General features: G+C 47.8%; 2 protein-coding genes across 3 annotated transcripts; one reads left to right on the forward strand and one right to left on the reverse strand.

Moving 5' to 3' along the window:
• Positions 1-7,014: 7,014 nt before the first annotated feature.
• Positions 7,015-7,404, reverse strand: LOC308431454 (large ribosomal subunit protein P1-like; the record flags this gene model as incomplete). The annotated part of the gene is made up of 1 exon (XM_080930948.1): positions 7,015-7,404. The coding sequence occupies one exon, from the start codon at positions 7,402-7,404 to the stop codon at positions 7,015-7,017; it is 390 nt and encodes a 129-aa protein (XP_080787074.1).
• Positions 7,405-23,304: 15,900 nt separating this feature from the next.
• SMOX (spermine oxidase) lies at positions 23,305-56,149 on the forward strand. 2 transcript variants are annotated; one of them, XM_080930863.1, is made up of 8 exons: positions 23,305-23,403; positions 42,561-42,794; positions 46,934-47,160; positions 51,138-51,311; positions 51,467-52,226; positions 53,157-53,317; positions 55,312-55,401; positions 55,798-56,149. In XM_080930863.1, exons 2-8 carry the CDS (start codon positions 42,587-42,589, stop codon positions 55,933-55,935), a joined length of 1,758 nt encoding a protein of 585 aa, XP_080786989.1. In that variant the 5' UTR covers positions 23,305-23,403; positions 42,561-42,586; the 3' UTR covers positions 55,936-56,149. The 2 variants fall into 2 exon arrangements, with proteins under 2 accessions (XP_080786989.1, XP_080786988.1); XM_080930862.1 differs by lacking the exon at positions 55,312-55,401.
• The last annotated feature ends 14,647 nt before the right edge of the window (positions 56,150-70,796 follow it).

Raw genomic sequence — 70,796 nt, forward strand, 5'->3', positions numbered from 1 at the left:
AACCTTTAAAGTCTTAACACCATATATAGTCTTTAAGTGTTATCATTATTCTTTTTAATTATTTTCTCAGATCCTCACAATTTTCATAAACCTCAAAAATTTTTTTTCTCCCAATTTATCATGAAACACAGGTGGTTGATTACTGATCATTGCAGAGCAAGTTCTTTTAAATAGGAGAATAGTTTAAAAAAAAAAAAAAGACACTGAAACCTGTTTTGTGACTTTGCCTTCCCAGAAGACCTGAGAGGCAAGGCCTGATTTTCACAAATTAAAATTCATTGGCCAGGCAGCTGCTGCAAACTGATAAATCTACAGTTAGTTATTAACACTACCAGAGATCTGAGATCTGGGAAGGATACATTTGAGCAGGAAGTATAAAACAAATGACCTCTGTAACAGTAAAATGACAAAGACTTATCCTAGGCTCCTCTCAGTGGAGGCAGAGAGACATCAGGCTCCAGTGATCTCACAGGACAGTATTAACCCTTTGACTGCCACACAGGGTAGTGTCAGCCTTCAGCCACCAGACTCAAAAGATCTAAGAGACTTTCCTGTGATTGAGGGGCTTGAGAGACTGGCCTACCTTGTAAGGTAAAGAGAGGTGATCAATTCTCCAGTGTCCTGCTTGTCCACGGTCCACAGAGTCCTGGAGGTGGGGAAGGCATGGGGCAGCTCTTCCCATTGATTGGTATTACCACAGTCCAGGTGCAGACATTTGGGTGTGGGGGGGGGTGGAGTAGAGACCTTGAACTCACAGAGATCCACCTGCCCGGGTCTGTCTCCTGAGTGCTGCTGGTAGAGGTATGTGGCACCACTGCCTGGCTTTTCTATCCTTTTTATAACGTGTCACTTGATTCTGTGGGCTGTGTTCTTGTGGTGTCCTTCATCCCTCTGACCCCTCCAATCCCTCCTCCCTCAGCTCTACAGGACCCCCTTAGCCCTGCCTAACATTTGGGAGACTCAGCATCTGCGCTCATGGGTTTCTGGCTGAAGTCTCTTTGGTCTCTCTGATGATGATTATTCTAGGCTCCAGTTCCTAGCACAGCATGCACCCTGTCCTTCAAAGTGTAGGTGACTGGGTGGGTGTCCCAACCCCTTGCCTGGGTACAGGGGATGGCTGGTTCAGACTCTCTGTCCTCCATTACTAGGAGTCTTTTGAAGAGGAATTTTAATACCTTGATGGATATAAGACATGTCTAAATGACAATCCTGCTGGCTGGCTAGATATCTCTGTGTTTTGGACGCACTGTCTTAATATCAGGTTCAAAGGATGAATCTGAGGCACCTAGAACTCACTGGCCATTGTGATGGATACTTTTGGTTGCTCACTTAACTATGTCTGGAGTTGACTAAAACTCCAAAATGGCTGCACACTCCTGTGAGGGAATTTTGATTAACCGTCTGAAGTGGGGAGATCTACTTCTAATCCAGATCTTTGATGTGGGAAGACAGACCTTTAATCCAGATCTTTTGAGGTGGGAAGATCAACCTCTCATTTGGGTCATACCATATGCCCAAAAGCTTATACACAGAGATGGAAGAAGAAGTCGCTCTCTTTCTGTCTGCTGCTCTCACATTGCTTCCACCTCCACTCCTTCACTGGCATCAGAGCCTACATCTTCGGGATTTTAGTGAATACCAAAGACCAGCCGAGTCAGCCAACCTCACGGACTGAACAACTGCTGGATTCTTGGATCTTCGTGTCATGAAGTTTGTGAGACCTTGGGAAAAGACTATAGATGTGATCCAACTATAATGAAAAGATTTATTGATTAGCTGCTAGTAGGATGGACAATCTCTGAGCCAATCTTGAGCTTGCCGTGAGAAGGGCAGCAAGGGAAGGGTCTTTACAGGATAAATCCATGAGAAGACCTATGGTGTCAATGCAAGCAGGCAAAAACTTGTTGGTCCTGCCAAGTTGAGCGACCCTAATCAATCTTAGGGTATCTGCATAAGCAAGTTCTAGAAGTCAAAACAAATTAATTCCTGGGTGGGAGTCATTGAGGCAGGGTCACTGGATGAACCCAGAAACAAATGGCTAATGGGTACTAAGATAGATGCCATAAGATGGAGGTTTTTTTTTTTTTTTTTTTTTTTTTTTTTAAGCCATCACATTTGTTCATAGGCAGCCACTGTCAGATTAGCTGGATCACAGCCTACTTTTAAAAAAAATTATTTATTTATTTTATGTATACGAGTACACTGTAGCTGTCTTCAGAAACACCAGAAGAAGGCATCAGATCCCATTACAGATGGCTGTGAGGCACCATGTGGTTGGTGGGAATTGAACTCAGGACCTCTGGAAGAGCAGTTGGTGCTCTTAACCACTGAGCCATCGCTCCAGCCCGCTACATCATGTACAAGAGAGATTCATTCTATAAGTTCTGTTACTGTAAAGAACCCTGACCTATATATACAGCCATGCCTCCAGAAATCCTGAAGGGTCTGTTGAAAGTGGGCATACAAGGTCACATGTTTTATCAGGGACAAAAGTCTCTGTGTTATAGGTGAAGTTGTTAATGAGAGAGGGTCCTCTGTATAATATTTTAAAGACTATATCTGGTCTTTGTGCTATGTTAAGCAGAAGCCAGTGGCTTAGCTTTTCCTTTTGGGGTTATTGGAGGAAGATTATACAAAGGGAGAATAAATAGGCAAGCCCTTAATTCTTTTGGTACTATCTGTTCTTCCTAAAGGCACCAGGTGACTGGAGAAGTTAAGGTCTGCCTTTTCAGGTTTTATGAATTATTTTTATGACAGCAGTATCATGTCAAACGCATTCAAACCGTGTTCACTGAATGGCCCATTCCTTTCTGTTTTAAGATAAGTTTATACCTAATTTTGGAAACGAGGTTTCAGAGCTATGCTATAGCCTCAGAAAAATAGGTGTTTCAGTTACTTAGCTGCAGAATCCTCCTCTCCCCTATAATGCCTACGTTCTTATCTCAGAGAGGCAGGTTTAAGAGTGAAGAGTCCTTAAGCAAGTACACGAAGGGAGAATGCCCTAGTTAGAATATGCCAACTTGATACAGCCTAGAATCACTTGAAACACACACACACACACACACACACACACACACACACACACACACACACACCAAACAAAACCCCTAGATTGTATTGACTGAGAGGAAGTAACTTTCCTTAATGGGCCTCAACAAAGATCCTTCACCCTTTTTCCTTTCATTTGGGATTTTAGTCTAAAGAAGTAACTAAGTTGCTGTTTCCCTTTATAGTATTGCCAGGGGTACAGGGGTGGATACATTACGATGGTGGATGGGGGAGTGAGGTGGGGGGGTTGAGAGTAGTGGAGGGTAGGGGGTAGAGGGGGAGGAGTGGTGGTGTGGGATGGGTGGGCACTGGGAGCAGGAGGGAGTTCCTCTCCTTAATGGTCTCTAAGCCAGACACCATAGCTATCCCAATGAGGGGGACTGGGAAGAAAACCATCTCAATACAGAGGCTAACCTGATCTAACCTGATAGCATGTAAGTGCGAAGTTAGTTTCAAACCTGGGACAAAAGGCTGAGGTACCTATTTCACCTACCAGAGCGGAGCTGGCTGTCAGGTTCTCTTAGCATCTCCCAGTTCCTACCTATTACAGGGTATGGCTGGCATACTCTGCCTTCTACCCTGAACTTTCCATCCCCGGAGCTAGGCAGCCCTTTCTCTAGAGGCTCTTCCCTATACAATTCAGACACTTTGGTTACCTGCTGCTTTTGTGCATCTGGCCTCTGGGCTGCTACATCTGGCTCCCCTCTCTATATGCCCATCCCCACTGCTGTCTTCTCACTTGGTTCAGGGTCATGAACCATTCTGGACTCTCCCAGATGTATCTGCCTCTGGCTATGCTTTCCCCTTCTTTTATCTGCAACAAAGCTTCTCCTTCACACCTCTGGACAGTCAAGTTCTTTCCTTTTTCTTTCTTTCCTACACACCCGAAGCCATGTCTCTTCCTGTCCCAGGGCTAGATACCAGAGGAGGCGCAGTCCTTCTCTAGGACACATTACCGCAAAGCTTTTTCCTCTAATGTGTAACGAAGCTGATAGACCACTTGGGCTGTTTATATACCCAAAAGGAAGAATGGGGAGAGACAAAACCATCGTAGTACAAACCTGATATACTCACTGCGCTTTTGAGTTTCCAGCCTAGACTAGGCAATGTCTAGCAATGTCTACCTATCTCTTCCCCTGGGCCAGATGTCACTTTCCTGAAACCCTTCCATCCCTTCTTTCCAGCTTACCGTAACCCAGTAGCTCTCAAGGCTGTGTTCCTCTTTCAGGTGTCCCTGAATCCCTCTCACTATTGTTGGGTCTCTTTGTTATTGGTTAAAGTCAGAAATACAATGCAGCTGGGTTTTAACTCCTCAAGCAGGCAGAGACAAAGGACAGAGAGACAGGCTTCTGCTGTGTGTAATTTTAGGAAGCACGGTTCCCCTTGCCTGCTCTCCTTGCCCTGTGCCATGGACCCCTCACGATTTAGTACTGAGATCAGGCCACAGCTGGTGCCGCTTCCATCCTCCATTCCTCCTGAGAATGCCTGGAGCTACTGCCTGGAGTTTCACAGAGCATCCACCCCCGTGGCTGGCTCTGTCGACTGCTCTGCTTGCTGCTTGCCTGGTGCACAATGGCCACCTCACCCTTTAGCCTCGTGGACAGAAAACACTAGAGACATTTATATTCAAAAACTGATGGGATAACTGAAAGGCTGGGTGAAGAATAGCTTGCCCCATTCTCCTTGGCCTCTGCCGTTGCCTTCGGAGGCTACAAACTATCGGTGCCCTGAGAGAACTACAAGTCTACAGCTTCTTATCAGTTTCCCAACTGGCCCAATTCTATCCTCTTCTTCCTTCTATTCCTTTCCTGCCTGGAAAACCCACCTTCATATCTTCGCCCGACAATTAGCTTCTGCTGCCTTTATTATCCAATCAAAACTTAGGGAAACTCTCCCTACAGACTCCTTTAGATTTTAGGCTGAGAAAGAGTAGTGCCATTGAAGAAAATATAAAGGCCCTGGTGTGGTGGCCTGCCTTTAATCCCAGTATTTTGAAGGCAGAGGAAGGATGATCTCTGTGAGTTCAAGGGCAGCCTAGCTTACATAGTGAGTCCCAGGGATAGCCATTACTACATTAATGTCTCAATTGGGGGGGAAAAAGTATAATGAGTTGGAAGTTTGCCATTAAGACTCATGAGCATTTGTGAATCCAGCTCCAGGGGATTACACACACCCACACCCTCCTATTCTCCTGGGGCACCACACACACACACACACACACACACACACACACACACACACACACACACACACACACACACCACACTATACATACTTGGAGGCAAGCACTCAAACACATTGTGAGACATCTACCAGAGAAGACCAGTCGGACATGAGTTTAAGCCATCAGGAAGTCTTTATTAGCTGTCCTGTGACTATACTGGGTGTAGACTGGGTGTATGCTGGAATGCCAGTGTATTACTGAACCTTCTTGGGTTAAGCTTTTAAGCACAAAACAAACAAATAACAACAACAAAAATACCCAAACCAAACCAAACCAAACCAAACCAAACCATGTCCTGGGTCGACATACTAAAGCTAAGAAGAACAGTTTAGCCAGAGCAGAACTACAGAAGCAAAAAAGCAAGGAGATGTTCACAGACCTGTGAGCTCTGGTGGACTCGGTCGGTCTTTGTTTTAGTTTTGGTTTAGGTTGTTGCTAAGGTCTGGGGCCTTAAATTCTGGGGCCCTGTTACAACATAAAATATTAATTAGTTAATTAATTAATTAAAAATACAGCTGGATATAGTAGTCACTGGTGGTGCGCGGACCATGTTGCAGATAATGGATTGACCCATGTGCCTTCAACTACCATGACTGTGGACTGTGAGACGCTTATGATGCCTCTGCTCAAGAGAGTTGCCCAGGCAACGGTGGCAGCCCTCTCACCTGCAGATTCTGCTCCTGCCTACCCCCCCATGCTCATCCAAAGCCAATCATTGACTCAAATAAGGATACAGAAGTCCAACACATTAGCCACCTTCTGTGGTCATTCACACTTCAGAGCACTCAACAGGGTTAAGCCAAGGCCACAAACCTTCCTGTCCATGGAATAGGAAGAGGCACTCTCTACTCCTCCTCCTCCCACCTCCTTGGTCCCATCTGTGCCTCATGGAACCCATAGCTGCCACTTGTTGGTTAGGAATGAATTCAGGTGTGGCCTAGGAATTGTCATTGCTGGGTTGTGACTTTCTCTACACTATGGCTGCCAGCACGCACAAGAGCAAATGGCCTTGTATTAGTCAGCATTCTCTAGAAGAACAGAACTTATAGAACAAATCTGTCTGTCTGTCTTTCCGTCCGTCCGTCCATCCATCCATCCATCCATCCATCCATCTATCCATCCACCTATCTATCCATCCATCTATCCATCCACCTATCTATCTATCCATCCATCCATCCATCTATCCATCCACCTATCTATCTATCCATCCATCCATCCATCTATCCATCCACCTATCTATCCACCCATCCATCCATCCATCCATCCATCCATCCATCCATCTATCCATCCACCTATCTATCCATCCATCCATCAATCCATCTACCTATCTATCCGTCCATCCATCGCTATCTATGTTTATATAAGTTCCAGGTTGGCTTTGAACTTACAGAGACCCATTTGCTTTTGTCCCCTAAACGCCGAGATAAAGGTGTGTTCCACCACAGTTAGCCTTAAAAAGTTTTTTTTTTTTTAAATAAACCTTTTAAAAATTAAAAAAAAAAAAAAAAGTGTACGAGTGTTATGCCAGCATGTATGTTTGTAGACCACATGCATGCAGCGCCCACGGAGGCCATAAGAAAACATCGGATCCTCTGGAACTGGAATCACAGATGTTTGGAAACTGCTATGTGGGCGCTAGGAATGAAACCTGGCTCCTCTGCAGGACCAGCCAGTATATATATATATATATTTTTTTTTACTTACAGGTTCAGCTCTTTATTGAGCATGTTAAAAAAAGCAGTTTAGTCAAAAAGACCAAAGCCCATGTCATCTTTCGACTCTTCGGTTTCTTCCTTCTTTGCTTCCACGTTCTTCTCAGCCGGGGCAGCAGCGGTGGATGGAGCAGGACCACCAGCAGGAGCGGCTCCAGCTGCTGAAGCGGGCCCACCAGCCCCTACATTGCAGATGAGGCTCCCAGTGTTGACGTTGGCCAGAGCCTTTGCAAACAAGCCAGGCCAGAAAGGTTCAGCATTGACACCAGCTGCTTTAATGAGGGCATTGGTCTTATCCTCCGTGACCGGCACCTCGTCATCGTGCCGGATGAGGGGGGAGCAGATGCAGGCGAGCTCGGAGAGGCGGAAGCCATGTTGTAGACCGAGCACCTGGGCGGCAGCTGAGGAAAGACCAGCCATTGCTCTTAATTACCGAGATGTCACTCCAGCCCGAATTCAATTCTTTTCCACCAGGAGACCATTTTTGGTGCCAATTCCTTGATGCTGTCTGCAAATTGCTCTCTAATCAATTAATGTAGTTAATTAGCTATGTCGTTAGTTTTTTTATAACCATCATGTAGGCATTCAAGAAGAAGGATTTTTTTTTCTTTTCATGGCTACAAAATTCTTCATGTCTTTCAGTTCAAATGTACTGACTGAATTGTTCAAATGAGATTTATTCCTTAAATGTTCTTAATGTAGTTTCTCAATAGTTAAAACTTTATTCTTAGAGAAATCATGAATTTGTTTTCTTGCTGTCAATTTTGTTACATAGATATTTTGTCAATTCTTTTTTAAAATTATATTATATTTATTAATTATTTGTATGTGTGTGAGAGAACATGGATCACAGCTCAGGAAAGTCTGGTCTCTCCTTTTTTGAGAGTCCTGCCTATTAAACTCAGGTCTTCGGATTTCCAAGCAAATACCCTTACCTGCTGAAGATCTCACTGGTCCGACCTGATCAGTTCTTAAGAGCATTTAGTTTATGTTTGGGAGACAGAGACGTTTTTATTAGTGCTGGAAGTACAAAGACTTTCTGTGGGGTGAAAAGTCTGACGCATTTTATACCTTGCTGAAACATCTTTGAAGAAGGATAAAATAAAGTCATACAAATGTTTCTCCCAAGAACTTCACTAAAAGTAAAGTGAACCCAAATGGTGCCAAGGTGCCAAGAAGTGTGTGCACAGTGCTCCAGATGCGTCTGTCTGTCCCTCATTTATCCCTTAGTACTGAGCCCCTCCCCACCCCCTTTGCTACTTGACCGACTTTCAGGAGTTTCTACAGAACCAAGTGAAGCCACAGCTACCGTAGGCTCTGCTGAGATAAAAGTCTTTTCAAGGTCAGGATATTTGTTATCAGAAGGACTGTTTTGAAATCTGTGACAGGAACCAAAGAGAGTAAAGCGTGGCCTAGAGGAACAAAATGATAGATTTCTTCCACGGCTCTTGTGGTTAAAGACCCTGAGATGAGAAAAAGGAATGATCAAAATTCAATAAGTCATTCCACTCAAAAAGTAGATAAAAGTTATATTAGGTGGGGATCTGGAAAGCCAACTAGGATGTGCCTCGGTGCTCTGTATCACCCGCCAGCCTGAGATTACAAATAGAGAAAATAATGAGGGGGCAGGGGCTTGACAGGGCAGGCGGTAAGATGGGGGTGGGGTCAGAGTGGACGCAAAGCATCATCTACATGCACGGGATTGCCAAGGCACGATTTTAATTAATAAAAGGAGATAGACCTAGCTGGAGTTTTACAAGTAGAGATCCGTGAGCCCTTACTAAATCTGTAAGTAAATTTAGTGACATTGTTTAGAATTTTAAAAAGTTATGTATCACAGGAAACTGCTAGAATTTATTGTCCATGTTATTTGATGGAATGTCTATGGTGGTTATTTATATATGTGATTGGCGTGTAAAACTGGGATATGTTATGAAATGTATTTCTTGACATGAGCCACTGCCCCAATAGTTTGAAATTTCCTACAGCAAAGCTGACCTGATGCTCTCAAGAGTGTTAATAAATGTTTGAGAAATAATGTATATTTTCATACGGCAACTGTAAGATCACCTCCTAGGATCCATCCAAGAGAAATAAAAACTTACCATGAGTACACAGAGCTGCAGCCCTGGCGTGTAGAATGTGGAGGCAGGAGAATCAGGAGTTCAACACCAGACTCTAGCAAGTTTCAGACTAGCCTGCGTTAAATGAGACCACCCATCCCTCAATCCCAAAACAACAAACGCTTGTAACAGCAATAACACCCCATTGATATGCACACATAATCTTTATCTAAGTATTTAGTGATTTCATTCATAGTTTCAGGAAAAAAGAAACAATGCTCCTCCACTTTGAGAGTGGGAATCCGGTGCATCTGGAGAAGCTGAACATTCCTGGATGACAAAGGGTGTTACCCGACTGGAGATGGGGCTCGGTGCTGGAGTACCATGCCCATTCTGCTCAAAGCCCTGGGTTCCATCCTTAGCACTCCCAACAGGCATATCAGCATGGGCAGCTCTCAAATGCATTCTTCTAAATGAAAGACAAGATTTCAAAGGCATCCTGCGGCATAGCATCAGGTATCCTCTGTGATCTCTGGGATGTGGGGTGGGTGCAAAGGGGAATCTTCTGTGGGGTGCTGAAACTTTTGTATAATGCTTGTGTAATACAGCTGTGTGATGTGCTAGAGCTGTGGGGCTCTGCATGTTAAAGGGTGAGTCACTTGGTGTGAACTGATACCTCAACAAAAGAGGGAAAAAGCCAAGAGGAAGAAGGAGCCTTCAGCTATCCTGCAACCCCAGTCTCCGACACAGAAGCACATATATTCTGTCACAGAGATGCCAAGTCACACGCAGACAACAATACATCATCAGTTCCACAGCTGCGAAATTTACTTTATGATTCACAGCCCCCCCCCCCCCCGCCCACACAACTCCCTAGACCAGACTCCTTTGTGGCTGTCCAGTGGAATTCCCAGACAGTTCCTTTCAGTCCTCTTTCCCCTGTAGCTGATGAGTTTTCCACCTGTTTTGCTAAGTACTGGATCAGATGAACACATTTGGCCCTTCTCTCCCACATATCAACCCCCCCCCCCCCGTATCCGTTCGAGGATACAAGATAACCCCTGAGCAACACAGGAACGTGCTCAATGTGTGGACAATACCTTCAAATACTATTTAAGAGTACATCAAGTTTACCAAAAGCACTGTGACTTGGTAGGATGAGCAGACGCTGCACATAGGACATTTCAGGACTGTAAAGACTATGTAACCATTGTGAGGCTAAATGCAGGAAAGAAACCAGGAAAGCAGACAAGGCAACATGATTCAAACTGTGATGTTCTGAAAAAGGCAAAACTATAGATACAGGGAAATGATTTGTAGTTGTCAAGGTCTCCAAAGGAGGGAGGCATGTTGGGTGGACCAAATGGCTTTTTAAGATAGTGAAACTATTATTCAGACTGGCTCAGCAGTTAAGAGCACTCACTGCCTGCTCTTCCAGAGGTCCTGAGTTCAATTCCCAGCAACCACATGGTGGCTCACAACCATCTGTAATGGGATCTGATACCCTCTTCTGGTGTGTCTGAAGACAGCTACAGTGTACTCATATGCATGAAGTAAATAAATAAATTTTTCTTAAAAGAACTATTATTCTGTAAGAACTACAATGCTGTATGTCTTAGTTAGGGTTTCTATTGCTGTGATGAAACACCATCACCAAAAAAGCAAGCTGGGGAGGAAAAGATTATTCTGCTTACATTTCCACAGCACTGTTTATCCTCAAAGGAAGTCAGGACAGGAACTCACACAGGACAGGAACCTGAAGATGGAGCTGATGCAGAGGCCATGGAGGGGTGCTGTTTACTGGCTTGCTCCTCATGGCTTGCTCAGCCTGCTTTTTTTTTTATAGAACTGAGGACAGCCAGCCTAGGAATGGCTCCACCCACAGTGGACTGGTCCCTCCCCCATCAATCACTCATTAAGAAAATGTCCTACAGCTGAATTCTATAGAGGCATTTTTCTCAACTTAGGTTTCTCCTTTTCAGATAACTCTAGCTATGTCAAGTTGACTTAAGTTTAGCCAGCCCACTAGATGTCTGTTAGTCATGTTTGTCAAAACTCATAAAACACGCAATATGAAGAATGAGTTCTAACAGAAACTGGCCTTTAGTCCAGAACCTAGGCTTTGACAAATGTATCACACTAGTGCAAGAATGTTCAAGATAGGAAGAGGTCAGGGAGCAGACATGAAAATTTTCCTTCCTATTAATTTTTACCTCAAACTTCTAAAACAAACCAACAGAAAGGTTATTAGTTTTAAAGATCTCTGGAGTGAGGCTGCATATTGACTTGGAAGGCATTTTAGATTCAGTGAAGTATCCTTCAAGGTACAGTTGTTTAAATAAGTATAGAAAAGCTCTTTTAATGAGATACAAATCTAAGCTTGGCCCTTTCATCAGTCTGTGAAATGGCTCAGCAGCTTAAATCCTTACTGCCAAGTGTGCCAACCTGAGTTTTGTCCCCAGAACCCACGTGGGGGAGGGAGAGAACTGACTCCCCTAAGTTGTCTTCATACAAGACCTGTGGCGCTCTTGTAGATCCATATATACACTCACGTGTGTAAAAAAAAAGATAAATTCAGATGATACTGTACCATAGCTTTATTAACAACATATAATTCAGATGATACTGTACCATAGCTTTATTAACAACATTAAAACAATTTATTGTTACATATTTCAAAAATTTTTATTCCAAGTATTATGTGTTTGCGTATACCTTGTTGAGCCATCGTACTGGCCCACTATTTTTCTTTTCAACAGCCCTAAACATATTATAAAATCAATCAGGTTAGATGAAATAGGGTATACATTTAAATAATAAGATAAATCTAGCAGATGTGGAACCGATGTGTTGTCTGTATGTGACTTTCAAGTCATTACGTCAGAATGCTTGACATAAGCAACTTACGGGAAGAACGTTGTTCTTTTCAGATAGGGTTTTTCTGTGTAGCCCTGACTGTCCTAAAACTCTGTGTAGATCAGGTTGGCCTCAAACTCAGAGGTCCCCCTACCTAAGCCTCCTGAGTGCTAGGATTGAAGGCATGTGCCACCACTGCCCAGCTGAAAGACTTCTTTTGCATGTGGTTTTAGTCCATCATGGTGGAAAGGCTCACAGCATAGCCCACAGGAAGCAGAGTAGGGTAGTAACAAGAAGGGCTGGGGCAAAATGCAGTGCAGGGACATGGGCTGGTGATTCCATAGCTCTCCTGTCTACACATAGTCTATGGAGATGAGTAGGCAGGGCTAGTGACGTGGGACTTGCCATCAAGCCTGATGACTCGAATTTGGTCCTCGGAAGTGTCACATGTCTCTGATCTCTACTTGCATTTGTGGTACACCCCTAAACCACACACACAAAAGAAACAAACAAGGGGGTTTGCATCACCTGTTCCTTCCTGCCCAACCTGCTACAACATGGCTTCCGTCCGTAGCACTCTGATAAAACATCAAACAGTCTCACATGGCCAAATATAGGAATTGTTACCTCTCTCAGTCCCTTGGAAAACTCCAGTACACTGACTGCTGTTTCCCATGGGGCAGGCTTTCTGCTTGTGGTTAATTTGACCCTACTCTCTTGTCCTTCTGAACCCTAGGGACTCCATTCTGTGGATAGGGCCTGACCAACCCCTCTTCCCTATGCTCATAAAAAACATATAACAGTTATCAAGTGATATAAAAATATATACTATATATTATATAATGTAAATAGTATATAACATAAATAATATAAAATTTAGCAATGATCAAATCTGACAAGTGGCTGTTATATTTTTCTTAGCAATTCTTTTCCTTTTTATCAAAAACTTTAAATTATTTGTGTGTGTGAATGTGTGTGCATATGAGTACAGGCATCACGGAAGCCAGAAGAAGGCATCGTATTTCCTAGAGCTGACTTATGGGTGGTTGTGAACTGCCAGATGTGGGTGCTGGGAACCGTGCCCTGTTCCTCTATGGGTGTTCCTAACTGCTGAGCCATCTCTCTAGTTTTTTTTTTTTTTTTTTTTTAATCCTGTTTTTGTTTTGTTTTAGATTTAAAACAATGACATAGAAGTGAATGGAAAAAAGAATTGAACACTAACAACCCAGAAAAGTCCTGGGAGCTGCTGGTTTTCTTGTCTGGGGAAAGTGCTTTGGGGTAGCTGGGGGGAGGGGTAGTGGAACTTGAGTTAAAAGGCAGGCAGGGTGACTCGGAAACAAAACCCACATGGCTCCAGTTTTACGAGCTGCCCACAGTTGTGAGAGTCAGTGGGACCGAAAGCAGAATTGCGATTACCAGAGGCCGAGACAAGACTGGGGTTAGTGTTTAATGCATGCAGGATTTTACTTTAGGACAATGGAAAGTTCTGGATGTGGGTAGAGAAAATAGTTATCCAAACTGCGAGTATAATCATTGCTATTGAACTGTACATTTGAAATGGCATAATTAATACGGTATTACATACTTAATTACTAATTATTATTTCCGTTGGGGGGAGTTAATATGAACCACAGTGTGTATTTTTCAGCTGGATGACTTGTGGACTTGGCTCTCTTTTTCTACCTTTACATGGGTCCTGGGGATATGACTCAGGTTCTTAGGGTTTCACAGCTGATCCGTCTCACTTGCCCTAATAAACATACATTCTAATAGGGACTTAGAAAAGGAAGAAAGTTCGACTTGGGGACATGCTAATATTCAAATGCTCAGGTAGTTGGATTAGGTAGTGACCCAAGCCGTCAGTAAAGACTTAGCAAGTGCCACACTGGAGCCACAGAGACCATATAAGGAAGAGGTGTGTGGTTAGCATCTACCCAGAGAGTGTAACCGCTGGTGCAAGGTAAGTGAGAAGACAAGAAAGGATAGGGTTAAAAATTAACCACAAGCAGAAAGCCTCTCTGTGGGAGGCAGCCTTAGTTTTCCAGGGCCTGGGAGAGGCAACAGTTACCAGATGTTGCCATGTGAGATTGTTTGGTGTTTTGTGGTGGTTAACTGACACCCCCCCCCAAACACACAACACATTGAAGAAAGTTCTGCTGTGAAGGGGGGGTTGGGAGGTGGGGGTGGGGGGATGGGGGTGGGGGGCAGGGGGATGGGGGGTGAGTGCAGCCACTGGAGAGTTTGAGGTTGAGTGTGGTCTCAGGTTTTTTGTTTTTTTAATTGATATAAACTCCCTCTGCATGGTAGGCAGGCTCTCTGCTACTGAGCTACACTCCCACCCAGGGCTATTTTCAGATGAGACTTTGTGTGTGTGGAATGGCTTACCAGAGAAAGAGTGATGGACTAAACAAGAAAGAGGGAGAACTGGAGGAGGGGCGTGAGTGGTGTGAAGAACCTTTGGTAGAAGCAGGGCGCCCCCTGAACTTTCCAGAAGAGGCTTCGGTCCCGATGAGGGTGAGAGCCACAGATGTGCTGACGAGAAGCTCATGTCTCTGCTGGCTGAATTTTTGTCAACTTGTCACAAACCAGGACTCATCGGTGAAGATGTAACCTCAGTTGAGAACATGACTCCACCAGATTAGCCTACGGACAGACTTGTGGGATATTTCCTTGATTTGTGTAGGAAGGTCTAGCATACTCGGTTGATGTCACCCCTGGTCACATGGTCCTAGGTTGTATAAGAAAGCAGTTTGAGCATGCCATGGAGGAGTGAGCCAGTAAGTAGTATTCCACCTTAACCTCTGCTTCAGTTTCTGCCTCTAGGTTCCTGCTTTGATTTCCTGACTTCCCACGGAGGCTGGGACCCAAGGGTTTTAAGATGCTCTTTTGGTCTTGATGTTTGGCGCCTTAGAAAGACTAACAATGGCTTCTGTTTTCTCAGTGAGGTGTGAAGTTGGGTCCCCAGATGGCCTTGTTAGGGGATATAAGAGTCTTCTGAACACTTAGGAGAGTAAAGAGAAGTCACAGTGGAGACTGAGAAAGACAACTTCCAGGAGAAGGGCAGTGGGCTGAAGAGGGGGCAGGAGTGCTCTGGAAAGCCTTGCGGGCTGAATATAAAGCAGCCTTCCTGGTCCTTTGAAAGGTGTGTGAGGGGAGCATAGGTTGAGGCCACCTACACTTGGGGCTCTCAAAGTGAGCTCATGGTCCAGCAGTATCAGCAGTACCTGGGAACTCAGAAATGCACAGCACGGCCCCTCCCCCACGTACTGAACAGAAACTGTGGGGGTGCAGCCTGGTTTGCTCAGTTTCTCACAAGCCCTCCAGTGTTTCTGAGGGGGAAGGAGCCAAGGGCATAAGCATGAACAAGTAAGTCCAGGCGAGCAGGGCAGCCGTCCTCCCGGGGGCAGCTTTTCCTAGTGCTCTGAGCTCTGGTGCTCTTCTCTCCTCCTGATCCATAAATCTACATGGGGAATAGAGTGCCCTTTAAAGGAATTCTCAAGTCTTTCTAAGGAAGCGTGCACGCAGGTACACACACACACACACACACACACACACACACACACACACACACATTGTAAGGCAAATAACAGTTTTCAAATGCGTTCTTCTATACATCTCCTGAGTCCGAATTTGGATGTTGAACATTATGTGTTGTTCTTTGCCCTGACCCCACCGTGCTTTGAAAGACTTCCGGACGGTCCTTCCCAGGTCTCTCCTTTCAGGATAGCTGCATGGATCTTCTTGAGGCCCGACCTACCTTTCTACAGGGCTCAGCATTCAGTGCTGTTGGAAAACGGTAATGAACAGGCTGTCATACTTGAGGAGCACTCCCCTCCTCAGCTGAAATAGATTCATGGATGACTCAGAGTCTCCCGGTCCTGCTAGTGACTCACAAGATGTTTATGGGTAAGCGCTTCTCCCAGGAAGTTGACAGTCCTATCCTCCTACCTGAGTCACAAGTGGTGCTCCTCTCAAAGCAAAATTATCACCAAGACCAGGGACTGTGAGCTAAAAAAGACCACCTAGATGTGGCCTCAAGAAATCAGACGAGGGTTGAAGCTTAAGCTCAGGGGGTGAAATTTGTTCCTAATTTGCTGGTGGCTTTGGGCCGACTGACACTCAAGTGTTCAGTGCTCCTATATGAAAATGGAGATATCCTGTCACCCAAGGAGACATCCCAAAGGTGCAAAAGTAAACCTGGAGGAGACTCTCCGGTACCAAAGGGAGAAGTCCTGGGAATGATTTCATCCCTGGGAATTCCCAGGATGATCTGTATCTTCAGTGAGGCCTAATATAGGGTGGGAGAAGGAAACATGGGGTATCCAGGGGACAAGAACAAGGATGGGGTAGGAGGAGGTCAGGTTTGGGGACCCAGTGGCAGGGGCTAGTGTGACCAGAGAGACCGGAGCTCAGCAAGTACAGTCACAACATCCCAAGATGCTGGGATCTTACCTGTTTGTCCCTGTCTGTCTTCCTCACTGCCTCTGCCTTCATTTTCCACGTGTTAATACTATCTACCCCACCCCCTCGCCTGCCCCTGAAATTTCCCCTGTCCTCTCTCTCTTCTGCTACTTGAGGAGCATCAAAGGCGAGTCTTGTGTGGGTTGAGTACTTCCTTTCCTGTTTAGTTGGTGTGTGGCACAACCATTAGCCCATCCTGTTTACTTCTCACTGACACACAGGTTGTGATGCAAGCCTATCCACAGGACCCCCGAGTGTGGGAAGGGTCAGGATGCTGACACATACTGTGACCAGATTTGTTTGTTTCACTGGAGACTAGGATGTTCCGTGTTCTGAATGCACCCATGTTTGGGACAGTCAGGTGTGCCCATGATGTTAATGACCCAGCATACTGGGTGGGCATGGCTCCAGACTCAGAACAGACCTTCTGGGTGCACAGCTCTTCAGAAAGTGGGTGTCACCTCTGCAGTGAGAGGCCTCTCATCCCATGCGTCTATTTCTTTTTTTTTTTTCTTTTTAAAGAGTTATCTATTTATTTAGATGGTTGTGAGCCACCATGTGGGTGCTGGGATTTGAACTCAGGACCTCTGGAAGAGCAGTCAGGGCTCTTAACCACTGAGCCATCTCTCCAGTGACCCCCCCCCCCACACATCTATTTCTTTTGAGGTAGTTGGGTACATATCAGTGAGTGCCTTCTCCACTTCCCCTCTCTGCCTGCCTTCCCTTGATTGCTCTCTTTTAATTAATGTGATTTGAGGCGCCCCCCAATTGTCTTTTTATTTTATTTTAACTCCTCAAATTCCAAGTAATGGCCATGATTTAGGCTGTAAGTGGGTGAAAACTTCTGGTTGGGTGGCAGAAAGACGACATGCCCGTGGAAGGTGATGACCATTGACAAGGAAGCATGATTCTTGCCCACGACCAAATTCCTAAACTCTGAGTACAAGAGTCTGAATAAACAACGATTGTCAAACAAAAAGCCAGGGCGCAGACAACACTCAAATAAGCAAATAATCCAGGTGAGAAGTTTTGAATAATCCGGGGGAGGTCTGGAATTCCCACAGTGACCCAGAGCTTTCCAGACCACTGGTTTTCTGGCCTGAGTGTACGCTGCGTACGAAGGGGGAAATGTCAGCCAGTCCTGACTTCCTTTAAGGAGGGAGAATCCATTCTGTGTGTTTCTTCTGCTTCCTCTGCTGGGAGAGAAGAAACAGTCTGTAGACAAGGGTGATGCTGCTGTTGCTGCTGCTGCTAGTGCTGCTTGCTAGGGTTGGTTATAATGTTCCTGGCTTTAATTTAAACCTGCCTGCCCCAGGAATCTGTCTCTGACAGTAAGGGAGTGGTATCCCTTGGGAATTTTCCTCTCTTGTCAGTTACCTGCAAAGATGGTTGCCAAAAGCTTCTTCTCCGTCCATATCTGTTATACAACAGCCTGTGTTTTCCCAAAAGTGATATGTTGGAATCCTTCTCCCCAGTACTTCCAAGTCTGACAGTATTTGGTATAATTTGAAAAAAAAAAGTTCATTACTAGGAAAATTATATATACATACACACATATTTGGATATATATACTCTGAAAATATATGTTATTTGGAAACACACACACAGACTCTACATAGCTCTGGATTTGGTGGGCATCTCTATGTAAAACAGGCCGTCCTCGAACTCACAGAGATCCACCTGTCTCTGCCTTTCTCCTGAGTGCTGGGTTTAAAGGCATGTACCACTATGCCCTATTTTTTTACAGACATAATCAAGATGAAATGAAGTTGTTGTGGCCATTGTAGATGATAGCCAAGACCAAGGAGACGCATATCAAAGTCATGAAAAGACAGTGGTTGCCTACACCTTCTGGAAGCCAGGAGAGACGTGTGGGATAGATGTTGCCTCCTCGAAAGAATCAGTCTTGCTGACACCTTCATCTGGACCTTTACCTGCTCTACACAGTGAGTTTTGTTATTTAAACCATCAAATCTGAGCCTTTTCATAATTGTGGTCCTAGAAGACACTCAGTTCTACTGCAAATGCTACAGTAGGCTTACCTGTCATTCCTTTTATTTTTCTTTTCCTTTTCGAGATTATAATATCATAACATCATTTCCTCCATTCTTCCCTCCCTCCATTACTGTTCTATCTGGAGTCCTGGCTTTCTGACTTTTGGCACAGAGTGTGGTAGAATTGATTACTTGGCAGACCTGGGCCTATGTCTTAAGATGCTTGGAAGCTTCAGTTTTCATCCAGTGGGAAACCAGGTTGCCATGTTATAAAAAGTGTAGGGGCTATTCGGCTGGAGATGTCCTATGTGGCTGCAGCCAGATTTCTGTTTGCTGGGCCTAATGGATGCCATATGGCAGCCAATCTGTCCAGCTGAGTCTAGTCGACCCACAGAATTGTAAGAAATAATTTCTTCTTAAGCCACTGGGTTTTGGAGGACTTATGGGGTCATAGGCTCCTGAAAGTGCATTTTTCATTTATTGTGGCAAGCGCTCCTGTATCTTTTCCATTGCTGCCCCTAAAGCGACCAGCTCCACCTTTCTGTTCTTCTTCTGAATAGATGCCACGTTTTCTGGCTCTCTAGTTCCTTTTACATACAAACATTCAGTGATTTATCTCATTGGCAGTGTCTGTGTTATATGATCATCTAAAGCTGCAAAGGAGCCTGGGAAGAAGCAGTTCTGGCTTAGAAGCAGGGATGTGGAGCAGGCTTTGTGGTTTTGTGGCTTGGGAAGTTACTCAAACACAGACAGATATTCTACGAGTTCTGGCACCTTGTGTTACAGTTGTCTGGTTGGAGTCTGGTTTGTTTTTCCCAGATAGAAATCACAGGTAATTGTGATCCCTGACAGTTTTTGGATCCTCCAGTGTTAATGTTCTTGCCGGCCCAGGGCATTGGGGACCTTTAGTTTTGCAAATATTGGGATGGCTATTTTCGGTGGTCAACTTGACTACCTATGGAATTAACTAAAAGCCCCCCTTCCCAAAAAGGAGTAGGGAGTGGGTCTTCTCCAATTGATCAGTAAAGATGCCAGTTGCTAATGGTTGGGTGGAAAAGGCGGGACTTCCATGTTCACACAGGTAGGCTAGGAAATACAGGAGGGAAAAGGGGATTGATTCACCAGGCTTCGGTAGCTAACTTAAGGGCAGATGTAGGGTGTTGAGCAAAAAAGGAAAAGGCATGCTCGCTGTGGGAGACTTAGAAGAGCCCAGCCACTGAGCCAAGAGGCAGGTTAAAAATGAGCGATGACTGTCTTTCATCCGAGGGAACCAGGACGGTGGCTGGTAGTGCAGTTCTCCTAGAGCTTAAAGCAGGGTAGTAGGAACTACACGCTACACTTATGAGTATTAAGTGGGAAGATTTACTTCTAATCCAGATCATTAATTTAGATCTAATCATGGCATGCGATCTTCTGGAAGTCTACGTGAGGACCTGGAAGAAGGAAGCTTATGCTTTTTGCCTGTTTGGTCTCATCTTGCTAGCAAGTTCATTTCTTCACTGGCATCAGAACTCACTCCTTCAGGATTCCAAAATAGATCACCAACTAAGATATCCAGCCTCACGGACTGAGCAACTGCTGGATTCTGGGATTTTTCTGTTCATAGCCAGCCATTGTCGGATTAGCTAGATCATAGCTTGTAAGCTATTCTAATAAATGCATTTTCTATATGTATGACGAGATATTCATTTTATAAATTCTGATACTCCAGAGATCCCTGACTAATACAACTATATAGCTCTTGGGTAGTCCTGGACAGCAGCTTCTGAGCCTTGGGTTAAAACCATTGACTACAACTAAAGACCGGACAGCCCTCTTGAACTTCTCGGTGACTGGGGCTTGTAGTTTCTCTTCTCTGGCTTCTCACAATAGCTTCAGCCTTTTATTCTGTGACCCCTTGTTCCCACTGCAACCGTTCTTGAAAGCTCTTTGGCTGAAGAACCAAATCTGTCTTTAGCTAGAAAAATGAGCCGTTGGCCCAATGACGGCATATCATATATACAAGTGATGCTTGGCGTTTTCACCAATGGTAGTATACCTAGTCTAATACAAATGGGAATTTTTGTTTCCAGGTCTAGTGTAGGTCATGACAGTGCCTCTGTTAGGCCACTAGGGGAAGTGTGCTCCCTCTGTCCTGGGCGGAGATGGTTACAGGATCATCTGAGTTCATTTGGGCGTCTGATAGCAAAATGTCATTTACAAACTGAAACAATCTTGCCCGAGTTTGTGCCTTCAGGAGCCAGAAAATCCAGGGCATTCTTTGTGTCCAAGGAGTGTTCCAAACAGCTGCAAGTGGCCTAAGGGTAGTCTAGTCCGCTTGACTAGCAGTCGTAAGCACACGAAGCCAGTGAGATAGAATTCAATAATTGCTAATTAGGGAGCAAAAATCACCCCATTTCCCAACATCTTTCTGACAAGGACATAAATATCAGTAGTACTTTCAACAAGAATTTCAAAACATCATTAATAGTAAAAGTGATGTTTATTTTCCGAGACAAGGTGTCTCTGTGTAACCCATGTTGCCCTGGAACTTGCTCTGCAGTTTGAGGCCGGCCTTGAACTCAGAGATCTGCTTAGCTCTGGAGTGTTGGGATTAAAGGCATGTGCCAACATGTCCAGTTAGTGATAGCAATTTTAAAAACAGTTTTCTTTTTAAACAATGCTTAACACCTGCAGTGCCCCAGGAATAGGTGGATCTTTCTTCTCTGTCTCAATTGGAACGTGAGTATCTTTAATGGTTTCTGGAGAGGGCACTCAGTACAAGCTTGGCACACACAGCTCTGGGGCCATTCACCTTCTGGTAACAAACAGGGTCCCATAGTCATTTTTCCTCACTCTCTATTCATATGGCTTAGAACAGATGGACTGGCTCCAAGCATCACCTCAGTGACTGCCTCGGCACGCCATATGGACCAGTCAGAGCCAACAATTTTGACTGAGAGAAATGAGGGTGAGGTCTGTAGGGATGGAGCCTAGAGCTGCTTGACATGGTCATACTATAGAGAGCAGGCAGGGGTAGGAAGACCAAGTCTGGATATTTATTTATTATTTATTTATTTTGAGCTTTTGCAGAACCAAGTCAGTTATACTGGTGGACTTCCCTGTTATGCGAGTAATTACATCCCCCTGCTTGTTTGCACGGAATCAATTTGGATAGTTTATTTTTTGTTTTTTTAAATAAGGACAACATTTATTTGGGGCTGGTTTACAGGTTCAGAGGTTCAGTCCGTTATCATCAAGGCGGGAGCATGGCAGCATCCATGCAGGGATGGTGCAGGAGGAACTGAGTTCTACATCTTTATCTGAAGGATGCTAGGAGAAGATTGACCCCCGCCCAGGCAGCCAGGATGAGGGTCTTAAAGCCCACATCCACAGTGACACACCTACTCCAATAAGGCCACACCTAATAGTGCCACTCCCTGGTTGGATAGTTTTTGGTGGAAGGTGACAGAGTCACAGAGGAGAGTATAATGTCTGCCTGAGGTTAACTCCAGTGGTGCGTGGTGTCGAGCAGAGGGGTTGGGAGAGGGACTTGAGTGAGGAGAGACTTCATCTGAAATTCATTTGTCCCCCACTGAAGGTGGCTCTTAGGTGGTTCCCTTTGGCAGCGACCACCAAAGCCTATTTATGCAGGCCTACCTATTCACTCACTCACTCACTCACTCACTCATTTATTTATTTATTTATTTATAGTTCAATTTTGGGGATTGGCCTCAGAGTCTTGGATATGTTGAGACGTGTTCTACTGTTGAGCCACATCTCTACCCCTTGTTTCTTTGAGGCTCAGCCTGGCTTTGAGGTTGGAATGTAGCCAGGCCTTGAACTCTGCGGCCCTTCTGACATGTCCTCCCTCGACTGGGTCACAGGCATGTGATCCACATCCAGTTTCTCTCCTGGCTGAACCCAAACTGACCTGTGTGTAGCATTGGCTGGTTCCAGGTTGAAATCAGGAGAGGGCACCTGGATTTCGCTGTCGTGAACTTACTCTGTGGTCCAGGATGGCTTTGAACTCAGAGGTCCACCTGCCTGTCCTACAGGGAGTCCTTTATTAACAGTAGCAACATTACAGTTACGGAGTAGTGACAAAATAATTTTTAAAAAGATTTATTTAGTTTATGTATGTGAGTACACTGCAGCTGTCTTCAGACACACCAGAAGAGGGCGTCAGATCCCATTACAGATGGTTGTGAGCCACCATGTGGTTGCTGGGATTTGAACTCGGGACCTCTTAACCACTGAGCTATCTCCCCAGCCCCAAAAATGATTTTGTGGATCGGGGTCACCACAACACGAGGAACTTTGTTAAAGTGTGTCAGCATTAGGAAGTTTGAGAACCACCAGGTTAAAGGCATGTGCCACTACCACTCGTTAAAAATAATTTCTAAACAGTTACACTTTTTTTTTTTTTTAAAGAAAAAAGTATTAACGTTGGCTTTTATTTAAAGTTTGGGGGTTTTACTAGGGAAACACATTTTTAAAAAAGGGCCACTTCAGACCATGGGTCCGGGCATTGAGGGGACGTGAGCATTCTTTCCCTTTCTCCGGAGGTTCCTGGTTCACGGGGACACCTAATTGAGACCTGCAGGAGGAGAGCTAGCCCAGGACAAGAGGGGTCCTTCCTCCCTTCCTTCCGAAAGGGCGGCAGAGTCTGGGTAAACTGAGGCGGGCGCGGCGCTTTTCCAGTGCCAGAAGACCTCGTCGGCTTTGCAGGGCGGGGCAGCGCGGGGCTGGCTCAGTTCCTGGGAGGAGAGGTGGCTGAGGCGTCCCCTTTGCGAGATAGGGGAGCGCAGGTGGCCGTGCCGCGGGCAACTCCAGGCTGGGTGGCCTCCGGCTCCCCGCCCCCGGTGGGCGGGCCCGGGGCGGAGCGCTCTGGCGGGGTGGGCCGGGGACGCGAGGCGGAGCGGGGCCCCCGCACAGGCCGCGGCGGCTGGCTCGGCCCTACGGTCCCGGCGGCGGCTGCAGGAGGAAGCCCGGTGGCTGCGGAGGAGGGGAGGCGGAGAGGCCGAGGCCGCTCGCGAAGACGCTCCCCGGCTCTGCAGGGAAAGGTACGGCGCGGCCTCCGGGACCCGGGCGCAGGCAGCCACCGAGCCGCGCAGGCGAGGGGCTCCCGGTGGAGGCCGGCGGCGGGCGGTGGGCAGAGGAAGCTGCCGGGGCTGATCGCGACCCCGGGGTCCGGGCCGCATCCCCCGGACGCCCCGCGCGGCGGCGCAGACAAAGCCGGCGAGGCACTCGGGTGGCCGGGAGGGTGTGCGCTGTGGAGGGGAGGGAACACTGCTTGCGGCGGTGGTGGTGGTGGCGGCGGCCAGGCTTCTGCCGGTCTCCTTGGGACGGCTGGAGGAATGGGGAGCTGCTCTTCCGCGGGCTGCCCCGGGGCTCGCAGGCTGCCCGGCTTGGCCGGAGCCCGGCTGTAGAAGGGTAGGGCGCGTTGGAGCAGTCGCTTCGCCGGGAAGGGGTGCGGAGGCCGGCCGCCGGCTTGGAGGTGGCGCGGCTGCGGAGCAGGTGAGCGGACCTTTGGGGTCTTGCGCTGGGAGCACACGGCGCAGTGTCTGGCCCTCCAGCGAGCCTTGCCCACAGGTTGTAGGAAGAGCCTAAGGTCCCGTCTGGGGTTCACTTGGCCGAGCTCGGGGGAAACAGCAGGTGCTAAGTGGAGGTCACCCGGGCTGGGGGGTAAAGAGAAGGTCAAGAAAGTGTGTGAATGATCCTCATTTGTGTTCTGCTACTACCCCTGTCCCTTTCCTCTTCCAGAGGAAGAAGCATTACAGGGTTTGAGGGGCCGCTTCCTTTTGGGCTCCTGGGCCCTGTGGCCATCCCCTCATGTGTCCCTGGCCTTTCTTACCCAGCAGGTTTTGAGAACAGTCTTTGTCCGCCCTCTCATTTCACGGTCTCCCTTTTTGGCTTTGAACCTCACCCCTCTTCAGCCAGGGACCCAATTCCCACCACAATGATCTCCTCAGAAGTGCTGACTTGAGCATTGTCCCTAAGAGGCAAGCACCTTTTCCTTCTGTAGTCCATCCAGGGCCGCTCTAGCAGGTTTTGCTTGCCTTGCAGCGTCTCCTAGAAAGCTGTCCTAGAGTTGTACCTTTCCCTGGGCGCTCCACTTCCCCCCTCCTGCCGGCCTGCCTTAGTCTGCCTCCTTCCCCTTCATTTCTTCTCTGTTATATGTTGGAGGACCCTAGGGCTCTGTTCTCAGCATCTCCTCTCCCTACTTGCCTTCTTGCCGTCCTCCCGTCTTCATCCTTTCTTATGATTAAAAAACAGTTTATGAGCACAAAGATCTCTGTTTTGACTTATTTTGTGTGCACTAGTATTTTGCCTTCACATATGTGTGTGAGGTTGTCAGATCCCGGGAACTTCATTTACAAGTAAGCTGTCATGTGGGTGCTGGGAACTGAACTCCCGGTTTTCTGGAAGAGCAGCTAGTGCACTTAACCGATGAGCCATCTCTCCAGCCCAGAACACGAAGATCTTAAGTGGTTTTATGCTCCTGATTTCCAGTGGCAGATTTTGTCTCTGGCCCCAGCTGGTTCTTTGAAGTCCTAATGTGGAAGCCGAATCTTGACAACACCGCGGGCCCATCTTGGGACCTAACATCTGAGAGTAGCTGGTAATCTACCCATCTCTTAGGACAAGCAGCACCGATTCTTTTCTACCCACCCTTCACAGCCAGTCCTAGAACAAGGGCCTTTTGGTCCTTCCCACTGAGTTCATGTAGGGCCCATTTGCTATGCTGTGAGTCCGTTTCTCTGGCCTCAGGCTACTGCCCCATGCGGAGCCACCATCTAAGACTTCCTAAACATCTTAGTAACCCTCTCTCAGTGCACACACTTATCTCCTTTGCATCTATTTTTAACGGAGCAGCAAGAATAACATAGAACATTTTGATCAGATTATTTTATGCCTTGATGGCTTCTTATTACACTTGAATAAAAACCTCAGAGCTTTCCCTTGGCCTGTTTGACCCTCTGTCACATGGCCACAATGACCTCCCAGCCTTATTTGACTCTTTACACCTTTAGATTCTCCCGGATGGATACACTGAGGCACTTCTGTCTCTTTAACACCCTAAGCTTTTTCCTGACCCAGGGACTTTGCTTATGACATCTTCTTTGACTTGAAGTTTTTTTTTTTTTTTCTCAGTGCTTTTTACTAGACATACTTTGCTTATATATTTTAGTTCTAAATTTAAGTATACCTTCTCCAGATACCACCTTAGCCTGTGTAATGGGCTCCTCTCTACACATGATTGATTATAGAACTTGCTTTATTGTTTATGTAACTTCGCCTTATGTATAAGAGTTCTTATATCACCATTATAGTTCTCTTGACTTTGTTTGGCTTCTTAAGGGCTAGAATTTTGACTTGTTGACTCATGGCTATACCTGGGGCCTCTTGCTTGGTACCCTGTAGGCAATACTCAGGAAATCTTGAGTCACAAAGATGAGGTTGGGCTGGACTTGGGGGAAATAAAAGGGTATTGTAGTTAGCACTGGAGACTCCTGCAGCTTTAAGTGATCCTGAAGGTTTTTATTTTGTTCCCACAAAAGCAGTTGTGAAAATTGTTGCAAGAACATGAGCCAGCCAGCAGGATGTGAGAAGGGGAAGCAGAGAAGATATGGGTACTTTGGGGAGAGCACTCTCATGGGGGATCACTGTCAACTAAATGATTTTCTTGGCTTTCATGGTTAGACATCCAGGTGTGTGTGTGTGTGTGTGTGTGTGTGTGTGTGTGTGTAAAGCAGTGGGTTTTTAGCAATGTAGAAAGGAGACTCTCTAATTCAGGACATGGGGACAGCCTGGGTTTATTTTCAGCCCATCCCCTTGGATATCTGCTGCATGCTGAGACCTAGGGTGGCAGGGAGTTGAGAGGAAGAAGAAGCTGGGTTTGGAGGTATGCCTCTTTATGAACCCTCATCTTGATAACCACAGCTTTCCAGTTTGTATGGAACAGTCACTGGAGTGTTGGGTCATGGGGCCAGCATTTCAGGGTAGAGGGAGAGAGCCAGGGGACCTATTATATCAGGGGAACCTAGGATAGACCCAAAGGCCACTCTGTGGGTCAGGTGCTGGAGCTAGGAACTGACAGTTCATGTGAGACTGGCACATCTAGACAGGGTGAGCAAAGAGGGCATCCTGAGTAGGGGAAATGTAGCCAGATACAAGTGGGTGGGACAAGGTCCTAGTGTGCTCAGCGAGCACTGGTTATTGTTTTAAGGACTCAGCAGATATTGATTGACTCTTTGCATGCTCTTAGTAACTTACATGGTTGCCTTTACTTCATTTGATTGAGGGCAGACTGGAGTACAGTGTTATGATTAAGAGTGGTAGAGGGAGAGGTCTGGCTATGGAATCTAGGCCACTTCTCCCATGGCTCTAGGATTTGGGCCAGTGGAGGGCTTTTTAATAAGCAAGGGCCTTTCCTGCCTTTCAGGGTGCCTGAAACCCACTAAAGCCGAGTACTTACTTGGGAGTGGGCTGCCAAGTCTCTGCTTCTGACCTGTCTTTTCTATCTTTGCTTCTCCGAATTCGCCCTCCCTGGAGAGAACAGAGCTCAAGAGGGCACTGCAGACATCCAGCCTCTTTCTGACTCTGCCTAGAACCGTGAGCTAGTGCTTCCATCTTGGCTCTGGACCCCAGCTGGGGTCTGAGGTGGGCTGGATGCAGATACAGAGCCAAGGGGTAGAGGAGGGATTGGAAGTACCATTGGCTTCTTCTGCCTCTCTGTAAAATGGGGTGAGAGAGACTTTAAGAGACTTTTTTTTTCTTTGTTCCCAGAGGCTACAGAGGTCAGCAGTTTTGTGGGACTGTGTTCTTAGGGGTTTCCTAAGGGGTGGGGGTTCTGGGACCCAGGCCAGGACAGCAGTATATGTGAGTCTTTTCTAGGAACACCTCCAAGGAACACCTCCAGACATGACCACCCCTAGGGCCCTGACTGGCTGAGGAGAGGCTGCTGACCACACACACATGATGCTTATTACAAATCTTGAGCCCCAGTGTTTAGGAATTTATGTTGGACGTTCTCATCTGCGTTTGGGGAAACTGAGACATACTCCAAGCACATTGCTGTAGTTGTCAGGAAGGTCATGGAGGAGGAGGAGGAGGTCTGTTTATGCCTGTATCCTGGTTTGCTGAACTAGAGGCTAGGGCAGAGTCTGAGCTGGACACTGGGTCTTCTTAGATGTCATTGGCACTTGGGACCTTCCGTGCCCAGTCTAGTGTTCAGAGGCAACAGGAACACAGGGCGTGGTCCTCACTGTTCAGGAAATAGAAGAATCATGCCAGGTGCAGTTCAGAGACATTTCCTGGAAGAAGTAGTGCTTTGAGGGTGACCTGAAGTCTGTCTGAGGACATCACAGGGTGGCCAGGGAGGGCAAGCTTGGGGAAGTGGGTTGAAGCTGGGAAAAAGCTTGATTGCTCAGCTGCAGAGTCTGGACTTATACCAGGCCCCAGGAAACCACCGAAGGTTCTAGGCCATGGCTGTCATGATTAGAGCTGTGGTTTAAAAAAAATTGGTTCTCAAACATGAACACAGATGTGGCACCTGCTCAGCTTACTGAAATGCAAGTTAGTTCTGTCTGATGGAGTGAGGCCTGGGAATCTGCATATTCATATTCTCTCTCCCTCCCTCCCTCCCCACTCCCACTTCTTTCCAAGACAGCTCTGGCTGTCCTGGAACTCACTACTTAGACCAAACTTGCCGCCAACTTGCACAGACCCACGTGCCTCTGTCCGTAGAGTGCTGGGATTAAAGGTATACACTGTGCCCAACTGGGACTCTGCATTTTTAAGTGCTTGTGCCGTCCAGGATCCCCAACCCATTGGTCACTGTCTGTGCAGTGAATTTTGACCTGTGTCCTGTGGGACGGGCTCAATTTAGACGGGACCCACAACGGGTCCCCTGAGTTCCTTGTGGACTGTTTGGCAGAATTGAGAGAGCTACCTTTGTGGGGAAAGGAGATAGAGGATCCTTGAGGGTGACCTGTTTGGAAGTAGGGCCAGATAAAGGACCTGTGGGAACTTGGGTCTCAGAGGCTGGCAGCTTAGGCCTGATTTCTTAGAGCTCCAGGAGCAAAATGGGGTTTCTAGGGTGACTGGGTCTTACACAGGGCAATGTGTGGATGGCAGGCAGGGCACCTTATCTCTGCTTGCAGCATAGTCTGGTGGGGTAGCCAATCTGGGGTGAGCACCCTTCCTCTAGCTAGGGCGGAGCGAGAGATTGGGGCTGAGGCTGGCTTCAGCTCCAGCACGGCCGTGACACTTCTGACAAGCCTTCTGACATTCTCCTTCCCTTTGGGAGACCCTGTTGCTGCTGTTGTGGTCACATGAGCCACGGCTGTGGTCTTACTCTGCCCAGGTCACCTCCCAGTGTATTTGGGAGTCAGGGCCTGGCTGAACCACTACAGGCAAGTGTCTGCTCCCTTTTGCCGTCTCAGTTTCCTTGTCTGTAAACAGAGAGGTTCTGTTCCCCGTGGAGTGATGTCACAGTTTGTTGGGTGGGGCGTTGTGTATTTCCAGAGTAGCAGCTTAATACACCTAAGTTCTGGTTTACCATTAAAAGTTGTGTGCTAACGATGCAGGAGACTTGAGTAATTTGTGTGGAAAACTGTCTGGCTTGCTTTGGGCTCTTCCAAGGCTCCTTGCTCTCCCGGCTCAGCACAGGTTAAAGTCAGTTGAGGTCCTATTAGATGCTGGCATCCCCAGCATGGAGTCACCACTCTCTGGCAAAAGGTGGGAAGATGGACACTGAAGGTGAATGCCACCCTGTGCCCAGACGGGCTGGCAGGGCTGGGTTTGTCCTGCTGTAATGTTAACTTCTACAGATGTTCTACCAACTCTTCAAAAAAGGGTACAGACAAACCTGCCTCCCCACTTTACCGGGCCTTCCTGAGGGGTGAGGGGGGGGTAACATTTCTCAAAGACTGCTCTAAGTCTTCTTAGGGATTAGGGAACAGATAAGAGAAGAAATGGGCAGGTATTGTAGGAGGGTCACCCTGTGTTTATGAGAACTGAAGGTCCAGAGAAGTTGTATAGGAAAGAAAGATGATCTCATGTTTCTCAAGATGATTTAGCTAAGGGAATATGTGTTTTTAAAGATCTCCTAATATCTTATTGAGCAGGAAAATCCCCGTTGGGAATGGCTGATGTGGAAGGATGCTGCTCACTGGAAACCACAAACACCGTGGGAGGAAAGGAAGGGCTGAGGGCTAGTTTCCTGAGAGAAGGAGGCTTGGTAGGACAGGCACAGTTCTATAGTTGGGCTCTGCAGGAGGAGGGATGGCTGAGATGGATCCCAGGCCCAGAGCTGGTCTTGGGTTCACTGCCGTCTTTGTTGCTTGAATGACTAAAGGGTCCAGAAGGCCTACTGTGATGTCTAGGACATAATGGTGGCAGGTCCAGATTGTCTGATCCTGGAAGGGGTTTCTGCCTATGTTACACCGCCCACCCTACTACCCTGACACGTTTCTTACGCCCTGCTCCTCACCCTCTCATTCAGAAGTTACCCCAGCAAGGTTGTGATCTCTGGGCACAAAGCCAAAGCTCCCCCGTGACTCAGTTTCTTATTTATGCCCTGGGATGAGAATGCCTCCTTTGAAGGGCTGTGTTGGAACACCAGCTTGAAGTTTTGGCTAGTGCGATTAGCAAACAGATGGAAATGGTGTCTCCAGGAAGAAGCCGGGGGTAAGAGAGGCATAAAAGCCAGCAGGGATTCCCCCAACGCTGTGGTGGAGCCTTGAAGAGCAAGTGCATTGCTTAGGAAAGGGGGGGAGGCTGTAGAGCAAGGGTGTAGGAGAGGGCTTCACATCACAGGCTTGGCTGGGAGTCAGAGCATCCCTGAGAGAAAACCATGGCCAAGCAGGACATGTGTTAACTGCGTGCCATTCCAGTGCTAGGAAACTGCCAAATGTTTGGGTTATGTAGAGAGACCCTACCTCAGAACTTAATCCCCCCCCCAATAAAAGTCCAACCAGAGAGAGACAAGCAAATGTAAGAGACTGGTAGAAACCTGTTTTAGTTACTTGGGCCTTGGGGAGTCGTTGGGGGTTTGGTGTTTTGTTTTTGTTTTTGACGTGACCAGGACAGTTATTTAGTGATGAGATGGGGCACAGGGTTCCTTGGTATTTGTGCCTCTTCCTGGCTCAAAGTGTGGGGAGTGGTTGGATCGCTTATGTGACTCTTTTCCTCAGATTCTCTCTCTGCAAAATATTAGGAATCTCACTCTATGGCCTTCGAGAGTGGGTGTGGTCAGTACTGGAGGGGGAAGAGGTGGTGTTCAGGGTGCCTGCCCCCCACTGCCCTGTGACTGGTGGGAACAGCCTGAGCTCCGCCACCCTTCCCCTCCACATCTGCAGTGTGAAGACTCTTCAGCAGCTCAGGTTGGGAGGTAAGGTGTGGCAGCCCAGACTTTGCCGTGGTGGTCCCTCTGGGAAATCTTGGAAGAGGATGGGCAGTGGGGCTTCCCACCAGCCTCAGCCCGGGTCCTGTAGTGTGTCTCCCTATTGTGTCCTTTGCCCTTGCTCTTGCCTCCTCAAGCAGGTTGGAGCCCTGGGCCATCTGTAAGTCCAGGGGTGGAGGACCAAGGTTAGAGTTCGGAAGAAAGGCATTTGCATTTACGAATAGCTGAGTGGCTTGGGGTGTGGCATGGTACCTCTGCCATTCATTTCTCAGCCTGCTTCTTGTGATTTATTAGAAAACAAAGCAGAGAACATAACCACCATTGCCAGCTATGAGCTAGTCCCTGTCCCTCCCCCCACCCCCACCTCCTACCCCCCCAACCCCCCAAGCTGAGACCTGGGCTACTCTCTTGATAAAGGGGACACTGGTCAATCCATCTGGCTTGATTCTCTCTCCTTATTCCCCTCCCACTCTTAGAACCTGCACCCAAACCTTCAACTGTGCCCCACCCCTCTTGGCCCATGTGTTTGCTGCCTTGATTCTGGAGCTAAGGGTGTTGGCCATGGATGGCTGGTAAAATCCTAGATTCCCAGTCAAATAGATCTTAGAATAATGCTGGCAGGCGACACGTAGGCTGTCATGTGGGCAAACACTCTGAAGAAGGTGGAAGAGGAGGTTTTCATTATTCGGTACATTATTACCGACTCTTACTATCTATCCATCCTTATGAAACCACACGTAATGCAGGAAGATTTGGAACTTGGAGGGTAGCTTTGGGAAGGCGTCAAACGTGACTCCCGTGAAAATTAGAAGGCCAGGCTTATTGGCTCACAGAATGACTTGTATGAGTTTTCTGAGCTCCCTGTTCCCTCCTCTGTGATATGGCTGTGCAGAGCAGCTGGAACATTCCACAGGAAGGTGTTTGGCGTGCTCTGAACCTTCAGCTTGCTCAGTGACAATATTGGCAGTGTCTTGAGCAGACCTGACTTCAAAAGCAGGGAGTTGCTGAGTCTCTTTGAACTTAACAAAAGGACTCACCGCCTTAGCTCCCCAGGTGTTTTATGGGATAAGTCACAAGGCCCTAGACCCAGCTGTGGGCTTTGCTAGGAACACCATCAGTTTAAATCCTTTGTGTGTGGGTTATGCTACCTGCTTGGATATTGAGAAGAGCCCTTTGGTGGCTGGTCCTGTGCACTTGTTAGCAGCCTAAAGTGACCAAGAGGGGGGAGTCTTGGGCTAGTGAGAAGAGGTGACTGACTTTTAGTGGGGGTCATGGGTTGTCTTGGGGTTCCATTTGGCCAGGCAAAGCAACATTGCCATATCCCCATACTCTGTTTATGAAGGAGGAACCAAGGCTAAAGGCTGAGTCTGACATGGTGTTTGCCTGGCAAGCCTAAGCTAGCCCCAGGGGCAGGGAGACTAGAGTGCTCTATGTTCCATTCTGCCAGGCACCCACGCCAGGAGGCTGGTGGCCTCTTACTTACTGACAGGTCCCAGGCTTTGGCTGTGCAACTGGGTAAACTGTCAGACTTTGAGATGACTCTTTCCAGCCCTAAGTGTCTGGGATAGTGTGTGCCTTGTTAGTCCACGGAGTGTGGGAGGGAACAAAAGAAGCAGCTTGCCTGGGGCCACCCTTGGGGTCATCTCTCAGGGTGGGGTGGTGAGAGTGAGGGCCTGAGATCTGAATAAAGATCAGAGTCTAGCCCTGGGTGGCTTCCCTCTGTCTCCCTTTCTTCATCTGTATTATGGGTGGCAGGGTGCTTGTGAGCGTGAAGGAGACAGTGAATGGAGAGTCTAGCACAGGGCTTGAAACAGACCATTAAAATCCAATAGCAGTCTGTCCGCTCTGGTGTTCATCTCTCGTTGGATTGGGGGGGTTATTTTGTTAATGCAAATGCTGTGTGTGATCATGTACCTCACTTTTTGTAGTTCATGGTGTAATGAGGCGACCTTTGAGTGGTAGTTTTGCTAGGAAGGGGTTTATTGAGGACAAGGACTCCTTTCTTGCAAATGCTCCCCAGATCCAGCAAACCTTAGACAGCTCTGCATTGTGGGACTGAAGTGTTTCTCTGCATGCAGGGAGCACACGTCTTCAGCTGGGTGAAGTGGAGGCTCTGTGACTCAGGAGAGAGGGTAGGCTTGCTGGAGACCCCCGCCTCCCTGGGTCTACAGCCATGCACAGTTGGGCTTTGTGCAGAGTCACGAGGGCCGCCGAGGCTGAGGAGGAGCTGAGTGGCTGAGTTGTGTTTCACAGCCTCGTTTTTCGCAAGTGGTTTTAAAGAGTCAGCAGAAAGTGCTGACTGTGCTGATTTCCTTTGCCCCGGCAGTAGCCTGTGGGGAAGCCACCCCAGTCACCTGCCAGCTTACGTGTTCTATGTGTCCATCTCTTAGTACACCACGGATAGATCTGTTGCATCTGGCTCTGGGCCGGATGACTCACATCCGGGGTGTGTCTGCAGGTGATGGTGGGTACATTTGCCTCTCGAGGTAGGTAGTGCCACGTCGGGTTCACGTCGGTGCAGGTGATACCCAGTGCAGTTCCACAGTGTTTTGGGGGATGTGCTGGGGACTGTGACCTGTAGAAGCTTGCCTGTCTCTGGTGTTGACCCTGACAGGAGAACAGGGCTCAGGACCAGAGTCCAGGCTTTACCCTTAGCCAGTGGAGCCTGTAGCAGGTATTTGGCCTTGGGTAGGATTTTATCCTGCTGACACCCTAGACTTATCACAAGGGGTAAAAGGGTCAGCTAGACAGATAACAAAGAATTACTTAGGGTTTATCCCAACAGTGTCATGACTGGTCACTGAAGTCATGCTGGCCTGCCTTGGCTCCACATCCTGCCTCTCAGTAAGTTCCGGGAGGGCCACACAGCATTCTCACTTCCTGTGTGCCAGCGCTGCCCCTGCCCTCCACCCTGACCTCTTTCTTTGTGGCCCTTGTAAGCTCTGACTTGTCAGGCTTTTAACGGGGCAGCTCTAGCTTTTCTGTAGTACTGGTGCCCAGAGCTGCCACAGAGAGATGCTCATTAAAACTTGCTCAACGAATGCCCCTTCTACCTGGCGCTGGCTCAACATAGTTTTTCTCGAACTGGTTATGTGTTATATCCAGTCGCTTTAGATCTGCCCAGCCCAGGTCTAGAACACCCATGGGCTTTAAACAAGAAACTCACCACATCCTACCCACATGTCCTGTGTCCACCCAGATTTCCCATCCACTGGAACACAGCCTCTGGGGACAATGCCTGTGTACTGTTGTTTGAGTGACTGTATGACTCCTTTCCTTTGGAGAGAAGGGAAGGGGATGCTGTCACCCAGTGGGAGGGTAGGGTTGGGGCCAGTCTCTCCCTAGGAATAGCACAGGGCTTGTCTGTATCTCTTGTCTCCATGAGACTCATGGGTATGGCTGAAGACTCTGAGAAGATGGGATGCGTCCTCTCCACTCCGGCTGACATGTCTATTCCCAACTCTTTAGGCATGGAAGGAAGGTCAGGTGAATGTATCTGGAACTCAGAGCCTCAGGACGCATCCAGGAGGATCTTTGGTAGGAAGGACAGTCAGCAGCCTTTGTCTCATGAGTTATTCTCACCAGCAATATCTCTAAGTATCACCATCTAGGAACGGAATTGACTCCTTCCCTGCTTTGTATTAGGTTCCCAGTCTGGATCTTAGCTGTCTGTTGTACCTTTCAGTTGACCAACTGTGAGCCTCAGCTCTGTCTCTACAATTTGATGTTCTGTCCTCCACAGGGTCAAATGCAGTACAAGTCAAGGCTGAATCTTCCATGCAAATATAGATCTCACTGAGTACTTCTGACAGGGAGCGTAGGAGCCAGACTAGGCCAACTGTTATGGCTGTTTCTACTTTAGGGATGAGAAAGGGCCATCTAGGCTTGTTGGGTTAGACTCCAGCCCTATGTCTTGGTTGAAGAAGAGGGTGAAGGAGACATGGATGAGTGTGGTTGTATATATATGGACTCTCATGTCTTGAGGTGTATTTCAGACCTGGGCTGCCGAGGACTTTGGGAGCTAGACAATGACATCAAAGTGGACCTTGACCATGACCTGGCCTTATGATCTGTCACCCTCCTCTACTGATACACCATCAGTCTCCTGGCATCTCTGCATTTGAAGCCTGCTCTAGAGCCTTGGCTTGAAATTAGTTTCACAGATGACCCTGAGATAATACCCGGTGTTTGTGCTCCTATTCTATTGAGTCTGACTTAAACGAGCTAGTGTGCATCTAGGTGTTTGTAGACATCTCTTGGGGACTGTTATGCTCCTGCCAGTAGGACTTGTAAACTGTTAAGCCTGGTTTCTAGTTCTGGTTTTCAGAGCCCCCAAGTGATGGAGATGTTGCTTAAGGATCTCCCCCTTAAGGCTTCCTAGACAGTAGACTGAAGGTTATTCATTATCTACTTCTGGGCAACAGATTGCCTCAAAGCCAGAAGTTTTAAAACAGTGAAATCATCACCTGTAGCTCTTCTGCGAGTCAGGAATAAGGATGCAGTTGAGCAGGGTGGTTCTGGCTCAGGCTCTCCCAGAAAGCAACAGGTATCTGAAGGCTCTGGAGCTGGAGGAGCTGCTTCCATACCTGGTCACTTCTGCTTGTCAAGATGGTACAGCCACTGTGTGTTTCATCACCCAGTTCTAGGCATCACGTCCCATTATTTCTGCAATATCCTCTTAGCTACAAGGGTCACCTCAAAAGGAGAGGACTTCACTAGGGCATGAGTACCAGAAGGGACATCTTGGAAGCCAGCACTCATATACTCAGGCAACTGCGGCAGGTGGGATACGGGGTGACCCTTCTCTCCTGATGTGTTTGTTTCTCCCCTACCATAAGACAGCACTTTGTTAAGTGGGTAGCTCTGTTAAGCTCCATGTTCCTGCTTTGAAGTGAATTAATATGAGAGGAGGGTCCGCAGTCTTACTGGGTGGGCTTTCTTCAGGCTTCACCCACCTCTTTTCACCTGGTTCAGCCTTCTCCCACTATCTACAGGTCGGGGCCCGGCGGAAGAATAAAGAACTACTGCTGTTATGTGCTCGGCTCTAGGCCTCTGCGTGCACACAGCCCATCTTACTGATGAGGTTGCCTATCTTAGGTTTCCATTGCTTCGATAAAGTGTAGACCGAAAACTAACTTAGGGGAGAAAGGGTTTATTTGAAGCTCACATGTCCCGAGTCATGGTCAGAGGAAGGAGGCCAAGGCAGGAACTGACAGTAGGGGATGCTGCTTACTGACTTACTCCTCAGGCTTGCTCAGCCTGCTTTCTTGTAGAACCCAAGACCACCCGCACCACCCACAATGGACTTGACCCTTCTACATCATTAATCAGGAAAAATGCCTTACAGACTTGCCCACAGGCAGTTTGATGAAGGTGTTTGCTCGGGTGACTCTAGCTTGTGTCAAATTAACAAAACCCCAAAAGTCAGCTAATCTGTCACCCATCCAGTGAGTGGTGGAAATTCTGGTATTGGAAAGTTGGTGACACATCTCACAACATACATGACAGCTGTGGTGGATGGGGCTATTTGTGATTGTAAGTGAGCGGGAGCTATTTTTCCTTGGTGACTCCCCCAGCTGGGCTTCCTATTGGACCTGCCCTTTCAGGGACCTATAAAAGTACCTGATGTCTGCTCTACTTTGCAGTGTAGCAGGAAATTGAGTGTGGCCCAGGGGGATCACCTCTCCCAGTGCGTCTCTCACGCCTGCCTGCTACTCCCATGAGGGAGGTGTGTACACGCTGTCTCCCCAACTCCAGTCAAAGCTGACACGGGTGCCTGGCTCCTCTCTTTTTCTGAAACGGTTTTACAAGAAGCTTTTTAAAGTTGTCCCCTTCCGAACTGCATTCTGAGGGAAGATGTGCCCAACAAAGGCTCAGTGCTTGGAGAGAAGCCAGGCACCAGGAGGAAGTTAGGGCTTTGGTCGTCATCACCGCCATCCGTCATCATGGCCAGCTGCTGGTCCGTGAAATAAAAATGAGGTACCTGTTTCCCTGTTGTGAACTGGGAGTTGCCTAATGGCCGTGAATTCTGGGTAGGATGGTCAGGCAGAGTCAGGGTTGAGGAGCCTCTGACATAGTCAGGATTGGGCTGGGAGTCAAGTTGTGGGTATCTGATTGACCCCAAGGTCAAGATCCTGTTTGCATTGGGGCCAAGGCTGATGCTGGACTCTTGAGCTCAAAACTCTGGGTTATTTTACATGCAGTGGAGTTTTGGGATCTTGGAGGGTGCTCCAACCTCTGTAATGGTCCTCTGGGGACCTTCCTTCCTCATGCCCCCTTTGTGAGATAGTTCTTAGTGGCCACATTTCTCTCCTGTGCTGCCTTGTTTAATTCTCCCAGAAGTCCACAAGCTGGTAGACTTGCCCCATACAGAGAAACTGGAAGACTGGGAGTGACGTCAGGTGGGGCTGAGATATGTAATCCCAGGAGGTGGGAGCATATTTGATATTCTTGGGGTGAGTTCAGAAGTGTTGGCCAAACGAGGCCTAGAGAAAGGCAGGCCCTGGCCTAGGTATTCCTTAGCCAGCAAGTAGGATACTGAGCTGGGTTGCCTTGTCCTACCCACTGTGTTTACATCACTATTCCTGTCCGTTGGCCTGGCCCTTCCTTCTGGTTTGGTGGTGCTGTGCCTTGTAGTTACTGTGGCCTGGGTGAGAAGGCTGGGAAGGGTCTGGCAGGGAGGCTGGGGCAGCCTACCCCAGACTGGAGGGTGGGAGGAGCCCTGCACAGACACAGAGCCCCTTTGTTTGCCAGCATGGCAAGGCAGCTGGTGTGGGATTTCTGGGAGTGTTTTTTCCCCCCTTCTTTTCTTTCTTTTTTACCTTAGAAGAATAATTTCATTGTCTAAGGGGGTCTCAAGATTCCAAATCCTCTGCAGACCTGCCAGGCAGCCCAAAGATGTTCCCCTGGATCAGCCCCAGCTTCCTTCCTTCTCCCTTCCCTCCTGCTAGAAGCTTGGAAAGAGCATCTCTGTAAGGAAGATGAAGCTGGCCGTTAGTTAGTTCTACCTGTTGGAGAGAGTCATGAAGTCCACAGGGTTGGTTGAATTGCAGACACTCCTGCCTCCTGCTGCTGAGGAGATCTCTCGAGAGTAAGCACAGAGCTTCGGGGAGAGGAGGGATGCTGGGTAGAAGGAATGACCTAGTTAGGAGGGTTTCAGCTGGTGTGATCCTGGACCTTAAAGGAGATAAAGTGAGGAGGGGGCTGGTGCCTTACTCTTTTTGTGCAGGTAGCAGTGAGGAAATCCAGACTGGCTGACCAGAGAAGACCACCATCTCAGGCGCCCGAGGGAACACAAACAGAAAAACAACAACACAACAACAAAAAACCCCTATATTCAGAGGGTCCAGGATGGGTAGAATGTTTTGTCTTTGAAAGGTATGGGAGGTAGTTGCTGGTGGCATCATATTTGCAGCAGTAATCACAGTTGGGGACATTGTGGAAGAGTGGGAGAGGCAAAGGTGGTCCCAGTTGTTGGGGAAGGGTTGTCTACACAGACTGGGCTGCTGAGCTGCAGGATAGTGTCATTCCAGCCTGGAACCCAGCCGTTCTCAGTGACCGGGAAGCAGCAGCCTCAGTAATAGAACCCCAGTGAGACACCCGTGTCCTAAAAACCACTAGGTAGTGGTTGTACTTAAGAGCCAGTATGTGTGGCCTATAGTCCATGGCTACAAATGACGACACAGCTCTTTAAGTCCCAGTAAGGACTGTGTGGTCAGGACCCAGGGCAGCTTCTTTGATGTATAGCAAAGAAAATGAATACTTGCCTTGGGTCATTAGGTGGTCTGGGGAAGCCCAAGACTTTGGTAGAGCTATGGGTTGTGTATGGTGGGGAGTATCTTGTGAGAACTGAAGTCAGCAAAGCCAGAGGATAAAGGGCTTTCCTGTGTTTGTTGTAGAGTAGCTGCTCAGTGAATTGCTTTGCTGTATTCTGGTCATATTGATGAGGTCTAGCCATAGTTATCTTAGAGCATAGTTAGAGTAGTGGTTCTCGGTGTATGGGTTGCAATCTATGGGTGACAATCTATAGGTTCTCAATCTATGGGTGACAATCTATAGGTTCTCAATCTATGGGTGGCAATCTATAGTTTCTCAATCTATGGGTCAAATGATCCTTTCATAGGGGTCACCTTGCATTATGATTCATAACAGTAGCAAAATTACAGTTAAGAAGTAGCAATGAAATAATTTGATGGTGGGGAGGTCACTACAACACGAGGAACTGTATCGAAGGGTCACAGCACTGGGGAGGTTGAGAACCACTGGTCTAGAGGGTGAAGAATGAGACGGGGTTTGGAGAGAGGGAGCTGGAGGGTCCTCCCTGAGGACATTAGGGGTAGAGGTGACATTGTTTGGCTTGTAGGGATGACATGGGTTGGCTCAGCGGATAAAGGGGATCTTCTCCTAAGGACACCCATAACTTTGACCTTGGGGGCTGTGGATAGGGTGAGAGCAGGGATTTGTGTGCTATCTCCGATGAGTTCTGGCGTTTCTGGGAGGGGCTCAGCAGGAGGGGCTGACACTGGAAGCGCAGTCAGGAGGCAGTGGGGTATTTTGAAGTGGGGTATTCATGCTCTGGCTGACCTGGTTTCTTGAAGCTTTGGGGCTTGGTCTGCTTGGGGACATGGATGCTGGGCTGGAAGCCCTAGACACCCCCCTTCCCGCCCCAACTTACCATGGAGGCCAGAGCAAGAAGGCAAGTGTCTATTGTTCTGAGCTCCCTCGGCTCCCTCCTTCTTCCTCCCTCACTGCCTGGCTGAGCCAGCACTTTTTCTTCATTCCTTTATCTGTGGTCTAGTACAGGGCGTTCTGTTTCTCCTGTGCATACAGATCAAGGCGAAAAGGGGACAGGCATGCACCAAGGATCATTTAAATTCTCCTCAATAAGACAGCTTTTTTCCCTGCCTCCCCCTATTCTATCCCTCTCCTCCTCCCTCTCTTCCCCCACCCCTCAAAAAAAAAAAAAAAAAAAAAAAAAAAAAACATGTAGGGAAAGTGATAAAAATCAACAGCGACGTTGGCTGAGCCTGGCACAGCAGGCTTTCTGGATATGTCTTCTCTTCTTTTTCAGTTGGGCCTCAGAGTATATAAACACAGGTGGTAAGAGGGCCGTGGTAGACATTCCTCTATTGTCAGTGGCTCTCTGTGTGTGGTACCTCTGGGTTCTTGTGGGCAACAAGAGTGGACGGAGCTGGTTTGGGACAAGATGCATGAGAGACCGGTGGGGTTAGGTCAGTGGTGCAGGGACCCGAAGGTCCTGTGCTGTTTGCCTCTGATTCCCATGTTCAAGGTCTCTGAGATTTGGTGTTGGGAATGGAGGGTTCCTTCCGCAATTGTCGTTCAGATGGCCTGTGGTCTATTTCAGAATCCCGTCATAATGTATCTACAGCTCCTGTTCCTTCATGGGTCAGGTCCCTAAATGCTGACAGTCAGTCTTATGACAACAGTGTTTGACTGTCACAGCAGTGACAGTCATGCTTAGGGGACGAGAGGTTAGGCTGACTTCTGGCTTTTAGAAGGTAGCCTTCGGGATCCTGTGATAAGCAGGACCCCTCCCCCCCAGGTTTTTTTCTTTAGTTTTTGTTTTATTGGTAATCTCTTTCCATATAGCCCAGGTTAGCTTGAACCTCATGATCTTCCTGCCTTAACCTTCCCAGTACTGGAATTACTGGTGTATGTGGCCACAGTGTGGGAACTCTAGTTCAGTCTTCCTTGCACCTGTCCTACATAGGAACATTTCACGAGGCGGCTCCACTAGTCAGTAAACACTGCTGCCTTCCCACCCCTTTACTGCAAAAAACAAAATAAAACAAAAACAAAAAACCCAAACAAACCCCAAAAACAGAATTAAAACCAACCCCCCCCCCCTCCAAAAAAAATCAAACCAAAATAAAACAGAAAAATAAAAACCGAGGCTGTTGGAGTGTTCCTAGGGCCGGGGTGCTGTAAAGGGGAATCCCGGCTCCTCTAGAGTATGGGCTGAGGCACGCAGCGGTGTCAGGTCTCACCTGGTGCATGGTACAGCCAACGTGGGCCCTCCACCGCGCTCCGCGTGTTTACTAGCTTGTCGGAGCGTCGGCGGCGGCTGGCAGACTTCCGGTGGCATCGCCACTGACCCTGCCAGCGCGTGCAATCCGCCACATCCTCACCTCTAAATTTAGTGCACAGGAACCTAGGCAGAGGGGAAGGGAGGGAGAGGCTCCAGACGGCCCTGCTTGGCATGTTCCCTGGAGGGTGGGGGCCTAAAAGAAGGAACAGAGGGTAGCAGACGGGGAGGAGGCAGGAAAGGCGCCCACCGTTTAGTGGCCTCTCCGGCAGAGCTGGGTTGTCTGGGAGGGATTCTGGGTCTCTAGCGCCATCTGCCTGTCGTCTAGGAAACCTGTTCCACCCTGACTTGGCCAGTTGAGTCTGGGAGTGGAATAGGAGGAGGTGCGCTAAGGGGGGAAGCACTGTCTAGGCCCATGCAACCTATGGAATAAGTTGGGGGAGAAACAGCTCCATAGCCGTCCCTCCTACTAGTCTCATCTGCTCCCCCCTTCCCTTGACCCCCCTCAGCAGCTTGTTTGCCTTTCTCTGAACGTCACGTAAATGGAGCCATACAGAGTGAGCCTCTGGCTCAGTCACGTGTTTGTAGGTGCATCTGTGCCGTTCCGAGCAGCTCCTTTTTGTAGTTGCTGAGTTTTGCCAGGGACGAGAGTACTACATGACTCGTGGATCCGTTCTCATTGCTGGACTTTTGGGTTGTTTCCAGATTCGGTTAGCGTGATGAAGCTGTAAATGTCCTTGACACGTCTGCATCCCCAGTCGATTGTTAAAATTGGATTGCTGTGTCTGGGAAAGACCTCGCTTGCTTCATGGCTATGGGTGACAGGTTTTTATTTGCTTCTTGGTCTGTGGTCTAGCAGCTTCCATCCACCTGAATTTATTTCCCTGTCTGATCTTGGTGCTATGAAGTTCTCCAGCATCTGTGACTCAAATCTTAGCCAAGACAACTGGGCTTTTACATCGCTCGAGTCAGGGAATAAAAGGGATGGGGCAGGAGCCGAGTTCCAAAGCATCCTGGCCATTCGAAGAGCAGTGTATTCCGGTCCTGGGCCACCTTCTTGCTCTGCACTGCCAGCTGCCTGAATCTGGCGTCTCTAAGCAAGCTGGCAGCGCATAACTGTCAATTTGATGTCTGGTCTCTGGTGCCACGGGTCATCACAGCCCAGTGTTTCCGGGGTTCATTGCTGTTTTGTGGTGACTGGGGGCCGGGGTGGATGGGGAAAGGACTTACCCAGAATAGCAAGGCTTGTTGGACACTAGTTCTTTCTGGAGGAATGGGGAGGTGAAGACCGCCCTTCCCACCACATTGCCACCTCACTGATACTCAGAGAAGGCCAGCCGAAGGGCAGGGAGGAGGAGGACGGAAGCGGGGCAGAGAGAACTAGGAAGTGCCAGGTGAGAGCCAGGGACCAGTGGCTGTGTGTACACGTGTCCTGGGCTGGTGTGAACATTCTGGAGCCTGTGCAGGTGATCTCTGGTATGTGTGAGTATCCTAATGTCTATGTGTGAGCAGCCCAGGGGTTGGGACAGAAAGCAGCCATGCAGGGCCGAACAAGACAGTGGGGTAAGTCTCCTGACTTTGGCCTGTTTGGTCATTTTTTTCCTTAGGTCACCTCTTGTCCCTGCTTTAGACCTGTGGGCAGGGAACAGGCAAAGTCTGAGATTTGAGGGTAGGATTGGTGTCTCTTCTTGATCAGGTGGGGGCAGCTTGCAGTGACTCCCTTGGGTCAGGTGAGCTGACCCCTACCCTCCTCTCTCTCGTCACAGGCTCCTAGAAAGTGAGCACAGACGGCATGCAAAGTTGTGAATCCAGTGGCGACAGTGCGGATGACCCTCTCAGTCGTGGCCTACGGAGAAGGGGACAGCCTCGCGTGGTGGTGATTGGCGCCGGCTTGGCTGGCCTGGCTGCAGCTAGAGCTCTTCTGGAGCAGGGCTTCACGGATGTCACTGTGCTTGAGGCTTCCAGCCACATCGGGGGACGTGTGCAGAGTGTGAAACTTGGTAAGCATTGCTCAGACCCGGCTACCTCCCTCTAGGCCACCTTTTGTTCCCCTGGTCCTGCCTCAAGTCTTACTAATTTAATTTTAAATTAAAATTAACCTTCGTGGGTGTTTTCCAGAAGCTTCCTTAGCCCCCTGTACTGACATCCCATTTTGGAGAATGCTGGCTTGGCGTTTAGAGTTGGGTTGACAATGTTGGGGGAGGACTTACTATCTAAGAACTGTGGGTAGTCATTTCTAATGTCACAGGACGGAGGGGGCATTTTGTAAGATCTGATTAGTCATTAGTTTTTAGTATGAGTTTGTATGTCATGACCGAGGACCAGGCAACAGGAACTAGGGTTATTAGAGTGGAAGGGGAATTTTAGGCTTTCTTGTGGGTGATGGGTGCCTTAGGGTTGTCTGTAAAGATCTGTTCGTGTTGCAGCCAGAGAAGAGACTTGCCCCTGGGGTGGGAAGACATTGCCCCGGTGGGTTCTAGAGTGTAGGGGTATTCCTGAAATGGAGATGGAGATCAGGGCTCCCACAGCCTCAGCCTGTGTGGGATGTTTTGGCCACTAATGAGTCAAATGGGTTGGGAGTGTGAATATGACCCAGGGAGAAAACATGCAGTGAACTGGAGTATGTGAGAGACTTGGCTATCCCCCACCCCCCGTGTATGTGTGTATGTCTCTGTGTGTGAGTGTGCTGTGCATGTGTACTGTGTGTGAGTGTGTGTTTGAGTATGTGTGTGTGTGTGTCTGTGTGTGAGTGTGCTGTACACGAGTGAATGTGTATGGTCACTGTGTGTGTGTGTGTGTTTAGAGGCTAGAGGTCAACATCGGTCATCTTCCTCAATTGCTTTCTAGCTTTTTTTTTTTTTTTTTTGAGACAGTGTCTCTGTTTCTCAGTGAGCCTAGAACTAAATTTTCTTCTAGGCTGGCTGGCCAGTAAGCCCTGAAGGTCCTCCTGTTTCTACCAATTTTAGGTATGGAGTTTTTAACGCAAGCACTTATCAGCTGAGCCATCTCCCAGCTTTGCCTCTGTTTGGAGACAGGGGTCAGTCAGTCTTCAGGGCAGGTGGGCCTTGGAACTCCAGTTCTTTGTCTCCCAAGTGCTAAGATACCAGGTGTGAGCCACCGCATTGCTCCTCTAGAGGATTCTGTGTTATGTGCACACAGGTGGGCGGGCAGGGAATCAGTGGGCATCAAGGACACTCTCTTCTAAGAGCTATTGGCCACAGTAAGAGTTCCCTGAGAGCCATTCCTGGAAGGTGCGTATGACGTTTTGTTTCTCCTTTTCAGGCACAAACTTGGGTGACTTGGCAGTAAGAATGAAAGTGTTGTCCAAAGTTCTCATAAGGGTTGGGGCAGCCAAGGAGGCCAGTGTTCTCTGCTCAATGTTGATTGGCTGGCTGGCCACCTGGGGGAGGGGAAGCAGTCCCATTTATGATTCTTGTGAGCTGTTCAGAGTTTGGAGTAGAAACAGAAGATGGGGAGGTAGGTAGCCCAGTCCCTGAGGAGGCTGACAACTAAGAACTTGCAGGGAGGCACAGGGTGGCAAAGGCCAGATGGGAAGCTTGCCAGGTGGACAGGAAGGAGAGGCTAGGCTGTGTGGGATAATAAACTTGAAGAGATGGGGAGGACATGCTGGGCAGGGCACCTGTGTTGTATGCAGGCAGGCAGGCCGGAACTGAGTGTGTCGATGGACATGGTTCAGCATGGCATTGGTGGCCACGTCCCTGTCAGTAGTGAGAGCAGGGTCCAGAATCAGCTCTGAGGACACCACTTGCTAGGAGGTGAGGAGACATGAGGTGGTGCCTGGTGCCCTTGGGAATACAGGTGTGGCGGAGATGGAGGTGAGTGGGAGGAGCATCCTTGGTGGTGGCCTTATTCTGGTCCTCTCAACTCCTGGCAGACCTTGACCTGGCCCTGTTCTTCACCTCAACTCACAGTTGAGGAACATCTAGAGACAGGAAAGGCGGCTCCTTGCTTTAGCCCTGCCTAGTCTCTCTTTGGAGCTCCCTACTGTGCCAGGGTGGGGGGGGGGTTCAGTTTCTTCTCAAATGGCTGCTTTCCTTCTCAGCTATTGGCTACTAATAGATTCTGGGAGAGAGGGAGAGTGCTGTGGTCACTCATTCCCACTGCTGAGTGCACCAGGCTCCCGCAGATAGCTCTGAACCCATGGTCACCCCAGAGGGTCCTGGTCACACCACAGCGGGTCACAAAGCAAGATGAGCAGGCATGGATGTGAGGGAGTGTTTCTGGGGAGAAGAGAGCCACTGGTACTGCACTACATACGTGTGCAGCATGGGCTAAAAACAAATGAATAACATTAATGCATGCCTGCCTCTTTCAGAGACGCCAGGCAACTGTTTTCTTCCAGCTGAAGCATGAGGCTGTTTCCTCTTTGTAGACATATTCATGTTACTGGGCCGTTTTTAGTAACTGGTGGTTTAATTAGAAACATTCCAAGAAAGGGAAGGCGTGCAACTAAGGAAGACATACTTACTTTTGGGGTGAGGGGTAATACTACTGTCTTTAGACTGTGTCCGATGGTTATTGCTACAGAACAAGCCACCCCAGATATAACCACTTACAAGGTCTGTCTACTTATTCAGTCTGTGGGATGGAAGTGTGGGCAGGACTCAGGTAGGTGAATTTTCTGGCTTTACCTTGATTCCTGTGTGTGGCAGGGTCACTTGGAAGTGTCACTCAAGTTGGTTAAGATCTCTAAGGTGGCCTTACCCTCTTGTCTGGTAGGAAGTGTAGGCTTTGGTCTGGGCTCATATTCCTAGCAAGGTGAGTCTCTGTTCTTTTCCAAAGTTGCTATTTTAAAGCACTGGCTAGTTTTATGTCAGCCCTACACAAGCTGGAGTCATTGTAGAAGAGGGGACATCAGTTTTGAAACTACCCCGCCCCAGCTGGGCCCGTGGTACATCTTGATTGATGTTGATGTGGAAGGGCTCAGCTCACTGGAGGTGACATCCCCCTGTGCAGGTGGTCTTGGGTGCTATGAGAAAGCAGGCTGAGTAAGCATGGGGAGCGAACCAGTAAGCAGCACCCCTCCATGGCCTCTGTATCAGCTCCTGCCTCCAGGTTCCTGCCCTGTTTGGGTTCCTGTCTGACTTCCCTCAGTGGTAGAATATGAGCTAGGAGTGTAAGCTGAAGCCAGCACTTTCCTTCCAGAGTTGTTTATGGTCATGGTGTTTTATATCAACAATAGAAAGACTAATAACTAAGTCAGGCCCCTTGAGCTCCAGGCTCTGAGGCTGCAAATATAACTTTTACCACATTCTGCTAGTCAGGGCAAGTCACGTGTCTAATCCAAATTCAGGTGGTAGACCCTGCCTCCCAGTGGAAGGCATGACACAGTTATTTCTGCCCAGGGGCATGTACGTAAGGTAAGAGAAATTATTGTGAAATTGACAGGAAGTTTACCATCTTGAGCCTGGCCTGCAAAAACAAACACTACAGATTGTTTCACTGCACTATTTTAACCTCTCTGGAAGCTAGGCAGGGAAAGCTGACACTCAGCTTTGTGATATCTGAAGAAGAAACTGAGGCTCAGGACAGAGGCAGTTACCTCAGATCTGCTACCATTGCTGTTCTTGCTAGGGAAAAGGATGGATTCCTAGGCCCCTTACCTCTTGAATACAGGAGTATTACTTAGTGCTCCTTGACAGAGTCTCCCTGGAGATTGGGATTATATTCTTCCATCCTGGGAAAATGTTCTGTATTGGAGTTGTCCTCTGTTCTGTCCTAGAAGTGTTGGAAGGGGGCATCTTGTGTTGGGAGGAGGGCTTGAACTGTAGAGTTAAGCTAAGGTGCTAGAATAATGGTAGAGGATATCCTCAGTATTCCTCTTGAGTAGAAGGGAGTCGAGGGTCTGGCATGTACTGTTCTTAGAAAAGGTTAGACTAGAAAAGGAGAAGCTTCTAACTGATGTCTCGAAGTGACTCTGGGGCACATCCAAGAGTCACTCTGGCCAGTGCTTCTCCCTGATGGTCATTTCATTGGCTGTCAGGGGTTTCTCTGTGGGCTTTGGCTGTTCCTCAGAAAGGAACCTGTTGGGTGGGGCCCTCTTAGAGTAGGAAGGGAGGCAGTCCTGTCCTTCTCTAAAGAAACCTCTGCCTCTCTAAGGGTCTGTTGTCACCACCAGGACACGCCACCTTTGAGCTGGGAGCCACCTGGATCCATGGATCACATGGGAATCCTATCTATCAACTAGCAGAAGCCAATGGCCTTTTGGAAGAGACAACAGATGGGGAGCGCAGTGTGGGCCGCATCAGCCTCTACTCCAAGAATGGAGTGGCCTGCTACCTTACCAACCGAGGCCGCCGCATCCCCAAGGATGTGGTTGAGGAATTCAGCGATTTATACAACGAGGTAAGCGGAACATCAGTGTGGGGACACCATGAGTGTGCCGAGTTAGGCAAGACTCTAATAGATTTTCTCAAAAAGGCCTTGAATGTCATTTGCTAGACTCTACTAAGTGTTTGGGTTGTGGTAATTGTTGCCACTGTTTTTAAAAAATAGATACTCAGTATTTTAGAAAGCCTTCTAGTTGTTCCTAGTTTAGAGCAGTAGAACTGATTTTTGTGCATTGATCTCAATTCTCTGGTGATTATTTTGGTTAATTTGTTAATTTAGTTAATTCGTTTCGTTAATTCATTTATTTAGTTAATAACATATCTCTTAGCATTCTAGTAATATTTTTGTTATTATGAGTAACCAGCGTCGTTCAGGAGACCCTTTTGTACTGATCGGGCCGTTTCAGACCTGCACCGTCCAGTTAAGGTAGCTTCTAGCCGCTTGTGGTTTTTGAGTAGTTGAAATGTAGCTAGTGGAACCATGCAGGAAGAACATTAAACTCCGAATCTCAACAGGTATGTAGTGGTTACTCTAGGGAGAGTCCAGCCTCAGAGTACTTATTGTATTGGTTAGCATCGCAATCTATTTTAGATAGAAATAGCAGTTCTGCACATCACTGAAGCAGCCGTGCTTGGGGAGAATCATCAGTGTCCTTAGCATCTCTCAGTCGCGCTGTAAGTTGCACTGAGGAAGCAGGTAAAGAACAACAGGTCTCGGTGTTGTAATGACCCCACCCCATGTCAGGAAACAGATGGCTAAGCACTCACTGTGCAATTCCCAGTGTCCTGCTTTGTGACGGTCCCTGGTCCGTGGAAGATGTGCACACTCTGTGTCATGTATGGACCAACAAGTTATGTGAGTGCTGTTCCATGTTTCTACTCATAGATGGTAGCCTGTGTTCTTCAAAGTAGACTTTACTGGCCTACACACTGACTCCTGGCCATTGTAAGTGCTTTAAGCATGAATACTTATGTTTTTATTTTTTATTATTTTTTAGATAGGCCTCATTTACTTTCTCCTGGCCTTTAATTTGCTATGTAGCCAAGGCTGGCCTTGATGTCCTGAATAATCCTCCTCCACTTCCAAGTACTGGGATTACAGATGTGTGTCACCATTTTAAGTACTGGAATTACAGATCTGTGCCACCATTCTAAGTACTGGGATTACAGATGTGTGCCACCATTCTAAGTACTGGGATTACAGATGTGTGCCACCATGCCTGGCTAGATGGTTGCTTCCTGAGAATGACCCTCAGTGGCTGTGACTTGTTCTATTTCCCATTGGTCAGTTTTATTTCTGAAAGTGAAGAGAGGGGGGCTGTGGGAAATAAAATGAACAAGCTAGTTGTCATGGCAGTGCTGCTTGGTGTCTGAAGGAAGAAATATAGGTCAGGATTTCCTTGTGGCTTTTAGTCAACGCTGGCGACCATTCTAAGTTGCCAGGTGTGAATTTGAAGCTCACCGTTGCAGCTGGAACAGCTGGTAAGTGAACCCTCTGGATCTGCCTGCTGTAGCTGCTCAGGGCTGGGTTTGTGGGTATGTTCTAGGGATCCGAACTCAGGTCCTCCTGCTTGAGCAGGACGTCCTTTACTTGCTAAGCCATTTCCCCTGCTTTGTTTGTTTGTTTTCCTTCAGTGCTGATTGAGCCCAGGGTCTTGTCTGTACTAGGCAAGTGCTGTTCAGCTGAGCTGTGTTCTCAGCCTTAGATAGAGACCATTGAAGAGACCTTAAGCTATAGGGCCTCTCGGACCCCCCAATTTTCTAATCTGTAAAATGTACATGGCTGGGTCTGCTTCCTAGCGTTACAAGGATTGTAATCTGTTGAGGTAAATATTAAAAAAGTAGAAAGCTTTTATCCTACGCTTTGCTGGCTCCTTCAGGGCCACCTGGCACTATGGGGATTTCTATCTTGGCACTCTATGCCACCTCTATTAACTCAGGTGCGGTTCACTCCACCACCCCTGTTGCTTCTGTCTAGGAGGGGCACAACTGCCCCAGTGTGTTTCTTTCTTTCACCACCTGGAACAAACATGACTCCACATCCATTAACTTATCAGACAGGTTTATATATTAAATTCTCAATCCACAAACCCTCTACACAATAAGCTTACAACCAATGAACAAAGATACAAACTGCTCATCTATATGAGATAAATAGATCCATAGAAACCCTTAGAAATAACAACCATATCAAACTAAAGATACGCTGAGAAAAACATACACATCCACTTCCAACCTTTTCCTCCCGAATCTCTACCTACTGCCTCCTGCTTTTCCTCTTCTCCAGCTTCTTTCCCCCATCTACCTCTCTACTGTCCAATCATGTATCACCTTAACATAAACTTACAGCAATCCCAACGAAAAGAATTAAGAATTGGTGTAGTGGTCATAGGCACGTGCCCCACGCTCTGCTTTCATGTATGGGAGGAGACTGTACCCACATGATAGTCCTAATTGGTGATGGCTACATTTGTTACTAGGAACCTATGGTCTTCAATGATGTGAGCCGAATACTGGTTACTATGTTGCTTATCTTTGAGGGGAAAACCAGGGAGAAGGAAAGTCCAGGGAGGAGAAGGAGAGTCTCCAGCTTGAGTTCTTGGCTGAGATCCTGTAGGAGGAATTTGCTGAGGCTCCAGATACTGCTGGCCACCCAGCATCTTGTGATTGTAGGTCACACGCTAACAGCTCCACTCATGTTCTTCTCTATAATTTGTGCTGCAGAGGGATCTTCGCTTCATATGCTGGGCTCATGTGGAGGCTTCTGTCCTGTGGAACAGAGGGGATGGAGTGTGGTACTCTAGCTGCCCTCACTGTAGCCCCACCCCATTGCTTTTCCTGGGGCAGCCGCTCAGAGAAGACATTTTCCCATGGATGCGTGCTGACCGACTCTTTTCAAGGAGGGAGATAACCACTAATCAGCCTGGCCACAAGTGATCCGCCACAGACGCTCTCTGCTATAGTCCCGGAAGTGACAGCAGTGGGTGGGGCTCATGCTGCCTCCATTCTCCCTGGGCTTCAGGGCCTCAGCATGGTAGCTAGCCTTCCTGCCCTGCACCTGCCTCCCTTCCGAAGGCATTCATTTCTTAGAGCACTCTGCATGTTGCTTCCTCCCCAAACCAACCCATTTCAAGTTTCTTGACTGCCTTGCCCTTCATCTCTGTGTGGTTCCTTCTGTTTGTAGCCCTTTTTTCTCCCTGTTTTTGCCAGGGTTGCTGTATCCTAATGAGTCAGACTGAGGTCTTGGTTGACCTCAGCACACCTGCTTTCTTTCCGGTCACAGTGTATTGTGTAGATATTAACTTAGAATGTCTCATCAACTGGAGTATGGGCAAGGCTTGGGACTTTCTCTCGTTTACTAGATGATGGGTGTGGAGAAGAGTAGACCTTAGACCTGTTCAGTGTTTGGTGGTAGGGTGGGAGGATTATGGGAGGGGCTGCCAGACGAGGAAGAAGGACTCTGTTTCAAGGGACTGATGGTCACTGCAGATAAGGAGTAGGTTGGTATTGTGACTGAAGAGAGCTTGCCAAGTGGTTTCTGTTTCTTGGCCTGCTGGGACCTCCCAGAGATGCTTTCTTTCCTTCAACGTACTTCACGTCAAATGAAGGGGCTCTGTATGGATCTGAGTAGTAGAAAGCGTATATCTATAGGGGATGAGCTTTCTGCATGTGGTTCTTGGAAAAGGTGAATGTATACAGATCAAATTCTCCAAAGGAATGGGAGAAGGGCTTGCAGTCTTATGCAGAGCCCACAAAGAGGATTCTCTAAGTCCCAGATGCTTGTAGTTTGTTCAGAAAGGATCCCCAAAGAAATCTTTAGGTCCATCACGTCTCTCTTACAGGCTTGGAGGTGAGGAGCTGGCTGAGTATGTCAGGTACCCTGCTCAACTTTATGCAGAAGCCACATCTGCACCAGGGATACCAGGGGACAGGTGGCTTTCCAGTTGTGCTCTCTGTGATTAGAGGGCTCAGTCTTTTGGGTCTCTTTGTCAGGTCTATAACTTGACCCAGGAGTTCTTCCGGAATGGTAAACCAGTCAATGTTGAGAGTCAGAACAGCGTCGGGGTATTTACCCGGGAGAAGGTGCGGAATCGCATCAAGGATGACCCTGATGACACAGAGGCCACCAAGCGCCTGAAGCTCGCCATGATCCAGCAGTACCTGAAGGTATCTTTGCCATAGTGTCTGCATGCCAGAGGGGGGGAAAAAAAAACCACATTCGGTGGGGGAGTCTGGGTCCAAAGTACAGAGCTGCTCAGAGCTCTTGTTGCTTACACGACCTAGCCCTGCCTCACCTGGCTTCTCTCTGGGTCTTCCCACAGGTGGAGAGCTGTGAAAGCAGCTCTCACAGCATAGATGAAGTGTCCCTGAGCGCCTTTGGAGAGTGGACGGAGATCCCTGGCGCTCATCACATCATCCCCTCGGGCTTCATGCGGGTTGTGGAGCTGCTGGCTGAGGGCATTCCCCCACATGTCATCCAGCTGGGGAAACCCGTCCGTTGCATCCACTGGGACCAGGCCTCGGCTCGCCCCCGGGGTCCTGAGATCGAGCCCCGTGGTGAGGGTGACCACAATCACGACACTGGGGAGGGTGGCCAGAGTGGAGAGAATCCCCAGCAGGGGAGGTGGGGCGAGGATGAGCAGTGGCCTGTAGTCGTGGAGTGCGAGGATTGTGAGGTGATCCCAGCGGACCACGTGATTGTGACCGTTTCACTGGGCGTGCTCAAGAGGCAGTACACCAGTTTCTTTAGGCCATGCCTGCCTACGGAGAAGGTGGCTGCCATCCACCGCCTGGGCATCGGTACCACTGACAAGATCTTCCTTGAATTCGAAGAGCCCTTTTGGGGCCCTGAGTGCAACAGCCTGCAGTTTGTGTGGGAGGATGAGGCAGAGAGCTGTACCCTCACCTACCCACCTGAGCTCTGGTACCGCAAGATCTGTGGTTTCGATGTCCTTTACCCACCAGAGCGCTATGGCCATGTTCTGAGTGGCTGGATCTGTGGGGAGGAGGCTCTCGTCATGGAGAGGTGTGATGACGAGGCTGTTGCTGAGATCTGCACAGAGATGCTTCGACAGTTCACAGGTGGGCCCGTGTCCGTGCGACTCACTGAGGCTTTGGCATCCCGTGTTCATGTGACTCACTGGGGCTTGGGGCCAGTGTCCATGCGGCTCACTGGGGCTTGGTGACTTTTTCAAGTCCCAGGTCTGTAGCAGTTTAACCCTTTCCCCATTGTGGCACTTAGGTGGCTGTGCCTACTGGGAGAGCCACTGCAGAGAACCGTGTTTAGCCTCTGTCTCCTCAGTTGCTGGCACACTGAGTCATTTTGTAGTTTGAATGACTCTAAACTGCTTGCTCTTTCCACTAAGGCTTCATGGTATAAAGGGCTCAAGTGTCCCCATCACGATAGCTGCTCATTTCCTGTTACCTAGCATCTTATTCAGAGGTAGAACTGTTTTACTCTTTTTAAGATTGGGTTTCATTGTGTAGCCCAGGCTGGCCTGGAACTGACTAAGTTATAGCGACTTCCTTTGAACTCAATATCCTCCTGCCTCATTCAGCCTGCTGAGTGCTGGGGCTACAAGCATATGCTGTCATACCCAGCATCTTTGACTCTTTTAATTGGCTATTTTCTGCCCACAGTTTCGGGAGAACTTCTCAGGAGCCCATGAGAATAGAAAGAGAAGCGTGATTATTTGAACTTGTTTTGAATACTGCCTGGAATCAATCCCAGGGCCCCATGAGGGTTAACCTTGAGATCTACCATTGAGGGCACCCACCCATCCCCAGTCATTCAAAGTAGAAAATCAAGGCCTTGAGACGTATAATGTTTTTTCTTTTTTTTTTTTCTGGGGATCACTAGGAAGTGGTGGATAGGAATACAGCTTGAGCCCAGCCTTTCTCATTTCTCCCAATCTTTTATGCTTACCTCCCGCTGCTTGTGTGTTTTGGGGTACCCTTCCTGTATAGCTATTTCTTATGCTCCCTTTTTTGGTTCTTTTGATTCCTCAACAGGGAACCCCAATATACCAAAACCTAGGCGAATCCTGCGCTCAGCCTGGGGCAGCAATCCATACTTCCGGGGTTCCTATTCATACACACAGGTGGGCTCGAGTGGGGCAGATGTGGAGAAGCTGGCCAAGCCCCTGCCCTACACTGAGAGCTCCAAGACAGCGGTGAGTAGGTTATAAATGCTGAGGAGAGGCCTTGGAGGGAGTATTTTGCATGTGTCTGGTTTAGGGAGGAGGGCTGGGGTAGTAGTGTTCACTATGGGTACCATAGTGAGGAATAATGGGGGTGACTCCCATGGTGAAAGAAAAAAAAAAAAAAAAACCAAGACAACAAACACTTAACATCTGGAAGAAAAAAAAAAGATAGAATCACTTAGAATTAAAAAAGTAGAATTAGTATTTTCGTGAGTCTCTGAAGCTCTCATGAGTGATTGCTTGCTGTGCTGGACAATAAGCTTTCAGCTACAGCTAGAGTGAATGAATTAAACAATTAAAATCAACAAGTTAACAAAATAAAACAAATTAAAATCCTTGGTTGCACTACTTACATTTCAAGTTCAAAAGCCACACGTGCCTAATGGCTGACATTGGGTCATGAAGTACAGATAATCCATTGGGAGGCAGCAGTGGGTCCCTTGTATGTTTTAGAGAATAAATTTGAGAGACTAAGGTTGTATCTTAACTGGTAAAGTACTTGCCTGATATGTCTGAAGCCCTGGGTGTGATGTCCAGCACCTCAGAAAACCTGCAAAGTGGTGCCACACCTGTGATTGTACCATTGGGATGTCGAAGGTAGAGAACCAGGAGTTCAGACTTATCCTTGGCCACATAAAGAGAGACCCAGACACTTGTCTTAACGCAAAGAAAATCCTGAGAATACCGCCCTGCCCCACACTAGGTTAACTGTGCTCTAAGAAGAAAATAAATCTGAGGCCAGCAAGATGGCTTGGTGGGTAGGGGGCTCACTGCCAACCCTGACAGCTGACCTGGGTTCATCCCTAGGAACCATGCCAAAGATATCGAGTTATTGATTCCTACGAGTTGTCCTGATTTCTGTATGAACCTCATGGCGTGTGTGTGCACACACACACACACACACTTAAAAAAAACGGACAAGAAATATACCCCCATAGTAAATTTTGTTCAGTAACTGTGAACATACATTAAGTGTTAAAATGTAGCAATTATATTTAAAGTAATTCTTTGGAGTTATTCATGGAGATTTAGAGAGCGCATCCTCCTGGTTGTGGCAGAAGCAAAGCAAAGCAGAAATAATCCACAGAAATCCGGAGGACGGTGTGTGTGTGTGGGGGGACACAGATTAGCCCCCGGCTTTCATGTTCAGTAGTCACTTGGTCCAAGATGGTTGTAAGAACAGTGGCACGTACGTCTTTGCCTAATAGCAGGGAAAAAGTACGTGGACCAGAGAGGAGATTCCTTGGAGCTGGGACAGCAGTACACCTTAAAGCGTATTGGCTAGAATTTAGTCACACGATGACACATGGCTAACAGGCTGAGCCGTTGTCATTTTTATCTCAATAACTTTGGAGTGGTGGTTCAGTTTTAATTCCAGCCCTCGAGAGGCAGAGGCAGGTGGATCTCCGCAAGTTCCAGGCCAGGCAGGAGATATATATATATATTGAGACCCTGACTGAAAACAAACAACCAGACAGAAAGAACTAGGGCCTGATTAAGAGGGGAGGAGAGCAGGGATGAGTGTGGGAGTGGGCAGCCTGTGCTGGGTCACAGCCCATCCCTCCTTCCTAGTGCCTGTACTGGTAGGTGCAGCTTCCCTGGAAGCTGGTAAGGGATACATGTCTTCAGTCTGGAGTTGGTGGATCCAACACTGCGTTTTTGGAGAAAGTCCACACTCAAGTTGGATAGGCAAGAAAACTGAACCAACCTTGGATTCACTAGGACACCTGCTTTCTTGAGATTGAGCGCTGGCTAGACCAGTTTCCCTGTCTGCAGAGGTGGTGACCTTCCCCTCTGGCTAAATTCCTTTTGCCTGTTGACTCAACCGGCATCCTTTGAGAAGTTTCTGTCCTCTGGGAAGCTTTGTGGGATTTCCCAGCCATTGAACCTCTCTTCACCCAAACACCCATCATCACATACGACACTGTTTAGTAACTGGGTTTCGTGTCTGGCTTCCCCACCAGCATGGAAGCTCCACAAAGCAGCAGCCTGGTCACCTTTTATCATCCAAGTGCCCAGAACAATCCCTGGACCCTAGTAGGGGCTCCATAAAGGTTTGTTAAATTACCACCCAACTTTGTTTACATTCTTCTAAGTGCTTACATGCATAGTTTCATTTAATCTCTGCAGCTGGCCTTAGAAGCAGGTGGTATAAATCTCTTTCTCTGATAAGAAAATAAAAGGCTGAGGAGGGTAGACTGTTATTAAGAGGTGAATGGATCCTTTGGGACTCTAGAGCCAGGACTTCTAACAGCCTTGGGACAGAAGGAATGGAGGCATGGGTGTATGGGGAAGGGAAGGTGGCCAGGTGGGTGGGTAACCCTTCACCCCATGGAAACAGCAATACCTGTTCACTCATGTCTGCCTTGTAGGAGTTAGGGGTTCCGGGGCTGACAGGGAGCCACTGCCTCTGCTGTTTCCCGCCCTCACGCCCCCTTCTTTCCACTCAGCCCATGCAGGTGCTGTTCTCCGGTGAGGCCACACACCGCAAGTACTACTCCACCACCCACGGTGCTCTGCTCTCTGGCCAGCGTGAGGCTGCTCGTCTCATCGAGATGTACCGAGACCTCTTCCAGCAGGGGCCCTGAAAGGTGTCCTCACTGCCAAATGTGTTCCTTAAAGAACCACTAACTCGTGACTGCTGGTCCTCGTCCCTTGTCCCCGTGCTCTACATTTCCTCATTGTCTGTAGAATGGGATTTACCTTCTGTAGTGGCCACCGGGCTGACACCAGACCTGGCTCTATAGCTTTTCTTTTTCTCCAGGCTGGGGAATGACCAGGTGGGATTCTGCTTCCTGCTTTCCTCCCCTCTCCATGTTATTGCAAGTGCCTTCAATACTTTGCATTTTGGGATAATAAATGAAGTGACCCTTCCCATGAGCCTTTGCTTCTCTCCTCAGTTCAAAGCCTCTGTGTATGTTTGTTCATTCACATCTCTGACTAGGGGTTGGTGCAAGGAGTTGCATTTTTTGGAGCTTGGTTGGATGGCATGCAGGCCTTGTGGAATGAAGGTGAATTCTGTAGAAGGATACCCCAATTGTGACTATACCAGGGTGTAATGAGTTTATTGCTGGATACAGGGCAGTGAGTCTTTTTAAACTAACAGTATGTGTCGAATGTCTTCTATAACAGAACTTAAACAATATACTGTGGGTTCTTTGGTCATGCCAGCCTAGCCCAGGCTACTTTGTGGGAAGCTGCCTTTAGCCTTATACTTTCTGTGACTTTGTTAGGAGGTTCTGACTCACTTTCACTGTTCCTGCTTTCTCGTAGTAGGACAGAGAAAAGCAGCCACAAGCTATAAAGTAGGAGGGAAGTAATTACCAGGTGTCAGAGTTGTAAAGAATCCCATGAAGATAAGGAGCCTCAAAATGTCTTTTTTGGTGACTGCATATTGGGGGTGGGAACAATCGAGTGTGTGGGGGGGCAGAGGAAGAACATTCTGCACCAACACCAGTCATATGCTAGCAGGGTATCAATCATAAATGATGGCTACATTGTTTCCTTTTGTTAATTAAACATTTATATATGTGGGTATGTATGTATGTATGTATATATGTGGACCATGTTTGCACCTGGTACCCACAGACCGGAAGAGGGTGAGGGATCCCTGGAACTGGAAGATGTTTGTGAGCTACCATGTGGGTGCTGGGAATAGAACCTGAGTCCTTTGGAAGAACAGCCAGTGCTTTTAACAGTCTAGGCATGGCTGGATGCCAGCCCTGGTCAGAAAGGATGATTCGTCTCTCTCCGGGTAAGTAAAGCTTTACTGTTAGTGTGCTTGTTTCACAGGTAGGCAGTGCAGTCTGCCCTGTGCCACAGTCCAGGCCTTCTGTTGTGCTGTGCTTGAGAAGATGAGGCTGGTATACCAAAATAATCTGAAGCCGTTGTTTTAGATAGAGGGCATAGGCACATCCTGTACCTGAAGTCTGTATGGCAGATCCTGCGCGCCTGCCAGCATTTAACTCCTGGTTCCTACCCAAGAGAAAGAAAAGCACAGATGTCCACTGAAACCATGAATTCCTAATTGCTAGAAACTGGAAAATGCCTAGGTGTACCCCAGACAGAAGGATAAACTAATGCATGTGTGTGAATATATAGAGTACTTCACAGTAGTAAAATAAGACAAAAGGCTGTTGACAATGAGGACTAGTCTCAGCAGTACAGAATGAACACAGACTAGTCTCAGCAGTACGGAATGAACACAGACTAGTCTCAGCAGTACAGAATCAAAGAATAAAGGCACAGGCTCTGGACTGGATGCTTTGTTTTCATTGAAAGTTCAAGAACCCATAAAGCTACAGTCTCAGCAGGGAGAGGGGAGATAGTTCCTGGGCGAGGTTATGTTTATATGTGGGTAAGAATGCATTGGGTTGTGTGCACTGAATTTCTGTACTTCATGTGTGCCTCCGTTTAGACAAGCTGTATTTGAAGGTTTCTTTCTTGGCCCTCCCAAACCCAAATATGGTCATGTTGCCCAGCTCAGAGAGAACCGACATCTTGAGAGCAGATGAAGGGAGGAAGGGCTTACATTACATTCTGTATCAGTCACGTTTCCATCACTGCGCTGAAAACACCACGGTCAGAGCAACTTGTAGAGGGAACTGTTTAATGGGCTCACACTCACAGAGGGATACGTGTGGTTGGTGGTGGTGGGAAGCAGTGGGCAGCAGGCGCGGCAGCTGGAGCAGAAGCTGAAGGCTCACATCTTAAGCTGCAAGCTGGAAGCAGAGAGGACTGGGAACAGTGTATAACTTTGGAACATTAAGCCCGGGTTGGGGTGGCTAGAGAGATGGTCCAGTGGTCCTTCTTCCAGAGGACCCCCAGTTCCATTTTCAGCACCTATATGGTGGCTCATGACCATCTGTGACAACTCCAGTTCTTGGGGATACAACACCCACCTCTGGCTTCTGCAGGCACTGCATGCACAGGGTATATAAAACACCCGTACACTTGAAATATACCACAAAGTTTGACCCCAGTGACAAACTTCCCTCAGTAAGGCCACACCGCCAAAGCCTCCACAAATAGCTCACCAACTGGGGACTCAATGCTTGAGACTGTAGATGACATTTCTCATTTGAACTGTCACATGGCCCACTGGTGGCTTGGTGACCTGTCACATGGCCCACTGGTGGCTTGGTGACCTGTCACATGACCCACTGGTGGCTTGGGGATGGGGACTGACTTTGAGCTCAGGTAATAGGTGGTTATTGCTTTTGGTCTTTGTGTCTGTAGCTATGTGAGAACAGTCAGGGTTTGAGCAGAGGAAACTGAAGTCTTAAAAGAGCTTAGGTGGGGCTGCCCTGGGCCACACAGCTTAGGGGAACTGCTGTCTCACGAGGGGGAAGAACAGCTGAAGAAGTCAAGGGTCCACTGGGAGATGAGGATGAAGACAGATGGGAGGGGGCTGTGGCTCTGCACAGAGTGCCGAAATGGCCAGCCCTCCAGGATGTTGCCTTCCATCAAAGCACTGTGTCCTGTGTGGGTGGCTCACAGTCCCCAAAACAGATCGGAGGCGGGTGGACAAGGAAGAGAAAAGCCTTTCAGAAGCAGACACTACTACCTCTAACAGGAATGTGAGATGCTTCCCACATGCTGACCGAGTTCCTGAAAGCAGATGTGGTATCCAGGGCCCTGTGTGCGTGCGACACTTCTGTCCACCCCACCCTCACCCTGCCAATGCTGCCGTGTCATTTCCATTGCATAGAAGTTCACTTGCCGAGAAAAGCTATTTCCTGTTTCATCCTGGATGTAGTCACATGGTGTCTTGTGTCATAGGCACTGGGGCTAAGGTTTTCAGCCTTTGCTCAGTGGAAGCCTGCAATGATCTTAAGGACTCCATCATGTCTCCGTCACAGACCAGGTCTTTACGGGTTGGCCTTGGAGGACAGTCTAGATCTAAATCATAGCAGTTACTGTGCAGTTTGCTTGGGCTTGTTGGGATGGAAGAAAGGGGAACTCCTAGGTGTAGCATAAGCAAACTGCTGGCTAGTTTTTAAACTACTACCTGCCTAATGCCAAAGCAGCAGGAGGCTGGGTCAGTCTGTCTATTTGAGCCCACCTCTCCTTTGTATAGGGCAACGGGCAGGAAGTGTCCTGCTAAGGGTAACCATGGCAACCTCATTGCTGTATATTTAATACTAGGCAGAAGGGTTGGCCACTGTCCTTTTTCATTCCCCTACAACAGAGGTGGTGGATAAAGGGACATTATCACGCCCCCTTATTCTAGTGTTGGCTGATAATAAAGAACACCCCAAAATCTCTTAAGGAATGTGAATTAATCATTAGGCATTTTATTTTGCAGATACAGTGCCCACGTGATTTGGGCCTGTAGGATTTGGGGTTCACTCCACCTCACCCTCTACTTCTTTTTTCTTGTGTCTACCATTACCCCTACCCCAACATGTGGGGCCACGTGGGATCACGCAGCCATCTGAACACGCCAGCCCACGGCTGTGCCACCCACCATGTTGTTGTCTTTGTGGGTGACTTCACCGTCTTGTCTAGCTGACTGGGGCAGGCTGCTGTCCTTTCTTACAAGTTTGGGTTCCTCTTGAGGGTGTCCTGACGCCTGTAAATATATCGCTCTGGGTTTGGGTCTTGTCTTTGTGTGTCATTTCACTTGCTCTCTCAACCGTCCCTTGTTCTCCTAAAAACCAGTCAGCGTAATTCTGCCATGAGCCAAGCCATACCAGCAGGCTCTTCTGGAGGAGAAGGGCTGCGCCCTGGCCGGAATAAAGCAGAGGAAACAAACTACACAGAGCATTCAGTGCTGCCATTTCCCACAGATGAAGCAGAACCTCGCCTTCCACCCTCCACAGTCCAGTCCAGCTGTGGTCTTCCTCCTCTGAACATGTAGCACCACCATTCTTTGGCTGCATACCCACGTCACTGTCCACTCCTTATCCGAGTTGCCGTAGTATTAACTCCTCTCACACATTCTGAATCTAATCCACCGTACCGCCATCTCGGCCTTGAGTGGCTGAGGCGGCCTCCTCAGTGGTGTTCCTGTACAACCTCCCCGTTTAGCCTTTCTGCCACAGGGCCAATCCAGCCTCCCCTGGTTTCCAGTGGCAGCCCTCATCCTGGAGAACCAAGACATTGCTCTCAGTCACCCTGTGAGAAGTTCTAAGATCCACCTGCGTCCTCCCTCTCCTTCCCTCAGACCTGGCTTCTCTTTTTTGTCAGGAACCCCCACCCCCACGTTGCTGTTCTATTCAGACACTTTTCTGGGCTTACTGTCCTTTTCCACAGTTACCCCCTTTACCCCACTCTGTGCCCCCTTTCTTCACAGCCTTTCTTTTCTCCCTGTTGCTATTTGGTGTTTATGTTGCTTGCCTGTCCATCTCGCTGCTGCGGACCTGGTGCCTCCAGCATAGTGCCCAGGTTAACACTAAAGGTTTGCAGGGTGCTAAGGAAAGGAAGAGACCCTGCAAGACTGATGTGAACCTGGACACACACCCTTAGTACTGGTGCTAGCCCTCTTGGGTCTTCCCTTAGGTTCCCCAGACTCCAGTCCTTCCCTCAACTCTGATTCTCTAGACCCTTCTGCCTCATAGACAAATAAAAGCTGACTAGGTCACTTCCTCACTCACACAGAAAGCTCTCCAGCCACCCGTGAGAATTCCCTTGGGACACAATGAGAGGGGTGGTTGACCCCCTACTTTGTTTTGGTTACCTGTGTACCCCACCCTCTAAGGCAGGGACCTTTATCCTGACTTTCCAGATGCCTGTCCGTTTCTTTCCTTGTCCTGTCCTCTTCTCCCCAGGGAAGCGTCACATGCAGTTATCTGCACGGGTACTTTCTCAACCCCACTGTGCTCACACAAGCAGTTGGGGGGAATTTTCCAATGGCAAAGATACACAAGGGCTAAATGGGCTCCCCTTCTCACAAGGCAAGAGAGGCAGAAGTTAACAGGCCAGTTCTCTGATAAAAGGACAAGCCAAGGACCAAACCATGCTCTAGCACCACCTTCTGGCCACATGGGAACACAACACTTGCTGCATTGAGAGAATTTGTATTCTCTGAGCTTTTCTGAGTTCCAAAGAGTGAACCAAGCAAGCCGTCAGAGGACCCTGTTTAATAAACACTGAAGGATGAATAATAACATTGTATCTCTTCTTACATCACCTTTGACTTTTCCTTAACAGTAAAAGCACTGTTGGTCCCTAGCATGAGGGTTTTCTAATTTTTATTGTTCACTTATTGAATCATTCTTTTTTTTTTGGTTATTGTTCATCTAGCAGATGTTTAGATATTTCCCTTATCTGTAAATTGTCTTGAAGCTGTTTGTATTTTAATGTTAATTCCATTTCCACAAGAAGGGCTGCCTAGTCATGTGACTCCAACTGAACCTTCCCATTTTAATTGGTAAAATAAAGGAAAGCCAGTGACTGGGCTGGGCGAGGGAGGTAGAGAGGGCTGGGAGGTCTGAGGAGGTCAGAGGATGGAGGATGGAGGTTGTGGGAACATGGACCAGCTAGACCCAGGTGATACTGATTGGTATTAGAAAGCTGTAAACATTAGGATTTTACAGGTCTAATATCTCATATAGAAGGGCAGTTTGTATCTTTGTCTATTTGATGCAATCTTGTTGTGTAGAGGGTTTGTGGATTGAGAGTTGAATATATAAACCTGTATGAAAAGTCATCAGCTGTAGAGTTGTAGTTATGTGGGATTTTGGGGTAGAGAAACACCCTGGGACAGAGGTAGAGAACAGGCGGTAGAAAACTGATAAGGGAAGGGAGTTGCGTGGACAAGTTGGACCATGGTGGCAGCTCAGACTGGGCGCCAGAGGTACTCAAGGCTCCGTATCAGGATCGGGTCTGAGGAGTGAGACCTTAGGGCCGGTAAAGAAATAAACTGATTTTTATTTTTTAATAACTGTAACACTTATTATGTGAGACTCTGAGCCGAGAAACTTTAATCATGTTTCAGGAGATGCATTTAATCAGTAAATCAGAAGTGTGACTTGTTTACTCTTCAAGTGAAGCTGGTGTCAGGGACCTGAATACAGTGCTGCTCTGTACTGATGGAAGCCACACAGGTGTGAGGAACGGCATTGCATTTACTTACTGTAGCCTGTCAAATCTGGCTATGCCATGGGGACAAAATAAGGTCTCATACATAACTTATATATATAAAGATGTATTTACTGGAATGTAGTTGTGTGGAGAGCTTTTGGGGCAGCTTGGCAGGAATTTGATAGGACAAGGGAGTAAGCTCAGGAAGGAATCTGATTTTAGGCTAGAACAAAGAAGTAGTCTTCAGGCAAGAATGTGATTTTGGGCTGGGATGGGGAAGTAGGCTCAGATATCTTGGACATCCTGACAAGCTCTTAGAAACTGATCACAGGACTTTGTTTATTGTCTCGCTCGTTCTTTGACTATTTGTGTTTATTGTCTGGCTTGTTCCCTTAACCTAGAACTAACCTTATTACTCACATGTCATTAAAATGGTATAGAAGCAGACGAGGAAAAAAATAAATCCACCTCAGTGCCCCTTCCTGCATAACCAGTCCCCTGCTGAAATGGGGCAGCTCCAGCAGTGGAGGTAGCAGAAGCCATTCCCCACTCCCTTCTGCACCCAGCCCGGAACATGGTCCCACATTTTGTGATGATTTATGTATGCCCTCTGGTGATGCATGAGACATTAGCTTTATTTCAAGTGTTTGGTTGTTAGACTAGAGTGGCTGTGGACATTTTAGTATATAAATATACATATGAATATATTTCTGTCAAATGTCTAGGTAAAGAACTGATGGGCATCATGACATGAGTAGGCTTAGCTTTAAAAGTCAAGGCTCCAGGCTTCTGAATTTATGACCTCTTGTCCTTTTTGTAGAAAAAATCTTGTCAGCTCCCCTTCTTCTCCATCCCGCTCTCCCTTCTCTCTCCTCTGATTCTCGCCTGTATTTTTATGAGGGTTACTTATAACATCTTGCAGATTCTCCTCTTCCATTTCTGTCTGCATCTGGGTCTTTAGAAGCACAGCTTTGGCATTTCCTCGCTCTTGCCGGATATGTGAAATTTAGGGCTCCTCCTCCAACCCGAATATTAGACTCTATTTTCCCCCTTTCTTTTCTTTGATTTTCTTTTCTTTGATTTTCTTTTCTTTTCTCTTCTTTTCTTTTCTCCTCCTCTCTCTAGCCCTGCCCCCTTATCAAAATCTGGAGCTCACTGTGTAGACTAGACTGGTCTCAAACTCAGAGCCCTGCTCCTGCCTCCTCAGTGCTAGGACTGAAGCCATGTGTCATCATGCCCGGCTTGAGAAGCATTGCTTTTAAAGATTCTTCTACCTATCATGCTGATGCAAATGACACAGCTTTCACCTTATAGGGAATAAGAGATAGTTTGTTCTAGAGCCATTCTGAATGACATGGCTGGGTTATTCCAAATTCCATGTTCCAAAGTGGAAGCCATTTCATGATGTTTTCATAGTTTTACAGAACAAAGAAAGTAATAAATTAAGGCAAGATTAAAATACACTGGGTGGGGGGAGGTACATCTGAGGGGCAGTTGCAGCAAGATAGGGGAAGCTTTTGTATAGTCCGGGGATGCTCTTTCATGGTATTCTTAACTTTTGGGTTGCAGGAAGCTAGTGGTCGGCTAAATTAATAGTTTCTAAAAGGATTTTATCTATTAGTTTGTGGCATACATTTTGGGATCCAGCTGTGGTTCCTCGTCCTTCACTTCCCCCCTCTCAGGGTCCAGAGGCTGCTATGCACCAGGCTAGAAAGATGAAGCAGAGTCTGGAACAGGTGGAGTTCTGTAGGATCCTGGCACAGCTGGGAGTGAGTGTCAGGGTGTAGGGGCAATCTTCAGTGGAGCAGTTCTCTCTGATGATCTTAGCTTCAGTGCATACTTTTATTCTGGGTGGGCTTGTATGCATATACTTTTATTCTGGGTGAACCAGGTGCAGTATATCTGGACCTTGGAGCAAGGGAAGGTGTTTTCAGGGTAGTTGAAAAGCATTGGTTAGTTTAAAGTTCTGTGAATGCCTCATTTGCACAGAAAGGAATTCTGGGAATCCTAGGTACTTCCTTATCATCCGAAGGGGAGGGGGGAGAGAAAGTTGAACTTATAGGCCTGCCAAGGACTACTCCTTCTTCCCCAGGTAAGGGTGTAGGGATCCAGGCTCCCCAAACAAGGACAGAGAAGGGGAAGCCCTGTTGGTAAATGGAGTTTTCCATATTACACGGAGCTCAGAGAAGCTCTCTGGTCATGGCAGCCTTTGGACCTTAATTAGCAGGACTTCCCACATTAGTCACAGGATGTTAGTGTAGACACAGAAGTGGGCAAAGAATGGCTGTTCCAGAGGACTGGAACTAGCCCAAAATAAGGTAACTGGCCTTTTGGATCTATAATATTCCAATCTCTCCACAGTACTGAAATTCTAATCAGCCAACCGACCTCTGTGCACAGAGTTTCTTTTCAGAAAGTTTTGCTCACAATCAGCTTATATTAGTTGCACAAAATCACGAGATGCATTGAGACATTCTCATGATGTGTATGACTTTGTGTGTGTGTGTGTGTGTGTGTGTGTGTGTGTAAAAATGTACACACACACCCACTCAGTCTGTTCAGTGCTGCTTGTGTGTATGGTTTCATGTCTTGGACAGCCAGTCAGGGACTCATTGCTCAGGAAGATTGTTCTCAGCGTTTCTTGGTTGCCTGTAGTTCTTTGTCTAGAGGTGGGGCCCTGTGAGACTTCTCCCTACCACATGAGCACCTCGGTTGGTATTGTGCTTGTTCGAGTCTTGTTTAAGAAGCATCATGGCTGAAGCTTCCCAGTAATGTGCAAGAGGCACATTCTCATAGCCGCTTCCTGGTCCTCTGGCTCTTAAAATCTTAGGTGTAGGGATTGTGTTACACATGTGTCTGTAGGGAGCTAAGCTCCCATGATTCACTGAGCTCTTGCATTATGGCCTGTTGTATTTCTCTGTAATGATCTCTATCTGCTGTAAGGATTTGATGAGGGATGAGGGCTACATTTATTGGTGGGTTTGAGGATGCATATTTAGAATGCAGTTCTGATGTCATTCTGGTCATTGCTGTGGTCCATAGACCCCATAGGTAAGACTGTTGGTTGTTTCTTTCCCTTGGCTTCCATCTTGCACAGCACCATCCAGTGAGCTAATCCTAGGGAGGAGGCTCGAGGGTCAGATCCAGCTTGATCCTCCAAGCTCCGTGTCTGAGATATGTGGAGTCTTGATCAGTAGGGATTTACCCTCAGCCTCTGGGAGGAACGAGGGGAACAGCGCTAGCCTGTGTTGTTTTGGCAATCTCTCAGTTCTCTGGCCAACGACTCACACGGGGGCTTTTCAGACTTGGTGCTGAGGGTTTTGTAGATGGTATATGGCTCTTGTGGGGTGAGTGGACATTGTCAGTCCAAGTGGGATAACTTCATTTAAGAGAATCTGTATTTTTTCTGGTGAGAAGCAAATTTTGGATATTTTTGTTTTATTTTAAAAATGGCATTTCCTTGAAAACCTAACTTTCTTTTTCAAGACTTATTTTATGATTTATGTGTGTAAATTCATGCCTCTCTCTCTCTCTCTCTCTCTCTCTCTCTCTCTCTCTCTCTCTCTCTGTGTGTGTGTGTGTGTGTGTGCTTCTAGAATCCCGAAGAAAGTCTGTGTCCTTTGGAGCAGGAGTTATAGGTACCTGTGAATGTCTGGATGTGGGTGCGGGGGTCAGATGTACAAAGCAAGTGCTTCTAAGTGCCGAGCCATCTCTCCAGCCCAACCTTCTCATGCTGGTGTTAGTATCTAGTATTTAAAGTTGTTTGTGATGGTCTCTCTTTTTGTGACTTTGGTATATATTTTTTTTCTGAATAGGTGTTTTCTTTTAAAAATATTTGAAATGTGTTTTTAAAATTAGCTGAGAGAATAACAGGTTTTTCTGTGGGGTTTTTGTACGTATTTCATGTAGATTCTCTCCTGAGTTTGGTTTTGTTCTGTGCTTTAGAATTGTCCATTTTTCTCCCTATTGACTGGGCTTGGTCAGTTTTAACAACTCTCCTAGTGACAGGGCCGAAACCCAGAGCCTGGCACATGCTAGGCAAGCACTTGCCTCCTGAACTTCACCTTCAGCTGGGAGACAGACTTTTTCAAGGTACAGGTTCATTACGTGGCTCAGGCTGCCCTGGACCTCATGATCTCCCTGCCTCCCAAATTCTGGAATTACAGGAAAGTAGGTTGGTTTTTTTTTTTTTTTTTTTTTTTTTGTTTTAATTTTTTGTTTTTGTTTTTGTTTTTTTTAAAACAGACTTAGTTCATTTATTTTGTCTTTTATAAAAATCCTTATGTGGTAGCCACAGCTAGAGCTTGGGTCCTCTGAACAGAGACTCTGGTGTGGGTTTTCACAAGTGAATTCACTTGTGAAATGTGGGTTGATCAGTGAATTCCTGATAAGGAGACTTGGTGAACACAGTTTCTTTCCAGAGGTCAGGGGTCAAGTAGCTGTACGTCTTTGAGATGGCATCGAAGGTGGCCTTGGCAAAGTAGCCCAGGGTGGCAGTGCTGAAGTGTAGCAGTCATCTATATCGGCCATCATCAGAAGCTTCATGGGCACAAAAGCAGAGACAATGCCATTGCCTCTGGGGGCAGGGATGAGACGCACCAGCACAGAGCCACAGTGGCCTGTCACCTTGCATGGGACAGTGTGGGGCTTGCCAATCTTGTTCCCCAGGTAGCCTCTCCTCACAGGGACGATGGAAAGCTTGGCCAGGATGATAGCCCCTCGGATGGCAGTGGCAACCTCCTTGGAGCACTTAACACCAAGACCAACGTGACCATTGTAGTCCCCGATAGCGACAAAAGCCTTGAACCTGGTCCGCTGGCCAGCCCGGGTCTGCTTCTGCACTGGCATGATTTTCAGAACCTCATCCTTTAGAGATGCACCCAGGAAAAAGTCGATAATCTCAGATTCCTTAATGGGCAGGGAGAACAGGTAGATCTCCTCCAAAGACTTGATCTTTATGTCCTTAACCAGGCGGCCCAGCTTGGTGACAGGGATCCCCTTGTCTTCAGCTTTACCTCCACGAGCCCCGCGGCCTCGACCACGGCCTCGGCCTCGACCATAACCGTGGCCCCTAAGACTGCTGCCGAATCCTCCTAAGCCGCCGCGGCCTCCTAAGCCTGGGCCCCCGGGTCCTCTGGGCCTTCCCACTGCACCGGCTTCACCACCATTTGGTGTTTTCCCCAAGAAGAAGAAGCTCGAGTAGGCTTTAAAGAGGGTTTGATTCATATTTTAGAATAAACTCCTCTTGCCTTTATTCTCAAACGATCTCTGTTTAGCTAAGAACATCAGCTTCAGCCAGGTATGGTGGTGCACGGCTTTAGTTCCAGCGCTTGGGAGGCAGAGGCAGGTGGGTCTTTGTGGGTTTCAGCCTGATCTACAAAGAGAGTTCAAGGACAGCCAAGGCTGTTACACAGAGAAACCCAGTCTAAACTCCACCTGCTCCCTCACCCTAAAAAAAAGTCACTCTGTGCAACTGTAGCATGCTTCAAAGCACACGTACAGCAGGCTTTCACTTGGTTTTTAGGAAATGGGTGTAAGCCCGGCTCCAGTGACAAATGCAAACCTGGGCTTGCTGTGGGGGAGTCTCAGTCACGGCAGTTACTCAGTCTGCATCTCTGTGGTTGTAGTTCAGCCAAAGGCCAGGTTAGTGTTGTTCCTTATTGTAGGTGGACAACAATAGCAACATTCTCTGCCCTCTCTTCTAGTTACTTTGTATCTTCTCTCCCTCAGGTTGTTAGACGCTGACTCGTGGGTCTAACCCCAATGCATTAAAGTCCTAACACCTACACCTTAGAATGTGACTGACCTGGAACCAGACTTTTTTAAATTAATCATTTTATTCACTTACATTTCAAATGATATCCACATTTCCGGTTACCCCTCTACAAACCCCCATCCCATATCCCCTCTCCCCCTTTGCCTCTACAGGGGTGTTTCTCTACCCACTCCCACTTCACGGGGCTATCAAGCCTCCACAGGACCAAGGGCCTTCCTTCCCATTGATGTCAGATAAGGCCATCCTCTGCTATATATGTATCAGGAGCCATGGGTCCCTCCATGTGTACTCTTTGGTTGGTGGTTTAGTCTCTGGGAGCTCTGGGTGGTCAGATAGGTGATATTGGAACCAGGCACTTTAAAGAGGTTATTAATTTAAAAGAAGGTCATTAGAATAGACCCCAATTCAGCCACAAACATTAGGACATAGACAAACTCAGAAAAGATGGCTGGTGACACGGAAAAAATGCCCATTTGTAAACCAAGAAGAGAGGTTCTCAGAGGACAATGACCCAACGACATCTTGGATTTATGAAGCTTGGGTTTCTTCTGCCCTGTGAATTGTAAGGAAATAAATTTCCATTGTTTACATTGACTTTCTTTCTTTCTTTCTTTCTTTCTTTCTTTCTTTCTTTCTTTCTTTCTTTCTTTTCTTTCTTTCTGTGTGTCTGTCTTTCTGTCTCTCTCTCTCTTTCTGTCTGTCTGTCTCTCTCCTTTCTTTCTTTCTTTCTTTCTTTCTTTCTTTCTTTCTTTCTTTTTTTCTCTTTCTTTTTTTACAGAGGCCCTCAGAAATAAATCATGCTTAGCCATTCAACTTCACACAAGAGAACAAAGTGGCTGTGAACAGCTCCAACAGTCCTTGCACGTCCTCTACTTAAGCTTCTGCACTTTTTCCGTCACCGTGACAACATGCTTGGGTTAGGCTACAAGTGGAACGGAGCCAAGTCACTCCAGTCGTATTGGAGACTATCCAGGCTTGGTCTAGGTCCCTGAACAGCCAGCCCCGAGACACATAAACCTAGCCAAGGTCAGAAGAGCCACCTCAACGGGATCTGCTGACTACAGCAGGCTTATTTCAGAGTGACTATATACAAATATATAACAGTGTTGAGCTGTGATACAGGATCACTGCAGTGAAAGAATGCAGTTGCATGGTGATGATCATGTCTGGCTAACCTCGGGAGAGGGAGTCTGGAGGGGCTGAGGCTGCGGAGGTGGGAGTGTCTGGTTATTTCCAAAAGGCTAGCTAAAGAGGAGGCCTAGAGTCACTGTCCAGAAACCTGGCCCAGAACAGTCAATAGATGGAAGAGAATGCTAAAGAATCAGAGAACGTGACCCTGTGACTCCTTGTGAGGGTCTTGCCACCTCCTGGTTATACATGTGGCTAGGTCATGCAGTATTTCCTGGCCTGTGTTATCTGTCCCTCCTTGGTCCCACTTTTGCTTGCTGGAAGTAGAACAGCCATCATCAGAAGGGAGTCCAGAATCCACAGGGCGTCTCCAGGCTTCTCACTCATTGCACCCAGGCTTCCTGGACACAGGGTAAAGGGCTATGTTTGCCAGGAAAGGTGGTTCCTTGTGCTATACTGGAGAATTGTGCAGCAACTCTTCACTCATGGGCCTCTTCCCTTGGATCAGAGTGGACTCTTCTGTCCAGCTGATTGTTTGCTTTGGCTAAGGGGATGGGCACATACTTGATATGACTTAAGGCCTCTTTCCTGAGGCAGGCAGCAGAAGCTAATGAGTGCACTTGGCATCTGTGCACTTGGTTTCAGCTTCCCGTTTCCCACTTGCCGTGAGAAGTACACGCTCTAGCTGATGGTTCAAGAAGAATATGGAAAAGGAATGGGAGTAGATCCGAACCCATGAGAATCTTGAGGCAAACCTGAAGCTGGGCATAGGCAAAATAATGAAATGTCTCAGGTTGTGATCTTAGAGTCTCGGGTGGGTTGTTTCGAACTACTGTGGCAACAGCTGGTAGGTACACCTTTCTTTGGGGAAGTCAACAGCCCCGGAAGACAGTTCTGGCCACTGTTATAGACTGGGAAGTCATGCAGGGTTCAAGTGTGTCTCCCCTCCCAACAAGGATCCTGGAAGGATCATGCCACAGGGTTCGGACCCAAGGGAAGGCATTTCTTGGCATAAAAGGTATGTTGCTGCAGACTGGGTTGCTAAAGCCAAAAAACACGTGTCTTAGTCGGGGTTTCTACTCCTGCATAAAACATCATGACCAAGAAGCAAGTTGGGGAGGGAAGGATTTATTCAGTTTATACTTCCACATTGCTGTTCATCACCAAAGGAAGTCAGGACTGGAACTCAAGCAGGTCACGAAGCAGAAGCTGATGCAGAGGCCATGGAGGGATGTTACTTACTGGCTTGCTTTCCCTGGCTTGCTCAGCCTGCTTTCTTATAGAACCCAGGTCTACCAGCCCAGGGATGGCTCCACCCACAATGGGCTGGGCCCTCCCCCCTTGATCACTAGTTGAGAAAATGCCTCACAGCTGGATCTCATGAAGGCATTTCCTCAGCTGAGGCTCCTTTCTCTGTGATAACTCCAGCTTGTGTCAGGTTGACACACAGAAGCAGCCTGTACAACACTTTTAACTGTTATACTAACACCCTACAGCTTCACCCAGCCACTCATTCTC

The sequence above is a fragment of the Micromys minutus genome (assembly GCF_963924665.1).
Source record: "Micromys minutus genome assembly, chromosome: 17".
Lineage (NCBI taxonomy): Eukaryota > Metazoa > Chordata > Mammalia > Rodentia > Muridae > Micromys > Micromys minutus.

Bases quoted from the DNA above. Each gene is read 5' to 3' on its own strand.
- SMOX (XM_080930863.1), top strand. From the start codon at position 42,587: ATGCAAAGTTGTGAATCCAGTGGCGACAGTGCGGATGACCCTCTCAGT. The intron at 52,227-53,156 runs GTGGGCCCGTGT...ATTCCTCAACAG, and splicing joins GATGCTTCGACAGTTCACAG to GGAACCCCAATATACCAAAA. The intron at 55,402-55,797 runs GTTTGTTAAATT...CTTTCCACTCAG, and splicing joins CTAGTAGGGGCTCCATAAAG to CCCATGCAGGTGCTGTTCTC.